The sequence below is a fragment of the Myotis nattereri genome (genome assembly GCF_964212035.1).
Source record: "Myotis nattereri genome assembly, chromosome: 7".
Classification (NCBI taxonomy): domain Eukaryota; kingdom Metazoa; phylum Chordata; class Mammalia; order Chiroptera; family Vespertilionidae; genus Myotis; species Myotis nattereri.
In genome coordinates, this window is record NC_138082.1 from 63,178,046 (window position 1) to 63,250,134 (window position 72,089).

Sequence of the window (72,089 nt, forward strand, 5' to 3'; positions counted from 1 at the left end):
TCTTAGAATTGCTCATATATCCTTTGAGGAGTAGACCAATAGAGTCATCTTTTTCATTTTATTAATGTTTAAAATTTTGTTTGTAGCAAATTTAATATGAAAATCCTGTCACTTGAAATAATAGAAAGAGCTTTCGGTGGCTTGACATCCTTCCTCAGGATGGCTAGGCCAGCATAACAGAGGAGCCCTGTCACACTGTTCAATGTTTCTCTTCAATAGGGCGGGTGGACTTTTAAAAAATAATATGTCAAGTAACTCCCACTGAGAATTCTGAACTCATAGTTTTGCAGTCTCTCAAGTTAGGTGACTTTTTTTGTTGAACACAAAATAATCTTATATTTATTTGTTGCAAAATAAAAAAAAAAAGTCTTATGTAAGAAAGGAGACTGGGGACTTAATCTGCAGTCTATAACTGAGAAAAACAAACTTTAATGTGGGCTTCGTGGTCCGATTGTCTCCTCCACTACTTCAAAATATTTGCAGTCACATAGGGTTAAGATAATGGCCATCAGGCCATTTCATTCTTCACATTTCTGGTCTAAGATAAATGAGAATGTGCCTCCCTGCTGTGCAAACATCCTTTTTATTAAGGCTGGGTGAACAAGACTGTAAGCACATTTGGCTGCAGAGAAAACTAACAGAATTGGAAATGTAGACTATTAAAGCTCACAGTCTAAGATCGGGCTCTCAAGGTACAAATGAGTAAAGAGAAAAAAATATTACAGAATAAGGAGCAGAACTGAAATGAAAATGGAGCAACATATTAGAACTGGAGTGTGACACCAATATGCTCACCTGCGGTGCCCAAGTGGTTGGGGCATGTTTTGCTCATAGAGATGCATAGCCACTCATTGTTTTTGAAAATATTTAACAATGAATTCCCTGGTGTTTTGTGACATATGTTATAGTCTAATGTATTTTATTTAGCTCTTAAAGTATTGTTTTATTTTATACATCCATATGGCATGCCTTCCCATTCAGAGTCTAAAAACGACTTGAGGTCAAGGACTAGGCCACCTTTATTTCCATAAAACCTATTCCAATTCCTTGCACATAGTAGGCACCCACTACCACTGCAGACTCCGCGGGCATTGTTCACATTGTGTTGACGGGGTTCCCTGGCACTGTGCAGTCCAGCCCTGGCAGGCACACAGGAGTACTTGTTGATTTATGCAACCCAGGGAGGTCTGGTACAATGTAAAAGCTTTTTCGTATTTCTTTAGTGGCCTGGGGAAAAGGAAAGCCCCTGAACCTTAGTTAAAAACAGTGCTGCTACTTTGAATAAATGCCCTTTAAATTCCAAAATATTTTTTGAAAGTCGTGCATGTTTCTACTTTTGAGTGCAGTTAGTATGCACCCTCATACTAACCAAGGATATGAATATAGAGTTGCCAACCATTCAGACAAAGAAACAAAAGCCAAAGAGGGTGGCTCAAATTTGGAAAAGTTGTCCTTTTCATGCAGCGAAGTGTAGGTAACCAGCTTCTGCATTCCTAGGCCAGCCTCCCTGGCCTAAAGATCAGCTTGGGCCTAGCGAGAATGGGATTTAATGGAGATGAATAGAATACCTACTGTATCTGGGCAGAGAGACGTTTTTGAATTGGAGAATTCAGCCCATTTTTTCATCCTGACATTCTTTGAAGCTTTGGGAGTTTTATTTTATCAGTAGGAAATTAGATGAATTCCTCTATGGATCCAAAAATTGTATAGCTCCTATGAAATAATGCTAAGCATGTTCTCTTTCAACATGTTAAAACAGCAAATGGCCACCTGGAATCATAGATTTCAGAGATAAAATCATTAATGGCCATGGATTTCTAAGAATAAAGCAATAGGTTCAAAATAGACCTTAGAATTAGAAAAATGTGCTATAATCTAGGGTCCACATCCAAAAAGGTGAGAGCCAGAGGGGCCACTCCATCTCTGATCTCTTGATTGTCCACAGCGCTAATCATGTTTTCTCAGTTTGACTTCTCAAGGCTGGAAAGAGACCAATACATTAGCAATGCTGATTGGTTTTGAGGAGTGGTTTCTGAAAAGAAAGAAATTCCTAGAAGGAAATTAAAACCTCAAACAAGACTTGACTTTCATAGGTCAGCTGTCCGGATTTGAAAATATAATCCTACCTGATCATTCTTTGTCCATTGGTCTTTGTTTTCTTTGTTCCTTTCCCACTTCCTGCTTTCTCTCTCATCTCTTTCTTTTTTTTTATTTTTCCTTTTTGTAATATGCTTTTGTTAGAATAAGAGTTTCATCTTCAAATGCTGCATTTTCAAGAAAATGTGGGGTTTTTAGAATACAATAAGCTGATTTGCAAATGGTGAATGCACAACAGCGCAGGACAGACTTTGAATTGTGCTCACATCCCATGGATGTGAATGGCAGAGAGCAGGAGCTCTCTTTGTAGACGTCTGGCCGTACAAGGATAACTAATAAAATAAAGAAAGTCTCTCCGTGAGCAGTGTGATCTGTGAAGATGAGACAGAGGCCCTGCGATCTGAGGGACTATGAAATATCCCTAATGAACTCTCATTCCTTTTCCTCTGAGCTCCAGCCGGCCAGAGCACAGCGCCTACAAAGCAAAGCCATCGCCTTGAAAGTACGGCTTCCAGGAAGAAGAAAGACAAAAGTCTGAGGCTGGAGGGAGATTCTGAATTAGTGATAAGCTGCTGCATCTCCAATGCAGAGGCGTCTTTCAATTCCTGGGGAAAGTGTTTTATTCAACACACCACACTCCTTTGCGTGTCCTTCATTAACTTTCTCTTTTGCTGGTATAGTTATGGAAAAAGAATCAAGCGAGTTTTCTATTTATTTACATGCTATGCAAACAGTTACTACAGCCTGGTGAGACAAACAGCAGGGTCATATTGGAAGAGTCTGAACATTCCCCTGGCCACATTGAGAGGCCGTCGAAGCTACTTACAAAAGATGTGAGCTGGGGGCTGGAACAGATTATAGGTGTGAATATGATTTCATCCCATTACTCATTCTCATTTTCTCTCTCCCTCCCCCTACTCCAACTTTCCCTTATTTGTGCTTCTGATTGTACTTGTTTCCCCTTTAGAGGTTCTTATATAAAGATTACATAATGAATTTATTGGATCAGTTCAGGATGAAAATGTTTAAATTGACAATTTAGATTCATGTAACAACAACAAAAAACAGCCACCACCACCATCCCAACAACAATGGAAACAGACATTATTCTGTTTTTCCCCTGTTTTGATAGTTGTGTCCAAGGCATTTGAGAACAGCCTTTTCAAATGTAAATTTTCAACATCAGGAATGATTGATTTGGAACAATCTTCTTGAAGCAGCATATTCATGCAGTCAGGCGCTTGCATACAATGAGGACCCCTCTGTGCGCAGAACAACCCTGAGTGGGGCCAGGGGAGAATTACTCACTGGAGCTACAACACAGTAGCCAGTGTTCTTGTTCGTAGAAATCAAGGGTGTGATGGTGGAGTACTGGCAAAAATCTCAGGCACAACACACTTTTATTTTTATAGCATGTGCGTACACACACACACGCACACAGAGTAATTTAGAAAATGGATGTTCTTTTTACAATTTTAAAAATTTTATTTTTCAATTACAGTTTACATCCAGTATTATTTTGTAATCATTTCAGGTGTACAGCCTACTGGTTAGGCAATCATATACTTTACAAAGCAGTCCCCCAATATTTCAAGTACCCATTAGGCAACATACATACTTATTATAATATTATGGATCATATTCTTTATGCTGTACTTTACATACTGGGACTATTTTGTATCTACCCATTTGTCTTTCTTATTCCCTTCACCTTCTTCACCCACTCCCTCAATGCCCTTCCCCTCTGTTAACTGCTAGTCTGTTCTCTGTATCTATGAGTCTGTTTCTATTTTTGTTTGTTCATTTATTTTTGCTCAGTGATACATATGTACAATGGAATATTACTCAACCATGAAAATGAATGAAATCTTACCATTTGTGACAGCATGGATGGAGAGGGTATTATGCTAAGTGAAGGAAGTCAGAAAGAGAAAGACAAATACCATCTGATTTTACTTATATATGAAATCTAAAACATAATGAATAGTTTTTGACAATTGAATATCCTGTCTAACAAGTTTGCCAATTCTCAATGAATTAAATACTATTGAGTTTCAATATCTAAAACTACAATAGGACTGAAAACAAGTAATCTTTCTGATGATTCTAAGGCCTGTGAAATCTTTGTAGCATTCCTGAGATGTGGGACCTGAAGTATGGCCCCAGCTGTGTGTTAACGTAAGGAAACACTCAAACCTGTAAAGAACTTCATGAGATTATTTGAGCGAAGCTGTAGACAATTGCCAGGAAACAGAATCTCTAAGTATTAAGATAGTGCTCCAGAGAATAGCAGTTTTTTACCTTGTTTTATACATTGCAATCAAAAGAGGAGATGTATAAGGGTTACATGAACTCCACTGGTAATAGATTAGAGAGGCAGGAGAAAGCAAAGCGGGGAAACCACTGGGATTAGATAAAAAGTAAAATTATAGACACCTACTTTTTTTACTTAGGTGGGGGCAGGATAGTTAACAGTCAACAATTCATTCAATAATAATGAGGGGATTTGTGGTCTCCGCCAACTGTTGCCTGTGTTTTGAAGTGTCCAGAAAAAAGGAAAATTACTTTGACATTCCAACGTAGACGCAAAAAGACAATAGGCTCAGTTAAGGTAAAGATTGACCTTTGTCAGGGAAGATACCAGCCTAGGATATGACTACCCACCATAGCTGCTTTTAGTTAAATTTCTCATTTCAGAATATCCTTTGTAGTTACTTTAGGTCTTGGAGTTTGTAAGACTGCCACACAAGCCTTCCCTGTTAGCATGTGGCCCCTTTTCATCCCCATGTGTAATGGGGATAGTCATAGCATTTACCTCATCTATACATTGTAAGCATTAAGCAAGATTATGTAAAGTCTTAGGCCAGGGCCTGGCACAATGTAAGCATTCAAAACATGTTAGTCATTGTTAATACTACCTTGTAAAATTTTTCATTAATAAAGAATCTAATTGTCAGGAGCAAAATAACATCATATTAATTTTTTTCTTTGTTTTTAAAAAAACTTTTGTTGTTTAAAAATCTGCAAAGATATTACAGTATTTCTGTATATACTTTACCCAGTTTCCCCTGTTATAAACAACTTACATAATTGTGGCACGCTTGTCAAAAAGGAAGCTAACTGATAGTAACAGTACTGGTACATTACTATTAGCTTAGCTCCAGGCTTTATTTAGATTTTACTAGTTTTACCAGGAATGGCCTTTTTCTGTTCCAGGATGACCCAGGATCCCTCCTCACACTTATTGCCACGTCTCTTTAGCTTCCTCTGGCCTGTGAGTTTCTCAGTCTTTCCTTGTTGGGGAGCACGAGAGACTTGGTTGGAAAGTTTGTAAGGAGGACATTCTGATAAAAGGAAGTGTGGAAGGCTGCCTGCCCCGTTTATCAGAATTCTGACTTAGGGGAGACTTAGGGGAGTGTCGAAGGTGGCGCCCCCCCCAATTATTCCTTGACCTTTCCAAACAAGTCTGTGTACGTGCAGACCCCTGGGTGTTTACTGGAATCCTTATGCTTAATCCCTGGATGCCTTTGCCTAGAAAACAATGTAAACACATGTGTCCTCCCAAGATTACTCACCCTACTGATTGTATCTAAAGATAAAAATTCCAATAAAGGCTAACAAGGCAGGCAATCGACGCGGCCTGGCTTCTTCATCTGGGCAAGCCCTTAACCCTCTCCCCCACAGTGGAGGTGTGTTGGAGTAATCTGTTCATCAGCCATCCAGGGGCTGCTAGTCAGCCCTGGCATTTCCTTGTGGGTGTTTTTTTAATGCTTTTGACAGTTTAAATAATACTGGCCTTCGGATGACCATTTGTTTTGTAAAACGCCTCTAAATTTTACTTTATCTCAAACCTTTTCTCATGTTGGACCAGAGTCATGGTTTCGGCAAGGGTACCACGGTGGTGAAGTACACTTCTCATCTGGTGCCGGGAGCCGGTCCATTCTTGCTGTTTCAAAGGACCTGGCATATATGGCATACTGTTCTTAAAATGTTTGCTCACCTTCTTGGCACTATGTGTTTTAACCAAGGTCTCCTCTCTGAGAAAGGTTGTTTCCCCAGGTAGGGATTTCCCCCTGAAGTTAGGGAGGGAATAAAACCCCTCAACTAAGTGCCAGGCGGGTAATTAATCACTTTAACTACGAACAATCATGCTTAAGCCACATAATCTTTACTCCCTGGAATGGAGATAAGAAACGCCCTAACCTTTGTAATAGAGATTGATAGGATTGAATCAACTGGTATAAATACAGATGTAATAAGACAGCAGAACACAGAACTAAGAAGACAGAACCAAGAAGACAGAACCTATACACAGAACTTAGAAGACAGAACCTACACAGAACCTACAGACAGAAGAACTTCGCTGGAGAGAACATGGCAAAAGATCCTGGACTGAACCTGACTACAGAAATTGGCAAGAGAACCTGACTAGAACCTGGTGACTGAACCTGGCTGGAGAACCTGGACAGAACCTGGCTGGAGAACCTAGTGAGGGAACATGGCTACAGAACCTGGCTGGAGAACCTAGCGAGGGAACATGGCTACAGAACCTGGCTGGAGAACCTAGCAAGAGAACATGGACACAGAACCTGGCTGGAGATCCTAACCAGAACTTGGCTGGAGATCCTGGCTAGAGATCCTGGCTAGGCTGCTGATCAACTGAACGCTGTCTCTGTGTCATTCCTTCTTCGCTGACTCCGTCTACACCTTTGGGAACCCCTGAACCTGCTGGGGTTGGACCCCGGCAATCTGGACACATCAGGAGGTAGACTGCCGGGGTCCAACCCCAGTGGTCCAGGGGTTCCCAAAGGTGTGGACGGAGTCGGCGAAGAATGTTTTACACGGAGACAGCATTCAGAACTCTCTAGCTCTCTCTAGTCTCCGTGGATCTTCCTGTGCCTGGCTGAGGCCACAGAGAAAGTTCGCGAGGCAAGCTGAGCCTTTATTTTTATAGTCAGAGGTAAACAAGGTAGTGGTTACCACAGTTACACTGTTCTTGTGAGTTTCACTTGTTTTTGTTCTTGTTGCACTTCCCTCAGCCCATTACTTCCCAGATAAGATCTAGGGAGCGTCAAAAGGTCAAGCCTAATTATGCTTAAGAGGACTGTGCCCTCTAAGCTGGGACTTGTTTGTGACTTTGCCAACAGGTCAGTCCGAGGCTTAATCCTATATTGGCTCCCCACAGTAGATGATATGAATATGATTTATAGCTGACGATGTTATCATGGATCACTTAGTTAAAGTAGTGTCTTTTGGTTTCTCCACTATAAATTTACAATTTTTACCTTTCTGTGTTGTCTTCTTAGGGAGTATCAGGAAGTCCAGACCAAACTTAAGGTGAGGAGAATTAAGCTCCACCTACTAGAGCTTTTGTTTTATTTCATTTTTGGAACATTTTTGGAATTATTTTGTTAGGGAGATTCGTTCCCTTCTCCCATTTATGTACCTATTCAAAAGTGTATTTCTGTCAGTATGAACTCATATATATACACATACATACAGGAGTGGGAAAAAGTAGGTTAATAATAATAAACAATATAACAATTAATAAACAAACAATAATACAAGAATAAACTCTGTGGTTGGCTTACAACTGTAAACCAACTTTTACCCATCCCTGCATATTTATACTTTGGGTTATAATCTGTTACTACATTATTTTGTTGCTTAAATCACTCGAGTTTTGGCCATTGGGGTCTTTTGTAGAATGTTTTCAATAATTATAGTAATTGAAGCTGAGTGGAAAGAAATGTCGAGGAAAATTCTATGAAAGAAACTCCTAGTCAGAGTGCAGCCAGAAGGCTACACAAATGGATGCAGATTGGTGGTGGGTGGCATTTCATGTTGATGCTTAGATTCATTAATGAAGGCAATGGAAGTATGAAATGTTAGGCAGTGAGAGTGGATTCTGCTTGGCTGCATCTAATCATTTTGGAAAGAGGCTTTGTGTCAATTGGTTATACGTCTGCGTTTTAGACTAGGCTGCTTTGAAAGACATCTGCCTAAATGTGTCAGAAATATAAACACAAACAGTATATAATGTACATTTTGATTTCACTTTTACTCATTTTAGTGTAGTGAGAATTAACAAAATTTTGATCATTGGGACAATGAGGACACTAAACTATAACTTACAGTCCTACCTGTGAGGCATTAAGTACAGGGAGCTAATCAAGTGTGGAAAACATGTCTTGTAGACAATATCAACACTTTGGTTATTATAAGACAGAAAAGGGAGGAAATACAGATAGTTGGGTGTTTATTGACAGTGAAAATTATATTAAATGTTCCCGTGGGGGATGAAAGTGAGCTACCTAAATCAGCCTAATTTCCATGCAAGCTATTATATAACATTAAATTTCATATGTACTAGATACACAAAAAATATAAAATCAGTCCACATAGAATACAAACCTCTCATTCTCACCTCTATTTCACTTGTCCCTTGCTATTTTTGAAAGTCTTCATGCAGCCATGATTTGAATACCACTGGAAAGTTTTTTAAGATGTTAATACTCATAAAAGTGACTAACAATAGAGGTATTTAAGAACAATGTGTGTACTATTTCTGTGCTATTTTAGGACACCAAAACAGTCTTGCCTCAAATAAACTTACCCTCTACCTGGAAAGCTCTAATGTTCCAGCTCCCTCTCCCTCCCCTTCTTCTTCTCCCTCTAATTGCCTGGACCTAATTCATCATTCAGGATGACAACCAGCCCTCACTTTCTCAAAAAGTGTTTCCTGGGCTCTCTCTCAAATAGATCACTCCTCTTATTCTCTCTTAAAACACTCTGTTCTTGACCTTGGTGGCATTTTCCACAGTTTTTCAAACTTGTATAATATTAGCTTCCCCTACTGGATCATAACCTTGTTGAGGGCAAGAACCTTGTCTATCTTTCACCACTGCATGCAAAATGCCTAGCCCAGGGCCTGGGCCCATATATTCATTGGTAAATATATAGTTGTGTGAATGAGACAACACTTAAGCAAGGGATGCTTTTTGGTGTATTAAAATAGTCTTGTTTGAGGTTTTAGGACAGACCTGAGATACTTTGTTGGAGGAAACATTGATAAACTTTGTTAGTACTAATAAAACTAGTTACAATATGTAACTTTTATAAGGTGGTTGATAATTTATAAGTAATTTTCTACATATAAATTCAATCTGCCCCAGATTTCTCTGACACATTTCTTCATTTCCTTGCAGAGGAATGTGAATGAGATTCTAAGACAGTGATGGCGAACCTATGACACGCGTGTCAGAGGTGACACGCGAACTCATTTTTTTGGTTGATTTTTCTTTGTTAAATGGCATTTAAATATATAAAATAAATATCAAAAATATAAGCCTTTGTTTTACTATGGTTGCAAATATCAAAAATTTCTATATGTGACACGGCACCAGAGTTAAGTCAGGGATTTTCAAAATGCTGACACGTTGAGCTCAAAAGGTTCGCCATCACTGTAAGAGGTCAAATGAGTTAGCAGAAAAACAGCATACCTGGGAGAATAGTGAGGAATGGTGCACTGCCTTCTGCTTTAAGAGTTAGCCAGCCTTACAGGGCAGCTGCCATCTTGCTGATGTGACTTGAGAATGATGGGGCATCGTGGTGTCTCCCCATAGCATGTAGGGCTGTTGTTTATTTTTTTCTAGTCTGTTGTTTTACTTAGCTTTATCCTTAAAGTCAGAGACACATGGCACACGTTCATGCTAGTGGTCCCCAGAAGCAAAAGCTTCCCTAATAAGTTTTATCACCCCTCCTTCTGTGATTCCAGAATCCGTCATCATTATTGGCTTAGAAATTAGTATACTATATCACAGCCATATGTTTACATATATGGTGGGTTTTGCAAACTTATTCCTATAAGAAATAGTATTTTTCTTTCCCTTAAATTCACCTAAGCCCCTTCTCACACAGTCATTGTAAAGTTCTGTTTCACTCTTCAGTGGAAAATCCTCCTTGCCCATTGCTGTGTAGACGTCTCAGCATCTGATATTCCTCAGAAGATAAGAAATAGATTCTCTGGACACTGTTTACTCCTGATCTGCTTAATGTCCCAGTCACATGATAGCTGCAGGTAGAAGACCTCTGTAACTCCCATGCTGTGGGGACCCTGGGAGCCCCACGTGGGTGCAGGATACAACTATTTGCTGTGGGACCCACTTCCTGGAATGTTTCCAAGAAAAGAACAGGATAACCACCCCTCCGGAGAACTTTCACCCCACGCATACACTTCCTCCCAGCTGTAGGAGACTTTCTTCCTCTTTTTCTCATTTTCTCAGAGGAACAACCCCTCTGAATTTCCCCTCTGGGACACATACAACATCCCTTCCATGACTATAAGCATTTACAACAGGCAGAAAATGTTGACATTTGCTTCTTCTGTGTTCTACCCTGGAAAATCCCCAAAGCAATGAAGTAATGAGGAATTAGTAAGCTGTATGAGATAAGGGAAGAAAAAACATGCCAGAAGGACAAGCACATAGTATTTTAAACATAAGATCTTACTATAGATGTCTTTCCCACATGCCCATGTGAGCATTTTGATAGTAGTAAATATGATTTTCAATTTTGATGTTACCTTGCACAGCACAGTCTCTAACATAGACTGTCCTTACATGTTGTGAAGGAAGAAAATAAAAAAGAAAGAAGTGAGGAAGAGAAGGGTAAAGAAAAGGAAGGATAGAGGGTGAGAGGGAGGGAAGAAACAAAAAAAAGTCAGGAAGGAAGGAGAGAGAAATCTCTATAACAGTAAAAGCGTAACATGCTAATTAGACCGGATGTCCTCCCTGATGACCTTCTGGACAAAACCAGGGCTGCAAGGGAAGCCCAGGTCCTGGGCACCAGAAGGAAGCCAGTGCCTGCAGCCAGGGGAAGGAAGGCCTACTCTTGCACGAATTTCATGCATCAGGCCTCTAGTATAATTATGCATATCCATGCCAAAAGCATGGATTAGAAAACGAAAATAAGCCAAGTATGCTGCTAAATACTACTGGTAATATAAAAATGCAACAGCTCCTTGGAACCTCATGAATTAGAAGAAGAGACATGTGGAGATATATATATGTAAGTGACTCCAAGTGGCAGATGCTGAGGCGAGATCTACAAGATACCAGGTATTTGCCATGTGCATAGCCTCTAAAAGAGACTGTTCTGAGGCACACATTGACCAACATGACTCCCAACCACTAGTCTGAGATAAAGGGATGGGAGGCACCTGGCCCAAAGGCATTTAGCCAGCAAACTCAGATGTAGCCTTTTGTGAAAAGATGAGCTGAGCCCATCAGATCCTCTCTCTGGAGTGAAGCAGCTAGCAGTGGGTGCAGTCTGGGCAGTTCTCATGGTTCAGGTAGAAACTGAAATTCTGAAGAGCAGAAATTAGAAGGAAGTAGAGGCTCTGTCATAGACAAAAATAAAATGAGTGCATTGCCCTAGGGCAGTGATGGCGAGCCTATGACACGCGTGTCAGAGGTGACACGCGAACTCATTTTTTTGGTTGATTTTTTTTGTTAAATGGCATTTAAATATATAAAATAAATATCAAAAATATAAGTCTTTGTTTTACTATGGTTGCAAATATCAAAAAATTTCTATATGTGACACGGCACCAGAGTTAAGTTAGGGTTTTTCAAAATGCTGACACGCCAAGCTCAAAAGGTTCGCCATCACTGCCCTAGGGCCTAGCTGGTTTGACTCAGTGGATAGAGCATCAGCCTATGGACTGAAGGGTCCCAGATTTGATTCCAGTCAAGGGTACATGCCTGGGTTGTGGGCTCGATCTGCAGTAGGGGGCGTGCAGGAGGCAGCTGATCAATGATTCTCTCTCATCATTGATGTTTCTATCTCTCTCTCCCTTCCTCTCTGAAATCAATAAAAATATATAAAAAATAAATAAAATGAGTGCATGAAGAATAAGGAAGTATTTCCATAGAGAATGAAGAGAAAAGCAAACATTACACCAGGTGCAGGAAATTTTTTGAGTCAGATGAGAGATTTGGAGAGAGAGAGAGGATGTGGCTCAGGATAATGAAAGAACTTGTAGATCTAGAGTTGCCTCATCTTGTGCTGTTTTCCAGCTCTGGCACATATGTGTCCTTATTATCAACTCCCTTTCATATTAAGGTAACTTGAGTGGGGTCCTCATTCCTTCAACTAAAACAAGACCAAGTAAAGAACAACGGGAGTCAAGTCAAGCAGTTTCCTGCCCAACTGCAGAAACAAAAGCAGTGACACCTTTTAGCCAGGGGCCCTCAGCTCTGGCTGACCCTCAGGATTACTTGTGCATCTTTAAAATACACATCAGGAGACTCCTAATAAAGCAAATATGCTAGAAAAACAAACCAACTGGGTTATAATTAGTATGTTCCCCATGTGACACTGATGTCTGGAAATACTGGTGATGTTAAGATCATCAGACCTAAAGTGAAGTTGACATCCACTTTTTTACAATATCACAGTAACATGGGCAAAGCCAAGAGAAAACTGCAGTAGCTACATATGTGTGTATGAAGGCAGCCCTGAACATCATTAGACTACAGAATCTCCCTTTTAAAATTTTTTTTAAAATATACATTTTTTATTGATTTCAGAGAGAAATGGAGAGGGAGAGAGAAAGAGAGAGAAACATCAATGATGAGAGAAAATCATTGATCAGCTGCCTTCTGCACACCCCGCCTCTGGGGATTGAGCCCACAACCTAGGCATGTGCCCTGACCTGGAATCAAACCGTTATCTCCTGGTTCATAGCTCAACACTCAACCACTGAGCCACGCCAGCCGGGCCCTTTTTTAAATTCTTATTTTGTGTGCTAGGAACATTTATAGTCCTAGACTCTTCCTTCCAAATTAAAAGAAATATCATGATGTGAATTGTTTTAGTGTTAATATATGATTGGATATCTATATAGCCCAACTTATGAGCCACTGTTATTTTTAATTATCTGTTTTATTCAATATCCCTTTCTCTCTTCTGTCTATTTTATTTATTGGTCATCTACTATATTCCAGGAATTAAACTTGCAGTCTAGCTTGGGGGGAAGAGGATGCATATACATATGTAATGCAAGTCAAAAAGGTGATATGGATCATAAGAATGATACCAACTTATAATACTTAATTGTACTGAAGTTGCAAAGTAATGTCCGGTGAAAAGGCTGACTTCAGGATTTCTTAATTTGTTTACATGGTTCTCAATTTGTAATTTTTTTCTTTAAGTCTTCTCCTCTTCCCTAAACTGCTGCTTTCTGACTTCTGCTCTGGTCTGGTGATAGATGGGAAATATTCCCCACTCTAAAATACTTTCCAAATGCTTGTCATCAAAATATTTAACTACAGTCAGCATAATAGAATAACGAAGAACAATACAATGTATTTACTTAGCTTTATGGCATCCCGTCCAAAAGGAAGGCATAGGTGAAAATATACTTAGGTGATATTCGATAAGTAATAGTCATATCGAATCCTGATTCAATTTGGTAAATATCATCTGACTGCTGGGAAATCACGAGACATATTGTAGCAACAGAGCAGCATGTCTCCTATAATAACCTTTTTATTTATTTAATCCAGCTCATTAATAAAGATCTCCTTTTCGTTTTCCTGATGTACAATGACTCCAAAACCACGGGCTCACATTTTGACAGCTAATTTTGCAGGATATAATTTTCCTGCTTAACCCAAGAGGAAAAAGAGATGGATGATTGAGATTAATCATTTGTAAAATTATAATTCTGTCACAGATAATAATTTGCAAGATCTTTCCCTTTTCTGAAATCCCCAGAATGCACCATAGATTGTCACACTTTGTAACAGAACATGTAACACATTAGGGGACTCCTAATAAAGCAAATCTGCTAGAAAAACAAACCAATTGCCTTATAATTGGCATGTTCCCCACGTGACTATTCTCCTGTGAAGGAACATGTGCCTTGGGTGAAGAAGGGTTTAAAAATTATTATTCAAGTGAGGTTATCTCTATCTCTTATTACTGTTTGAGCCATAATAAATGGTATTTCTTTTCCTCATATAAGCTTGTTAGGATTTACAATTGTGTGCCCAGAAGGTGACTGAGCCCTTGTGGAAAAGTGAGCAAATTCAGAAAATTTTAATTGTTTTCAATAACGAAAGACTAATGGAATGAACCTATAAAGTTTTCAGAATGGATACATGCCTCCAGGATGGACAGGGCTCACTGTTGTACTGACAGAATTCTCTGTAAACTTCGCTTTGTTTTCTAAATCTATTTTATAGGCATTTAATATTGCTCCAACAACAAAGGCAAAGAAACTTCAAGGACTTTATGTGAGATTGGCAGACACTGCTTAGACTGTGCAGGAAGTGATGGAAACGGGGCAGGCTCTCTGTAGTTTCTTGGCCCACATTCAACTAAAGTGGTTAGGGCAGAAGCTAATGAGATCAGGGTCATGGGTTCAAAGCCTGTGTGAGCCAGCTTTACCCTGTTCACATCTGCAGACTACACTCAACTCCCGCCCATCCCGGCAATGCATGCTGAAGGGGTCCCGACCACTGAAAATTTAAATGGGTCAAAACACTCTCACCTTGAATTCTTGCTAAAAAGTAGCACCCAAAGGCCTCCTCTCCCAAGAATTGACCACTTCTCACCAACTCTGCAGCCCCCACTTTGATTTGAGCCACCACTATCTCTTGCCAAGACTCTTGCAACTCCTCTCCTCACTACATACTTTGGAGTTCAGATTATTCTCAAGGAAGCATCAGAGTGATCCTGTTAAAATGAAAGTCATAACATGCCATCCTCAGCTCAAAAACTTCTAATAGCCTCCCATCCAAATCAAGAGCTAAAGTCCTTGCAATGGCCAGTCTGACCTTGGACAATTTACAACCCACATCCAATCCCCTATTTTCTTCAATGAAAACTCCTTGCTGTCACTTCCTCTGCAATGTCTGACACAGGCTTCACAATAAGCTTAGGTGCTCACAACAAACAGTGGAGGGATTGTTTAAAGATTTTGCGTTTTGAGAGAGCACCTGAAGAAAGGTGGGGCAAGGCCTGGCTTCTTTCTTAAAAATTAGAAAAAGGAGAAAATGCATAAATGGATGCCCCTATGTTTTGTTTCCCCGACAGCACTAAAAGCAAAACACAATTTAGTATCTCAAGAATCTTGGCAAATACAAATTATTCCACTGCTCATAAAGAGTAGTCTTTTGATTGCCTCAAAGAAAGAAAATCACTTTCCTGAACATTTTGTAAAATCTAACCAGTTCTAAGGAGACATTGGTGTGAAGCACAACACGCTTTGAAGCAGGTGGTAATTTAAGGAGGTTTGCTTTGATCCTGAATACTCAAATCCTCACTACTCAGCTTAGAGCAGTGGTTCTCAACCTGTGGGTCGTGACCCCTTTGGCGGTCGAATGACCCTTTCACAGGGGTTGCCTAAGACCATCCTGCATATCAGATCTTTACATTACAGTTCATAACAGTAGCAACATTACAGTTATGAAGTAGCAATGAAAATAATTTTATGGTTGGTCACAGTCACATATTGTGCAGAGGTCACAACATGAGGAACTGTATTTAAAAGGCCAGAAGGCTGAGAACCACTGGCTTAGAGAGAAGAGAAATACAGAGGACCAGAATTAGGAGCCCTAGAATTTGGGAAGAGAATTATGCAATCTTTCTTGAGAGTGTATTAGCAATCTTAATGAAGGAGGTCACATTACAGAATTTGTTCTAACAGCCGTTATAAAAAAATAATGATTTATATCTATAAGTTTCTACAATGTCTGACTTGAGCATGTTGTACATAAGGCATTCACTTAAGAAAATGTAATGAGCAACTCTATGAGGTAGGTACTGCTCTAGGCGCTGGTGGTAAATCAATGAACCAAACAGAGATTAGCACTATCTCCATGGGCCTTCTATTCATGTAGGAGGAGACTAATAAAACACATAATAAATAAATACTTTCTATACTACGTTACAAGCTGGCAACTGCTATGGACTAAAGGAAAAGTGGACTTGAAAAACAGAAATCAAGAATGCTGGGGACAGAGGTTGCCTTGAGGATGGAGTATGTAGCTATGTTATACATGTTATAGGATAACAAGTACATTACATTTTTAGGTAAATGGCTTCCCCATACATAGATGTCAATTATCTAGTAGGTCTGAAGCCAGCTTTAAAAAGAAAATCCTTTTTTAATTTTATTATTTATTTAGTCTATAATATGCTGCCTCCTTAGATAATGGAACAGAATCTCTTTGATCAGAAAATTTCTTCAGTCATACTTAATACTGTCCTTTGAAATCATAGCTCCATCCCAAGCACTTACGGCCAGGCCTACATCTATAGGCATGCCTGCAGAAGAAGCAAGCGATGAATGGAGAGGTGTCATGTTCGATTGACACTTGGAGATTATTAGGTCAGACTCTATCGTCATGCACTTTGTTTTTTTGAAGATAACAAAAATGACAAGAAAATAAAATGAGCAAGTATTATATGGCAATGTTTGATCAGGTATGGTATTTCAAAAAGGATATCTAAGGCCCTGACTGGTGTGGCTCAGTTGGTTGAGCATCATCCTGTGCACTGAAGGATCGCTGATTCTGAAGGGTCACTGGTTCAATTCCCTGTCAGGACACATACCCAGGTTTTGGGTTCGATCCCCAGTCAGGGTGCATATGGGAGGCAACTAATGGATGTTTCTCTCTCTCTCTCTTTCCCTTCCTCTCTCTTAAAAATCAATAAAAACATATTTTAATTCAAAACACAAAAAGGGTCTCTAGGATTTCTCATTTACTCTGAATGTCTACAATATTTCTTGGTAGAGAATGTTGTGATCACCCTTAGAAAATCTGCATTTTTTAGGTTGTTTCAAATATGGAGTGAAGCCCTGGCTTGTTTTGCTCAGTGGTTAGAGTGTCAGCCTGCAGATTGAAGGGTCCTGGGTTCGATTACAGTCAGGGGCACAAGCCTGGGTTGCAGGCTCAATCCCCACTGGGGGGCCTGCAGGAGGCAGCCAATCAATGATTCTCTCTCACCATTGATGTTTCTATCTCTCTCCCTCTCCATTCCTCTCTTAAATTAATAAAAATATATTTAAAATTAAACAAATAAAATATGGCAGTGAAAATAAAAATAAATAAGTAAAGCAAACAAAAAATAAAAGAGAGATCAGCACCTACTAGAATGCTTGCAGGTTCACTGTCTTTCTTAATAAGAAATGTAGTACAAAAACAATCCACTCAAGACAAGTCAATTAGCCATGACTTATTGGTGGTAAGTGAATATGTGGCAAAAGTCCAAGGACAATTTATTTTCTGATTTGGGCTAATGTCTCACATCATTTCGATTTTTAGTTTAAGGAAGAGGACATTCAAAAAATGCCTGGTATATGGTTGAGAGTCGGATCTTTTAAGATAGCAAAAATGATTTAAGCATACCCTTCTGATGATTATTTTCCTGTAGCCACTTATTTTTAGCCGTTGTTTTGTTGTGTCTCCTTGTTAGAATGATATGAAATACCCCTTTATCTTTACAATCAGTAATCTTCCTTAACATCTGGATTCTTGGACATCTGTCTGAGACCACTCACCAATGACAAGACCACCAGGCTACCTCCACCACAAACATTCATGTGGCCCTGGGCAGATTAAATTGATAACCTGAGCTAGACACTCATCCTGGGCTTGCGAGTCATGAGATAAGGGGTCTATCGGAAAAATTAACAACCTCTACTATTGTTATCTACATCTTCTTTGTTTAAACTTTCTGAAAGTCTCTGCTTCTAAGTTGGCAATTGAGGCTATGCCAACATAATCAAAACAACTGATGAAAAACTGGAAAATTCAGTCAGCCAAAGGTGTTTTGTCTACAATCTCCAATGTCCAGCTTGATTAATTATTTTCACTGTGTTGATCCTTTCCTTTTGTAATAATTATTTTTTCCTATTATATAAGATAATGTACAAAAAATTGTTGTGGGAAATATATACAATATATTAAAGTAGAGAAGTAAAAAATTAACTCAGAATTTTTGTACATTAGTTTGTTTTTATAACTCTTATAAGTCTTTTTAAAAATTCCACATTTATATGTATGTGTGTTTATGTGTTTTTTACATATAATTTTACCTACTATTTTGTAATTTGTTTCTCTTACCTAAAAATAAATCATGATTACCTTTCTAAATTGTTAATTATTATTTTTAGAATGGTTTTAAATTATTGAGGGTCATTATAATTTTCTTTAACCAGTCTTCTGCTGCTGAACAAGTAAAGTGTTTTTTTTTTTAATCTTTATTGTTGAAATCATTACATATGTCCCCCTTTTTTCCCTCATTGATGCCCTCTAGCCTACCCCTGTCCCCTGCCCCAGGCCTTCACCACCCTATTCTCTGTGTCCATGGGTTATGCATATATGTATACACGTTCTTTGGTTGATCTCTTCCCATCCACCCACCCATCCCCACTTTCCTTCTGAGATTTCAGTCTGTTCCATGTCTCTGAATCTATTTGGTTCATCAATTTATTTTGTTCATTAGATTCCACATATGAGTGAGATCATGTGATACTTGTGTGACTGGCTTATTTTGCTTCCCATAATACTCTCCAGGTCTCTCCATGCTGTCTCAAAGGTTAAGAGATCCTTCTTATTTACTGCTGCATAGTATTGAATGGTATAACTATACCACAGCTTTTTATCCACTCACCTACTGATGGGCACTAGGGCTGTTTCCAGATCTTAACTATTATAATTATGTTGCTATAAACATAGAGGCGCATACATTCTTTCTGACTGGTGTTTTGCGTTTCTTAGGATATATTCCTAAGGATGTTTATATAGAAGTGGGATCACTGGGTCAAATGGCAGTTTCATATTTAATTTTTTGAGGAAACTCCATACTGTTTTCTAAATGGCAGCACCAGTCTCATTCCCACCAGCGGAGAACTAGGGCCCAGTTTTCTCCACATGCTCACCAACACTTGTCATTTGTTGATTTATTAATGGTAGCCATTTTGACAGGTATGAGGTGATACTTCATTGTCCTTTTAATTTGCATCTCTCTGATTAAAATGTTTCTAATTTTAAGTTATAAATACATAAAATATTGATGAACAATTCTGTATGTAAATTTTGTACATACATCAGATTATTATTATGGATTTCAATCTGAATAAATTACGCCTGAATAATATTGATGAAATTGATTAGTAATTACATAGAGGAGTACAGGTAAAATCTGCTAAACAATTGCTTTTGTTTTTTAGCCCAGTGGGACACAAAAAACAATTAGCAGAATAATACTACCTTAAAATTCTATACTTATACTAGTGGCCCAGTGCACGAAATTCGTGCACGAGGCATGGGTGTCCCTCAGCCTGGCCTGCACTCTCTCCAATGTGGGACCCTTCAAAGGATGTCCTACTGCTGGTTTACAGGGATCGGGCCTAAACTGGCAGTCAGACATCCCTCTCACAATCCAGGACTGTTGGCTCCTAACCACTCACCTGCCTGCCTACCTGCCTGATTGCCCCTAACCACTCTGCCTGCTGGCCCCCTTCTGGCCTTCTCACCCCCATCTTCCCTCCCCACTGGCCTGCTTGCCCCCAACTGCCTCCCTGCTGGCCTGCTCACTCCAAATTGTCCCCCCACTGTCCTGACTACCTCCAACTGACCCCCACTGATGGCCTGCTCACCCCCAACTAGCCTCCCTGCTGGTCTGCTTAAACCCCCAATGGCCCCGCCCCCCCATCAGCCTGTTCACCCACAACTGCCCTCCCCTCTTGGCCTCTAACTGCCTCTACCTTGGCCACGCCACCATGGCTTTGTCCAGAAGAATGTCTGGAAGGTCTCCCAGTCTAATTAGCATATTACCCTTTTATTAGTATAGATTGAGTCCTGGTGCACGGGTGGGGGCTAGCTGGTTTGCCCTGAAGGGTGTCCCGGAGCAGGGTCGTGGTCCCACTGGGGTGCCTGGCCAGCCTGGGTGAGGGGCTGATGGCTGTTTTCAGGCTGGCCACACCCCCCGGCGACCCAAGCTCCCATCCTCTCCTTTTTTCTTTTTCTTTTTTTTTTTTTCAGCACCTCCTTTAGCGGAGGCCAGGGCAGGCTGGAAACAGGTATCTGGGATTTATTTATCTTCTATAATTGAAACTTTGTAGCCTTGAGTGGAGGCCAGGGCCAGCCAGGGCAGGCGGAAAGCTTGGCTTCCTCCATCGCTGGTGGCAACCCAAGCCTCCTGCTCACTCCAGCTCCGTGGCTGCCGCCATCTTAGTTGGGTTAGTTTGCATACTCACTCCTGATTGGGTGGTGGGTGTAGCAAAATGATGGTTAATTTGCATGTTTCTCTTTTATTAGTGTAGATATTCAATGATGTGCTTTTACATGCACAAGCTAATTTTAATAGCAATGCTTACATCTTTCCCATGTGCTTGCTAGGAGAAAAGGAAGAGGACCAATACTTTCTGGTTCTGTTCTACTCTTTGCATGAGCGAATTCATTTTGGTGGGATTTTAACAGGTGTCTCAGACTTATCTATATAATAAAGGCCTAAGTGACCGTTACAACAGAACAACCAGAATGACTGGTCACTATGATGTGCACTGACCACCAGAGGGCAGATGCTCAATGCAGGAGCTGCCCCCTGGGGGTCAGTGCACTCCCACAGGGGGAGCACCGCTCAGGCAGAAGCTGGGCTCATAGCTGGCAAGTGAAGCAGTGGTAGTGAGAGCCTCTCCTGCCTCTGCAGCAGCGCTAAGGAGAAGTGAGCTGAGCAGTAAGGAACAGCAAGCAGTCAGGCAATAAGAATCGAGGGGTCCTGGATTGTGTGAGGGTACAGGCCGGGCTGAGGGACTCCCCCCACCCCAGTGCAAGAATTTTGTGCACCAGGCCTCTAATTTAACATAATGGTATTACTCAGCAATGTTTGAAGCTCCGACTTCTACTGAATGTGAGTCTAAAAGAATATGTGTCATTAATTCAGGGAATCTCTCTGAGAAGTCTTATTTTTGAAGTTAACTACTTCTAAAGGAGAAGCATGGACATTAGTTGGATGCACCTTTTATCAGATTACTGCAAAGGAATTAGAATTTGTGTTTGGCCTAATCAACTAGGCACCTTTGGACTCCATATCAGCCATAATGCATGTCTTACAACCCCTTGACCATATCAGCCAAATTAAGAGGAACTTCTCAGGGCACTGCCCTTAACAAGGGTTCTTAGCATGGGGCTTTCAAAAAGTCTCTATAGTTCCATGTGAGCTAAGTTCCTAGAATAGCATCCATTTGGGAACAGTTTCTCAAGATGTCTCTTGAGTCTTTAGTTGAAATATAACTCAGAGGGATACCAAGTCCCAAGGCCTTTGGTCAATCTTTTTCTAATTTTGTTCCCATAATCCTATTATTTCTGATAAAGGCTATTACTTCCCCAGGTTAAAGTTACAACATACCTTCTCTAGAATCATTATGCTCCTCTGCTCTTCTGCATTATTTAGAACCTGAAATGCAAAATATTTCTTTGGTGGAAAGCAAATCAACCTCTGAAGAAGTCTAGAGGAGACTGAGCCTGGATTATAGTCATTTGTGGGAAGGCTGCTTGTGGAGATTAAATGTGGACTCTTAATATATATTTCTACAGAACAAACCACATGCTTAGACATTATCTATCATTAGAGACTAGATCATACAGTTCATTTTGGAAGTGATCAACTGTTTTATTTAAAAAAAATGCTAATTTATAATTTGTCCATATGCATCTCAAACCAGCTCTCAATAAATTATATTTAAAAAGAGTTTAAAAAAAGTTTGTAAAGCAAAGTGTAATAGTACACCAAAAGTTTCTATTATCATGACAGAATATTCAGTGGTATTCATTGGTATTTTTAATGCTGAAAAAGGCAAAGCAATTGATTTTCATACTACACATCTGGGTTATTTAGACTATTGAATGGAGAAAGATAGGTCCAATATTTTGAGCCCTTTGGAAGCCAAGAAATGTGAAGCATGTAAAGTGGAAAGTTAGTTCAAGTTTCTTTTTAAGTTTCTGCATATCTCTAAATGTCTCATTAGTAATTAAAGTATACCCTAATTACCCTGAGGCCACCCAAATGAAATAAATCTTGGCAACCTTGTCCACTTCCTTTTAAAATAATCCAACCCCAAGTGGAAGAATCAAGGGAACCCATGAGGAAGCCTTTGGTATAGTACCACAAGGCACTCACTCTTTAACATCCACTGATATAGGCAACTGGGCAGTCCCACAAGTGCCCCTTGCTCAGGGAAGTGAAGATGAAAACTGGGTACAGATAACCATAGCAATGATGAATCTTATAATAAACAAATGGAAAGTTCCTTAACTTGAGTCATGGCTCTTGATTTGCAGGTTCATACCGGAAGAATTAGTAATGGCTAAGGAATGAATATGCAAGACTAAAAATGTACCTTGAGATTTATTGGATAAATCTCATACAATGTCAAAACTCTGCCCAGAGTGAGTTTGGCCAGAAAAGTCGCATTGCCCAGTTGTTACCTCTGAAGCATGAGATGGCTTACTTTATTTTTACCAATACTGCTGTGTTTGCTCCCTTTAACTTGTCAGCACATCGCTGTGGGTAAACCAATGTCTGTAGTTGTTTGTTCTACTGGTTTAACTGAGAGTCCTAGAATTCTATTTATTGCATTTGTTGTTAAAAACAAAAACCAAAAAAAGGAGACATATGTAATACTCTTTGTAATACCTTAAGCAATAAAACAAAATTAAAATAATAATAATAAAAAAGAAAACAAAGATACAAACAAAAATAGGCACCACTTCAAGGGACACTGACTGTCATAGAGGACCACTGCCTTGAACCTAATAAAAGACAGTACAGTTTTAACATCAGGTTTAGTAATTACATGTGTGCATTTTAATTAAACCAACTAATATTTTCCTAGTGCCTACTGGAGCCAATAAAATTCCCATGAAATTTATTGTTCTCATGGGAAGGCAGATAGCATACCTCAAAATTGTATATTATATGTACTTTGGTTTGATGTTTATGATGGCCAGGAGTGTCACCCTTGGTTGCAAAAATCTGAGGTGAATTTGAACACATTTCAGTTCATGGGTAATGTTAATTTAGAACAAATAAAATGGAAGCAACTTCTCTGACTCTGTTTAAGAAGCTAATGCAGGGAAAGATCATAGATTTAAAAATTAAGTAAACTCAACAATAAGGCAAGTATCTATTAGTAGCCAGAATAATCCTCAAATATGATGGTCTCTGAGTCAATGACCTGAGTGAATTTATGCCTTGGAAATTCAAGCTTTGCTACAATGGAAATGAGCAAAATGGCCCAGAATAAAAGTGCATTACATCTTTATGAGTACTACATCCTTCTATTCTCCATAAATAGGAATGTTTTATAAAAGTTACCTTAAGAAGAGAGAACAAAAGCATGAGATATTCATCAAAACACTTTGCTTTGCCATGAGAACTGCTGTATGCTGATATGTTGTCATACTTCTGTTAGGAAAGATAGGACATCTCATCTCAGGGCCCCATAAAAGAAATAAGAAGGGATGGATGTCATCATCATCAATCACTCAAGCATAAAATAGGGAGGTCAGTCATCTTGTCCTCAGAGAAATGACAAGGTAGCTGTATCATTTTTGTCTACACATTACTGCTTTATATATATCTACACTAATAAAAGAGAAAAATGGTAATTGGCGTACGGCGATACCATTTTCATTGGCTAATCAGGGCTATATGCAAATTAACTGCCAACTAAGATTGGCAGTTAACTGCCAACTAAGATTGGCAGTTAACTGCCAACAAGATGGCAGCTAATTTGCATATGTAGGCACAATGCAGGGAGGCGAAAGGGAAAGCAGGAAGAAGCCCCCTGCCACTGATAGTGATCTGAAACCCAGGGGGGAGCTAAGAGCTGGGGGGCAGGGCAAAGGCGGCCCTGGGGCCGCCTTTGCCCTGCCCCCCAGCCATGATCAGAGAATCAGGTGCCTTTGCCGCCCTGGCCAGTGATAGCAGGAAGTAGGGGTGGAGCCAGCGATGGGAGCTGGGCACGGTCGAAGCTGGCAGTCCCAGGAGCTAGGGGTCCCTTGCCTGGGCCTAAAGCGAAGCCCACGATCGCGGCGCCCCCCGCTGCCACTGCAGGTCCCCGCTGCCTGGGCCAGACACTTAGGCCAGAGGCGTTAGGCCTGGGCAGGGGCGGAGCCTGCAACCGCGGGGAGCTGGGGGTCCCCTGCCCAGGCCTGACACCTCTGCCAGAGGCCTCAGGCCTGGTCAAGGGGCCGATCCAGTGACTGGTGATCGGAGGGTGATGAGGGTCAACTCCTCTGGCTGAGGCATCAGGCCTGGGTGGGGGGCAGAGCCGGGGATTGGGGGGATATGATGGTCCCCTTGCCCAGGCCTGAAGCCTGGGTCAGAGGCGTCAGGCCTGGGCAAGGGGCCGATCAGGCGATCGGAGGGTGATGGGGGTTAACGCCTGAGGGCTCCCAGTATGTGAGAGGGGGCAGGCTGGGCTGAGGAACACTCCCCGGCCCCCCACACACCCAGTGCACGAATTTCGTGCACTGGGCCCCTAATATATATATATATATATATATATATATATATATATATATATATATATTTATATATTTCTCAGAAAGAAGCTTCCTAACTGAAAAATGACTGAGAATCCAATGTGGTAAATATGTGAATTTTACCTAATGTTATCTAGAGCAGAAACTAAAAGAATTTGTAGAAAATCCTCCTGGGCCCATCTTGGAGTTTCCCTTCAATGCTTATGAAAGGAGCAGATGAATGAAGGTAGGCCTAGGAAAGAGAAGGCCTTTCCCTGCCTGTTAGCCAAGAATGCTCCTTAAGCTCTTCCCAACACTGGCAAGGTGACATTATATCACTATCAGTTCACAAATAAGGAAATGGAGACTGAAAAACATCAAACACCTCTCATTATCACCCTGCAAAGAGGTAGTAAAATGGGCAACCCTGTCTATTGGTTCTCATACTTTTTAAATAGGCAAGTGAGAATGGCAAGATAATCATGAAATATGTGAGACTAGAGAAAGTATATATATTGACTTGATGAAATAAAATAGAGGATTTGAAAACTGGAAGAAAGGTGACTTAAACATGTCACTTCTATAAACCCCAGCCCTCTTGATGGCAAAGAGGAGGCATCTATCTCTGAATCAGAGATGAGACCTTTTCTGGAATAGAGATGAATCTCCCATGGTTACTTCCCTACCTTAAAGCACATTAAGATGGTGATACCTCCTGAGAATAAGGGCATACAATGGTAAATTCTTGTCAGAATTGCTGAAGTAAATATGAAGTTACTTCGTTTTCTGGATTTGGACTTGTTTGAGTTCCAAGAGCCAAGTTCTTTCTGATTGTGCAAACATGTGAAGCTTTGGTGAGCTATGAACCTCTTATCTTTGATGCTAACACATTTTTGCACATTTTAGAAACCTTTTTTTTTTTCATTTTAGAAATCTTATTTTCCTTAGGGAAATTTTTGGAGCCAGACAAAATAATTACTTTCATTTTTAAGTCAAGCATGCCTTATTCTTTAAAAACAACAAGAATGTTATTAGTCGCATTGCAAATCCTCTGTACAGTCTAAAGTGCTTTTAAATTATTTGTGGATGTAATAAAACTTGGGACGCTTTCAAAAGACAAACATCTGACCTCTTCTGTATACTCAAAATAACATCCCAAGCCCATGAAGACAGCTGCTAGAAAGGAGATTCAACCATCAGAGAGTGACATCAGTGTAGCAGGAACACTGGCCTCCAAGGGGAGTAAGTGACTTCACTCATTTGGCTGTTGGAGTCCGGAAATGTTTATATACTTAATTTAAGAATTTCTCTCACAGCGGAACTTTGTTCAAATAAGATAGTGGCATAAAGTGTCAATTTCAATGGTAATTTCACACTTTCATTATGTATTACTGGAGTTCAGCACTATGGTTTTATTCTTTCTGCTTGAGATATACCTTACAGTAAAGGACACAAATCTGGTATACAACCTGAAGAATTTTAACAGATATATGTATACTTCTGTATAAGCCACACCAAGATTAAGATATAAAATATTTCAAGAACCTTACAATGCTTCCTAAGTCAGAACTTCCACCCCAAGAAGACCACTGATTCAACCTCTAATCACAGTAGATTGGTTTATATTACTTTTGAATTTCATATAAGTGGAATCATACAGTTGTACAGAGCATCCCCCACTCTTATCCACTAAGGATACATTCTAATACATTCATTGGATGCCTAAAACTGTGGAGAGCATTGAGCTCTATATATATGCTACGTTTTTGCCTCTACATACATACCTATGATAAAGTTTACAGCTCCTCTTGGGCATATGCAAATACCAGCAACACCACTTTGGGGCCATTATTAAGTAAAATAAGGGTATAAGGGTTATATAAACACAAGCATTGCGATGCTTCTGCAGTGGGTCTGATAAGCAAAATGGCTACTGAGTGACTCAGGAGTGGAGAGGGAACGCAGCAGGGATATGCAGGACAAAGGGGTGACTCATATTCTGGGTGGACTGGGGTGGGTGGGGGAGGGCAGGAGATGGCATGAGATTCCATCACATTGCTCTGAACAGTGAGCAATTTAAAACTATAAATAGTTTATTTTTGTAATTTTCCATTTAATATTTTCAGATCGTGGTTAACCATGGGTAACTGAAAACGTGGGTACCTGAAAACACGCAGAGAGGAACAGTGAATATGTGGGGGGTTATGGTACTCTTTTTGCATTTGACTTCCGTTACTTAACATCATTACTATGATACCCAGCCATGTTGTGTGTACCAGTATTCTGGTTTTCGTTGTTGTTGTTGCTTTTAATATTTCATTTTATGATTAGACCACAATTAATTGACCATTCTACTGCTGATGAATGCTTAGGTTATTTATAGTCTGGGGCTTATGGATAAAACTGGTATGAGCACTCTTGTGCATTCCTCTCTATGGAACTAGGCACTCTTTTCTATGTTGCCAGGAAAACATTTTTGGGTAGTGCTTATGTTTAATTTTAATAAGCACTGCCAATAGTTTTTCCAAGTATACCAATTTACATTCCCCTTTCTTAAATGACATAAAAGGAAGTCTATTTAGCAATTTAACTTCCTATATTCATCAGAATATCTTTGCATGAGATGTTCATTTGTTTTCAAGGGAAGAGATATCAGGACAAAATTATTGACTAGCATTCTCCTCTTTGCTTTCCTGGACTGCTTCTGATCCACTGGATTTGTCAAGTCTCCACCTGCTTGCCTGCTATTTCCCCAGCCACCCACGGTGATTCCTTGATGGCCCTTTGCTGTTGATTTGTGCATCCCCTCCCGTCCCTGCACTTGTGGTGAATTGCTGGCAGGAAAGTGGGCCAAGCTCTTCTCTCTCACCTCCTGCATGTGTGGCTAAGGCTCTGAGCAGCACAGACGGGGAGGGCATGATTTACTCTGTGTGTGTGAGTGGACATGAGACTCAGGGTTCCACAAAGGCAGTGTGGTGTCAGCAGCATCTCATAAAACTCCGAGGGGGATAGTGACAAACTGATTTCTAGAGCCCATGGTCGCCAGTACCTGGGTCTTCATCTTGTCATCACTCCTCAGGATTTCATCATTAACTCGCCCAGATAATTACCCTTTGGTCAGGCCAAGGTTCTAATTCTTAGTCACGAAAACAAAATATCATTGGCAGCTCTTCCCAGCTGTATGTTTTAGTGATTCCAGATGTGCAAATCAAAGAAATGCGGCAACAATGTGCTGTCCAAATAAAAAGGAAATGAAATGCGTAGACTGTTTTCTAAACATTTCAAAGGCCCTGGAAATCCAGCCAGCACCAAGAGCAATATTTGCATTTTAATCTTTGCTTAATTTGAACTATTAGGGCCTGTACCAAAGGTAAATGTCATTTGAAGTGGAATTTATTTATTATTCCCCATTATTATTTTTGTCTTTACTACATTTTTTTGTAAAGCATTTTGGAGAAAGCAGATATTTGATTTTTATTTTTTATTTTCAAAATAAATATTTTTCTTTCCTGAGAACATATATGAGGAATCCCATATTTGGGAGTTCTGTTTATAATCCATTATCTTATGTATGGCTTAACAGCCTTTTAATTGTTTTTAAAAATTAATGAACCTGAACAAAAATCAATTGGTACTAATTCGTATTAATTTGGTACTAATTTCATATATGTGTACTGGATATAACTCTTGAATAGCAAAATAAAGCTAAAGTAATTAGCAAAAGGCTATAATATGACACTTTTAAAATTTTTACCTCATTAAAAAATAATAATAATAGGTTATATTATGTAGTCACAATAGCCCATATTAAGTCAAAACAATAGCCCCTGTTAGTTCATAATTTGACTCTCTGATCATTTGACTTAACTTGAACATGAGAATGAGAAATTACAAGGAAATAAGGGGCCCCTGTGAGGCTAAATAGACATATCAAAAGTCATAAAATTATGTGCTTTTGTAAATTAAAGAAGTCCATTTTATTGAGATATGAATGACATACATCACTATATACATTTAAGTATAGTATAATGGTTTGACCTACACATCTTGTGAAATGATGGCCACAATAAGTTTGCTTAACATCTTCATGTGCTTTTTACAGATCACCTCAGGCATCTACTCAGGGCCTATTTATTCCCATATCCTAACCAATGGTACAACTGAATTTCAAATTCATGCTAGAAGAGAAACAGGTTAGTGGGAGTTTGAAATAATGCCCTAGAAAAGCACTAAGTGCCCCAGCTGGTTGGGCTCAGTAGATAGAGAGCATCAGCCTGCAGACTGAAGGGTCCTGGGTTTAATTCCGGTCAAGGGCACATGCCCAGATCGCAGGCTCGATCCCCAGTAAGGGGCATGCAGGGGGCAGCTGATCGGTGGTTCTCTCTCATCATTGATATTCCTATCTCTCTCTCCCTCTCCCTTCCTCTCTGAAATCAATAAAAACATATTTTTTTAAAAAAGAAGAAAAGCACAGTGTCAGGAAGAAATAATAACTAATGGCAAGAAAGTAATGGTTACAAAAAATATGAAAGCAATCATAAGTACTTTGCTATGATTATTAAAGAGGCATGGCTACTGCAGTCATTTTGTTGAGGGAAAACTGCTTCTCTGCTTCAAGTACATGTTCTGCCTTGCCTTTCTACTGGAGGAGTGGGTGCAGTGAGCGGCTGCAGCAGGTGTAACCTGAAAGCCCCTTGCTTGAGTTGCATCATACAAATCCCTTTTAGTCCTCAGCCTTCTCTGGTGTTGCCACATGAACACCCAAGGGAGCACACTCACCCGTTCTTACACATAAGCAAACCTGGATAAGCACCCTTGGAGGTCACCCTTGACCCGCAGGGCAGAGTCAGTGGATAAATATCCCCTCTTCTGCCCTTAGGTGAACAACATTGAAGTTCACCTTCAGAAAGTCCTAAGCCAAGATGGAGCCCAGCTGCCCACTGTGTGAGCAGCAAGACAATAACTCATGGATTGGTTTTCCCTAATTCCCAGTTCTATTCTTCCCAGTCCCGACCTCTGTTCCTTGGGATTTCTTACCAAAATTAATGATTTATAAGCCAGCCCTTTTCTCAGGCTCTGCTTTTCCAGAAAACCTACACTAAGATAATTGAAACCTAGGAATAATCCTAAAAAGCAGACTCTTCACATGGGATTCAAGAATTGGGTCATTTGACTTCTAGCTGAAGTACTATTGGCCCTGTCACTTGGCCCACAAAGTTCAGCAGCTCTATTGAAGCCAGCTGTATCCATAATGATTAGATGTCATTCTCAAAGAATAGTCATGACAGGACGCTTAGCAGTCCAGAGCAAGGCTTAGACTTATGTGGCAAGAAACTACTCACTGTTGGCAAAGCAGCTCCTAGCCTAGTAGAGACTGGGCTCCTGGCCATAGGATGTTGAGTGGCTATGTAACCTGAGCCCACATGACTCCATCTGATCCCCTACGTAGTGCCCCAGTAATCTATTGTTTGATGGAAATGGCATGTACAATAGATGGGTCCCAGCAGATATGAAGGGCAACAAGTAACTTGATAAACAAGTTTTCTATGCCAGTCACCTTCCTTTATTAATTACTACACCTTTCATCACCTTACATTTCTGGCTTTACAAAGGTTCACAATACCCAACCAACAAATGAGCGAACCCCTTGACCTGCAACAGAGATAGGCCAGCTTTTTGTATTGTTACTAGCTAGAAATGTACTGCAACCCTACTCAAGAAGGGCCCTGGAATGGCGGTGAAGGTAAATACTCTCATTTGATAGATCTATAAGCATGGAAATTCAGTCTAATTGGGGACTATGGATTTGGGTGGACAGCTATCAATTCATTCTCCCTACACTTTCCATTCAAAAGTTCCAGTGTTATGTAGCAGGCATTATTCTATTCAATTTTTATATTCAACTTTACAAATTAGGTATGATTTTTGATATACAAATTTTGTTTTTCAGTAACTAAGATAGGTTAAGTTATTTGCTTAAGAACACAGTTCTTAAATGGATTGTATACCATGAACTCCACAGTCCATGCCCTTTATACTGTAGTATATTAACTATCAAGTATAATAGTATATATTACTATTTCCAATATGAGAATGCTAAGCCAAGAAATATTAAAATTCATTTAGAATACTGCTTAAGGACATTAGAAAATACATAATCTACTTTAGAAAAGTTTAACTCACATACTGAAGGTGAAAAACTGGGTCTTTAAATCTCAAGAAGAAACCCAACTGTAATGAATGATATGCAACTTGTGAATTCAAGAGAATAGGGACCTAGCAGGAGAACTAAGAAAAGAGGAGAAACTAGAACACTGAATTAAATTTAGCTTTCAGCTTGATTAGTAGTAAGCAGAAATAAATTTGGAAATTATTTTCTAGGAGCCCCAGAATTGCATAATTGTCCTTCCAAGTATATCAGAGAGTCAGAGGTGATCTTAACAGGTAGAAATTTGGGCTAATTCATCTGTTTTAATAGCATTATCACTTTTCTTTTCTAAACATTGAGGTTCTATCTAAAAACTTGAAAAAATTTACTTCTGTAAAAACAAACTTTGCAAGCCACAACTAATAATCTTCACATATGTCATAGGGTTGTTTCAAAATATTGGTTTGGAGGTAACTTGCAAATTCATTCTTTGAATCACCAACACTTTCTAGTCCAAAATAAGCCATAATTGTGTAACTTTGATGTTACATGTTAACATCAGAGTCAGCTGGGCTATCTTCCTCCTATATAATAAAGAGGTAATATGCAAACCCTCACAAGATGGCTGCCTACGACCAGGCAGGCAGGGGGATTAGTAAGGGATGACCAAACAACTGAACATCTGGCTGTGTGGGGTTACCAGGCCGGTGGTGGTGGTGGGGGGGGGGGGGGTGGGCGTGAGGGGCGACCAGGCCGGCAGGGGGGGCAGTTGGGGTGACCAGGCCAGCAGAAGAGGTGCAGTTGGGGGTGACCAGGCTGGCATGGAGGGAAGTTAGAGGCGATCAGGCCGGCACACAGCACACAGAGGCAGTGAGGGTAAATCAGGCTGGTGTGTGTGGGGGGGCAGTTAGGGGCCACCAGGCAGGCAGACAGGTGAGCAATTAGGAGCCAGTGGTCCAGGATTGTGTGAGGGATTTCCTACTGCCGGGATCGGGCCTAAACCAGCAGTCAGACATCCCTTGAGGGGTCCTGAATTGAAGAGGGTGCAGGCTGGGCTGAGGGGACACCTCCCCACTCCCTGTGCATGATTTTTGTACACTGGGCCTCTAGTGTTATGATGATCTTAGCTAGTGATATAAATGTACATTTTCTTGAAGCAACTCTATATATGTCCAGGCTTAGGCCTGGCTTTTTATGGCGGTGGGAGTGAAAAGGTTTAGACAATAATATTTTTAAAGTCCCATCTACCCTTCTCCATCTGCAGTAGGAAATTCCTTGCAGGGTTATGTCCATGGCATTGAGCTATGCTAGAAAGATGGGGTTTGTTGGTCTCTAGGCCTAAAATATTCAGTAAATGCTTCAACAAGTGGAGAAACATCTTTGGCATCGAGGGTGATTATTTGGAGGCAATGCAAAAGACTATGTGTGAGCAGCAGAAACAGAGCTTCATAGTAGGGAAGGCTGCCTGCAAAATGAAAACTTGTTTTTCTAAGCAACAGAGCAGAATAGCCAAGCAATTTAGATGCCAGTTGTTTGAATGGCCTTGGAGTTGTTAGAAGACAGACTCTAAGGTCCTATTGAGTTGCATCAGGCTTCAGGCTTCTTATTCCCTGGAAGCATTATAAGAGCCATAGCTTAACAACAAGAACAAGCAAAGTTTTCAGGTTTTATTCATGCTCGGCTTTTTCCCAAGGTCACCCTTCTATATTGTTGGGGTCCAGCCCCAGCAGGTCCAGGGGTTCCCAAAGGTGTGGATGGAGTCGGCGAAGAAGGAATGACACGGAGACAGCATTCAGTTGAACAGCAGCCTAGCCACGTTCTCCAGCCAGGTTTGGTCTTTATTGTCCTGTTATATTTGTATTTATACCAGTTAATTTTAATCCTATCCATTCTATTCCAAAGGTTAGGGCATTTCTTATCTCCATTCCAAAGTCACTACTCTATTGTTCTGTTAAACTACAAGGAAGTAACTGAAGGAGATTATCCTAAGTGATTGTTCATAGTTAAAGTGATTAATTACCTGCCTTTCACTTAATTAAGGGGTTTTATTCCCTTCCTTAGTCCTGTTAATCCCTAACTCGAGGGAAAAATCCCCACCTGGGGAAACAACATTTCTCAGAGAGGTGACCTTGGTTAAAACACATAGCGCTAAGAAGGGGAGCAAACATATTAAGAACAGTATGCCATATACGCCAGGTCACTTGAAACATATACTGTGCAGATGTTTCTTCCCTGCAGCGACTGTGTCAAGCAACAAGGATGGACTGGCTTTTGGCACTATATTCCTTTCGTTTTGTTTATGTCACAGCTTTTCTCGAAACCAGGTGAATTTCTATGGTCTCTAATAAGACCAATTCATCTTCCACTGATCTCTATAGCCAATTATGCTATCTTTTTTTTAAAAAAAAAAAACTCTCTAAGTTAAAATTTTCAAGATCTACCGTGAGAATTAAGGGATAAATCTTGTCACTAAATGAAATCTTTAATTTTTAAAAAATTTTCTACCCAAAACACAATATGAGCATAAACAACAACAAAAATATCATCTCCTCCAACCCCCCAGTTCAGACCTTCCAAGCTTCATAGTGTTATGTAGACTGGGATCAAGGACTTGGGGTAGAAAACCCCATGACATGAGGAGGAATGAATGTGCACTACTAGTGTTTACTCCCATCATTCCTATGGGTTATAACCAAGACACTTGGAAACTTTCCAAACTTGCAAACACTGCAACTAAACTTAATTTTTCCTATGAAAAGTATATGAGACAGCAATTAGAGAACAAAACAGTGGTACCAAGATGGTGACACATGACACATAACTTTCAAATATGTATCTCAACAAAAATGACAAATGATTGCATGCCATGACCCGGTGGTCATTAGCCAAGAGTAGACACTGTGATTTTTAAATCAAAGAATGCCAAAGATCTCTTGCACATCAGAATCTCACTGTAATGTGCAAAACAAGGTGTGAGATTATTTCTAAAGTGGGCCAATTGGTTTAGGTTTATAAGGAAATTTACTTTGAATGAGCATCAGAGGAAATTTATCCTACTCTTTCCTCTATAACATGGTTCCCAGCATGTATCCCAGGAGTGGCATTTGAGTGGACTCTTGTGTATTTTTATGAAGTGGAGAGGAAGTAACAGACTAACTAGATTCACTTTTTAAAACTTTTCAGAGTGATACTTTTGACACAATGCCAAACATCCAGATGAAAATCGAAGAACAAAAACAACCCTCCAGATGTTTTCCCTAAGTAAATGTATAGGAATTACTGCTCTTGACCTTTCTTTAGGAGAATAACTCACACAGCAAATGAGGATAAGGACCAGATGAAATGCCGGGGTCAACAAAGGCCATGGTGACCTCTTAACAGGAAAACAGTAAAGGTGATATTGGATGACCAGGACAACCTAAGGTAATCAATCAACAAAACCTCACCTTGGTGGATATGGCAGATTAACCTTTTGTCCCAAATTTCTCACTCCTCTCCACATCCATGATTTTAGCCATCTAAGTCATAACACCTTGTAATTCTTTCTTCTACAGACGAAGGACACTTCCTGGGCCTTTGACTTTGGCCCAATGGAACATTTGCAGACATGATTCATGCAGAGGCTTGCAATGTGCATATGTAGGTGGGGTTATCCACTTGTAAATTTGCCATGATGATGAAAGAAAATACCCCAGATGACTCACTGGGCAAGTGAAGATGAGAGACTTGTGGAATAAAGCTGGCCCCAACCTGCAGCTTAGAGCCAAGTCCAGCCTAGGTCAGCCAGTTCCCAGCCAACTCACAGATGTGTGAGACAGAATAAAGAATTGTGTTTCAAGCCACTAAGTTTTGGGTGGTTTATTACAGAGAATTATTGTGGAAATAGTTGACCTCTACCATAGAGCCAAAACAGATTGAAGAGGAGTTGATGTCTATAACAGTGTTTCATGTAGCTCTCAGCCTATTAATAGTGACGTGGTCAGCTAGGAATGCCTGGGATACTCACCTGGGCCCCCTCAAATATTTCCCCAACCAAAGTTCTGGCCAGACTGCCCTTGTGGTTCTCAGGATTATAAGACTCACCTCAGAAACAACCATCAGGGGTCTCTGAAAAACCAAGGCTTATTACTCACAAATCCAGGAAGGTGAAGGATACAGCATGCCCAAGGACTGCACAGTGAGGTCACAGATAGAAAGAGAGGGAGCCCAGAGCTAAAGCTCTGTCTAAGGTTGGGGTGCTTAGAGTGTTGCAGGTTCACTCTTTGTTGGTGAATTAAAATCAAAAGAGCAGGGTGTGGGGAGGGATTCCTCTTCTTTGTTTGGGGTTTGGAGGTGCCCAGATGAGGCCCAGCTGTGAAGCAATGCAAGCTGCTGTGGGGCCTTGGGCCTTCTTTTGTATGTTCTGGGTCTCTCTGACCCAGCTGCAGTTTGTTAGGTAATTTTAGATTGCAAAAGGCCAGGTCATTCATATGAAAAAGCCTCTGCCACAGCTTGGGTGGGGCTGGGTCTCAGGGAATCAACAGGACGGAGCAAACAGCTATGGCTGATCCGCAGTCCTGAGGCCCCAGGTCTCAGTGTCCTGTGGTAATCACTGCAAGCACCTCTAAGAGAAAGCCGCCCTCGAGTTTCACCCGCTGCCAAACAGTCCAGTTTCTCCCCGTATGAGTCTGGGTTCCCAGAGACTCGCCCGGAACTGGAGTTCAGAGCAGGAGCGTGTGTCTCCCTCCCGATTGAAAAAGACAACCGCGTCCTCAGTTGCCAGCCCCTTCTATGCACCTCCGTACCTCTGCACTTTACCTCCACACCTCCTCTGAGTCTCAGTGTGCTTTTCTCTTTCTTTCTAGTTGTAGAATTTCCACTCAGCCAGCCTTCCTGTGGTTCTGGATGATGTCCGTTTTGTCTTTTAGTTGTATTTTTGAAGTGGTTGTGCAAGGCAGCAATTTCAGGTGTTTACCTGTGCTGCCATCTTGGTTTCTCCTCTGTATGAAGTCTTCTTCATAAAATCAAAAAAAGATATTTTTTGGGGGTGGTGGTGTAGAAAGCCAAGCCAGATATTTTTTTCTCTAAAATAGTTGAATGCTCTTAACTCTATATTATAAACTTAATTTGTGTGTGTGTGTGTGTGTGTGTATGAATATATGTGTTTGAGAATGTGTCTCCTGGGAGGTAAAAGAAAGTTCAGAAAGAAGGAAAAGGGACAATATATTGTTAAGAATATGTGCCCAAACTTGTCATGGATAAAATTATTTGTTCCTTTTGGGCCTTAAAACATGTGTAAAAAAAAAATTAAAATTAAAAATAAAATGGTGACCATAGTATACTAATTATATCTTAATTTAAAAACAAACTGTAGGACTTCTCTAAGGAGTTTTTTTGGCTAATATACATTATAAATTTCTAAAATGTAGAGGCATAGTTTTGTTTTCCATCTTATTTAACACTGGGAACCTCTTCATGGGGTAGCTTTATGGGAACTGCTATAGGAAATGTTGCTCTAGAGAATCTACTCCAAATAAATACTAATGTAGGAATATCCAGCACTTGGAATATATGATTTGGCTTAAGTGATTTACCACTGTTCTTTCTAGGTCAGTACCATTTCTCCATTTCATTTTGGCACTGTTGACAGTATGCTCCCTCATTCCATTATATGTTTAGCTTTTGTGTCCCTGTATTTAATTCATCCTGACATGAGAAATTTGACTTCAAAAATCTCTTTTAAAAATAAGGTAATATCCTAAAAGGAGAGGACAAAGTAACTAAGCTGACTGTAATTTAATAGGACATGTGGAGTTTAAAATAAACACAGCGTTTTTAATCCAGCTAAGGCTGTAATGCACAAAGCATGACATTTTAAGCCTATTAAGTCATTCCAGCAAGATTAGTCTTCAGGTTAGGTGTATAACCCTGGAGACTATTGTCAAATGTCATGGGGACATTTGTGCCAAAGCATTTTATTGGTGCTGATACACACTGGTGTTTATACCACACTAGCCAGACAAGCCTTAAGCAATACCTTATATGTCTTAAGTCAAACTTATAAAGAGGCAATATATAAATATATAACGGCCATGGTTAAGGAGTTAGCATGAAGACTATACATAGGAAACTCAGACTGCATTCTTGATCTCTATGATAACTTTTCAGAATACAAAATAAAAATGTCGAATTGCAAACATGAAAGAAGAGAAGAGGAGGGCGATAAAGAGAGGGGAGGTGGGGGTGGGGCGTAGGGGGGAGAGGAGGCAGTCGCACAACAGAAACTACAGGCTCTTTCTTCAGGGCCTCTGCTTTCTCCTGACTCTACCAGGAACATTTGTTTTACTAATTATATGAAGAACTCAGATATTGGTGGACAAATGTCATTTCTAATTGTCTTGTGAATGACTGATTATTTGGTTTTCTATTCGCAAGTAGCCATAACTGATTTTTTTTTTTTGCATGTTTAAATTCCAAACATATTGTATGCCAGAAAAAAAGATTTTTTTGGGGGGGTGGTGGTGTGGAAAGCCAAGCCAGATATCATGTGACCCAGATGTACTTATTTGGATGGAATACAAGAAAATCTGTGAAGATTAACAGTAAATCTTTTTCTGTGCTCACAAATGGGTGAAAAATATTGGCATAAAATGTGCTACTACTAAATAAGGGATGTGTGTATGTCTTCATGGATACGTATGAGTGAATGACCAAGGTAATCTTTGCTTTTTAGTAAAAAAGAAGCTTAAATAGAGTAAGGGTATATTTACAGCCCAAAGCCTGCCTTCTGTTGTCCTCATTATGCAAATTACTCTCTGATAGAAACCTGGCTGCTGCCGGTGGACCGGTCATTCTTAAGGGATGCTCCCTAAACAAGCCTATGTGACCACCCAGAAGCAGAGGCGTCTCCTCTTCTGACTTCCTGTCGCAATTACTGTCTGTGTGCACATGCAGAAATGAATCTCACAAGCCCATGTTTTCACATATTTTGACTTATATTTGTGTTAATAATATTCAACTTTTTTACAGGGTGGGGCAAAAGTAAGTTTATATGGAAAATAACACAATAATAAATATCAATACAAGGATAAACTCTGTTTCATGTACTCACAACTGTAAACCTACTTTAATCCACCCTAGAGCTGTATGCCCTATAGGCTATAATTTCTTTGAGATTAGAGTCCAGATTTTATATGCCTTTCTACATGTCTGCAGTACCAAAGAATAATACAAATGCTCATTAAACTAAAAACATGTCCTTCAATGTAGAAAATATTTTTCTTCCAGAGAATGTATAATAAAATATTGAGGAAGTATTAGATGACTTCATTATTTATTTACCAAATAGTCATATAACACCTACCGATATGTCAATATATTTAAAGGATATATTAACTCACAGAGTCTCTGTGAAAAGTACTATTACTATTTCACAGATGAAGAAACCAAAGCACAGAAAATCATTATTGCCAACATATAATAAGTACCAGATCCAGAATTCGGACCCAAGCAGGCTGGATCAAGAATTTGCTTGTTTCATCCACTATGCTCTGCTGCCTTGACTCTAGTTTCGTTTTACCTCATATCATTTAATTTACTTACCATATATACTCTTATCTACAGGATTGGTTGTGAGTTGTCTTGGACTAATTAGCTTGCTTCACATTCAATATGGAACACATTTACAAAAGCATTCCAAATACTATCTTGCCCACCTCTCTTGTCAACTTCCTGCTTGTTGCCTTGATGCCTCTCCACCATTACAGTGTATCTTCCAACAAGGCTACCCTGTTCCTTTTCAATTACTGTTCAGTCCCTGAGAACAAACATTCCCATTCTGGTTTCTTTTCCTCTGATTCATTCTGGCTACGTGTAGAGCGTTGATGCTTTTTGATGGAAAATAGAACACTAGGCACTTCTATCTTGGATTACTTTCAGGCCCCATAAAAACAAACCTGCCCCAGACTCTCCCTGGCGCTGCATTGCAGCTGAGATGGGAAGTCATCATCCTGTCCTCAATCTGCTCCCAGAAGCTACTCAGCAGCTCCAGCCAAGCTGTCCTGAAACAGGAGTTCACCCTGAGAATCTGCATCTACTACAAGCAGTCTTTTAAAGTCTCCTTTATGCTAATAAATAAAGGTCCATTGTCAAGATGTTTCCTGTGGAAGCAGAGAGACAGTATCCTATGTGAATGCTGCCATCGCATTCTCCTCCGCCTGTCCACCAGCCACAGGATGCCTTTCTCTACCTCTGAGAGCCAGACAGAGCCTCCATATAATCAAGTAGACTTGATGTGAGCCACGGAAGAAAGGGGTCAGGGAATGGGAGAGCCTTTATGGAGGAAACCTTTTAGCATGTGTCCCTGTTGAGGGTGGAGGAGAGAAATGATCAAAGGGTTCACTTGTCCTCTAAGAGGACATACAAAGGACAAAGCTGGTGATGTTGAAGTATCCAAGGACCTCTCACAGCAGCGTGGAGAAACCGAACACGAGCAAATGCCTACCTTATGCAGGCCAGCCTACTTGTTTAACAGTGTTACGTATGCATTGAGGGCCAACCAGTCACTCAGGCCCTCATCCCAAAGTCTACGTGGAAGAACCTCAGAATGACCAGGGAGCCCTGTTTTCAGTAGCCCTTTGCAGGGCTTGCCTTAAACAACGTCTGGAATGAACACATCTCAGAAAGATTATGTTGCTTCAACTTGGTACTAATGGCCACTTATCTCCTTAACTTTAAATCTCTGTCTTCTACATTATGTGCAAAAAGCCTGAGATTGGGGATAGACACACAATGCGTTCTATAAACACTGAGCACATACTATTCCTGGTAAGGGGATACATTATAAACTATGCTCTTAAGAAACTTCTTCTACTAATAAAGGCAAGAAGCATAAACAGATAATCATAATATGATGTCAAAAACACTGTGTTTTAGAAAGATCTGTTCCCAGGGTATCCTGGACAAATAGAGGAGTGTCTATCTTAATCAGGGTGGGCTTCATGGAAGAATCAAGGTCTGTGAATCTTCACCTAGTGAGTATGTCCATATCATGGAATCCCTGTCTGGTGGAATTATGTTACAAACAGTTTCACTTGTTTAAAATCTAGCCCTTAATATCTCACTGCTTTTCTGATCCTGCCACCGACACAACTCACCTGCCCCCAAAACTGGTTGGAACTATTGGCATCAAAACCTCAGTTATAAATAAGTTAAAAACAAGCCAACCCCATTTCACCAATGGTTCAAGTAGGAATATTCATACCAGCTCTGTCTACCAGGGTTTATCCAGTACAGAGTATTTTCACAGCGTGGTGATCTGCCTTACTTCTGTTTTTATACATTTTTCTCTTTCTCCTACCTCAGTCCTCCCCCTGCCCCCCTCCCCCCACAACCCCTCACTCTACCACAAACACACAAACACACACATCACAATCACATCACACCTGGGTGATTATACCTAGAACATTTTCTAATCATCTTTTAAACAGATAAGCTAATAGGGTCATTTTAAGTTTAGAGAAAATAGTCCTGAAGACAAAACAATAACTGCATTTAAATTCCAATTCCCAAATACTTTTGGCTGTTGTACTTGTAAAGAAGTCCAAGCTATGGTTTCCATCATCATCCCTGGTGAAATGAAGAGGCCAAGCCGAGACAGAAGACAGAGAAAATCAGGCCAGTACAGAAACCAATGGCAGGCACTGTTCTAAGAGCTTTATGTAAAGTAAGGTAGTTAATGCTCTGAATTGCCTTCTGAGATAAATACAGTAACTATCACCCTGATTTTATGAATGATAAAACAGAGGCAGGGAAAGATAAGGAGACACGCCTGAGGTCGGGCAGCTAGGAATCGGCAGAGCAAGGATTTGAACTCTGCAGGCTGAGCACGGGGGCTCCCGCCATGCGCTCTGGACAGCAAGTTGTCAAGGGCACTGACAGGTCTTCATGTGCAGCTTGCTGTCTCAGGCCTGGAGCCCTAGCCCAGGAAGGGAGCCCAGATCAAAAGGCAGGGCAAGCGCTCCTTCCGTCCCTTTCTAGGGCATCTCCACGACCTCTGCCAAAGGCTTTCCCCCTGCCCAGGGCTGTCTGGTTACTTTAATTTACTTCATTTTGCTTATACTGTTCAAGAGGTTACTGCTAGGCTTGAAACATGCTACACTGTAAAATCAACTATATATTCAAGAAGCAAAAAAAGACACACACCAAGAAACAGTAAAGTTTTAAGGGATGTGATTTGCTGTAATCGAGGACTGAACACCAGAAACTTGTAATCGCCAAATTTTTACCTAAACACCCTCACCTGCTTTCCGAAAAATCTTCTAGGAGCTCAGCGAGCCACATATGTTATCGGTGGAAGTGGGTTTCTTGGGGTACCGCTGGAATAAAGAATTTCTGGAGGCTTCACAGGAGGATGAGATGTGGTAGAAAGCTTTATTTCCATGGAATTATATTCCTGGGTTTTCAAAGTCCCATTCCCCTTAGTTCAGTCAAAGAAGTGTAGCTGGGGTTTCGGTAAAGCTAGCAGCAAAGCCAGTGTCCAGAGTTTCCTTTCCACGTCGCAGCCTGATCCAGTACAGCATCAGGCCAGTTACAGTCCATTAGTCCATTGCATGTGGGAGTCCACATGGCCATGGGCCACACGGGAGTGTGCCAGGAAGCCAGGCGGGAGCCATGATCCAAGTGCCAAAGGAAGCAAGAACTTCTTTGTTCAGGGAATTAAATATCACAATTCCTCACGCTTGCAATGGTGTAATTGACAGACAAGTATCTTCCCTGTCACCCCAACTTTATTGGGCATGTGTCTATCTTCCCTTTGTCCATTCCCTTCTCCCCAGTGTTTTACAGGGAACATGCCTATAATGTCTGGCCTAATTATTAACTAGCTAATTACAATGGTATCAGTAACACTTATATATATCACTTCACCTTACAGTTTTCATAAAATTTAAGAGGATTTTTCTTAGATGGAATTATTTCTCAGAATAATTTATTCTATTTTTGGACATCTCAAATAATTAGAAAGCTTGTCCCAATATTGAATAAACTCTAAGACAGCATTTTGAACAGCAGCTGAGACATTATAACAGTTCAACAAGTGATACCTTTATTATTATTACTTATTAGTTATGTTCAGTTTTGATTCAATGCATCATATTCCCACACCTATGTAATGAGAAAATTTTTTTTAAAAACGGTGTGCTTATTAAGCTCTTGATTGTTGGCATACCCTTACACTAGCCAGCTTTTGTACAATAAGGAAAAGGAGCTGAACATAGAAAAATTGTTTGCTCCTGGATGACAGATGCTGCAATAAAGTACCTTCTAATTAAACAGTATCAAAATCCACTCGTTCATAAACGGTCACTATCACCAATGGGACAAATGTGGTTTCTCAAGCATCATGTTGACTACATGCCAGTCAGTAACATTCTCATAACGTGGCCGTAGCCTCGGTTCAGAGCAGATGGACTAGGAATTGCACCTACCGCTGGCTATTGGGATCAGGGTCCAGGAACCAGAGCTGGAAAGGGCAAAAGATCTCCAGGTTTGCTGAGAAAGAGAGGCACTTGCAAAGGAATTTGCCATCCTCCAGGAAAAGAACCTGCATGGAGACAAATGCAGTGTGACTGTTTGATGATCCAACAGAAACAGCCCCGCAGTGTGAATTATTGATCAGCAGCCCTTTCTGTCCCCGCACGCTCCCACTGGCTTTGTTATACAATCATAGTTATTATTAGGTTGGTTGCTAGAGCATCAGGCAAACTAAGCTGCTATTTTCAAAATGAGTCCGGAAAAATATTAATTTCAGTCAGGGGAAAGACTTTTTAAATGGCTGTCAGGAATGCGTTTGAAGTGGAACGAAAGGACGAATTGGAAAGAGCTTCAATTTTCACAGTTTCCTATCAGAATAAGGAAAACAAAAGAAAACATTGTTTTCTAGAAAGCATTATTTCATTGTAATTATAATGAGCGATTCTGGCCATTTATTTTTGCCTGGGGCCAACTTTTGTCACAGTGCAGTTTGTATATTAAGTAGGGGTGGGGGGAAACGAATTTTAAATTAATAACTGCACAAAAGAATACATTTTTGATAGGAAAGGAGCATTCATATTTAGGGTTTATCATGCATTTAAAACAGATATTTAACCTTTACATTTAGCCCTTTTTTTTCCTCATGAAAAATCACCTAGTGCCTATATTTCCCCCTTGCTTTCCAAATCTAATTGCAGAGGTATCTATATAATACAGACATGAAGAAGTAGAGGTCCGTTATAACCGGGAGCATTTGGGGAGGTAAATAAAGCCAGGGTAGTAAAACCAAAATGCCGCGGTACCGGAGATGCCGCATTTCGCTTTTCATGATTTGGAATCCTTCATTCATTTATTTATTTCACCATTTGTTATTGATGATAATAATAACAAATGTCATTTATTGGGCACTTGCTCTGGGTCAGGCACAAAGTTAAGCTCTTTTCATACCTTTAATATTCACAATAGCCTGCAAGATGGGCACTTTTAACCTTCATTTAAAAGTTGAACAAAATCAAGTTTAGAGGGGTTCAATAACCAGCCGAAAGCACAGAGCAAGTTAATGCTGGAGCTGGGGTTACCGCACTGTAATGCTCGCCTTGGGGTTTCTGCAGCCTGCACCCATTGTCCCTTCTGCCCGTTCACAGAGCTTGTCCATGAGCTCCTGCCGTGATGGTGGAAATGTTCTAAACCTGCACCTTCCAAGGTTAGTCATCAGGCAGATGTGGCTACTGAGCACTTTAAGTGTGGAGAGTGGGGCTGTGGAAATGCAATTGTAATTTAATTTAAATTCAATGTGGCTAGTAGTTACTGTGTTAGACAGTGTACTAGTAACACTAAAACAAACAAGAACTGTGAAGCAGAGGATGCCTACCCTAGCGCACTTGAAAAGGATGACACGTGGCAGGACGATTTTTGATTGGCATCCTCCTCCTTTTGTTCTGTTGTAATGAAAGTCACTCGCTGTGGGCAGTGGGCATCACGAGCACTGGTCCACCTCTAGAGGGTGAGCCTGCAAGAGGGTGGTCATCGCTCCCTCACCGGCTCCCCCAGTTCTGCGGGTAGATCTCCTTCCCCTCCATTAACATTAACATTCCTGGCCACAGCCTGCATTTGCTGCCCTGCCTTTTCCTCGGTCCACACACAAAATTAAGTAGCCTGCTCACCCACACCATTCGTTTCCCAAATGGTAAGGGGAAGACACTTCAGAACTTCCTCTCTAAACATTACAGCTTCTTCTCTGAAGAATTATTAAACATTATCTGCCAACACCAGCTTCGTATCACCTCGCAGCCTTTAGAACTGAATAATGAGAGTAACACCATTTCTCAATGTCTACTCTGGGTCAAGCATCCATCTCATTTAATCATCACCTCAGCCCTGTGAGGTAATTATTAATATATCCCCTGTTTTACAATGAAGAACTTGTCTGGTTCACCTGAGGGTCCTAAATGCTTTCTGCCTCTCTACCCTGCCATTAGCTTTCAAACTTGTCATTACCTCCTACCTATGCTAGGCATTCATCTTGGTTATGGGACAAATATATCACACATAAAGAGAAGCAATTAGACAAATGCCGATGCAAGAGAGGCCTGAAAGGGGTCCTTGCAGAATCCTAATCTTCTCTAGATCAGTGTTGGCAGAACAAGGAAAATGTGTTGAAGTTAAAACCCAATTGAACTTATTTGGATTAAAAATGAAATCTGATTACTGCTAAAGATAAACTGCTGAGACCACATCTATGACAATAAAATTAGATTAACGGAAAGATGATATTTGATTAACTACTTAGGATCATCCATCAAGATTTCATTGTGTTAAACATGATTCTATTAGGTAAGAGAGAAAAAAGTGTTAAAGTTATGCTCTTAATATGCATCCTTGTAGTGTAATATTTAATGAGCACTCTAGGCTGAACCCAAATAGCTCAAGAATGCCTTCTCAAATGACTTGCAATAGCAATGAAAAAAAACCCCAAAACATTTCATCAACCTACCACTCAAATTTATCTACCTGAAATTGTTAGCCAGGAGCAAACTTGTATCTGCATTTGGTTGACTTCTAGGATGTCCAAACTATTTTACAGAGAAAAATACTATCAAGAAAATGTTATCTCAATCTTTAGTAATTCTACCTCTTTATGAGAAAGAGGGGATGGAAGCAATTAGTCTCTGTTTTATATTAACTGCTAATAGCTGTAAAGATGCTTTTCCCACTTAATGGTTTCCCTACAACATGTTATTTAATGTGAAATGTGTCTATAAATATGTGCTTTTATTCTGGCTTTGTCCAACTCAAACTCTCACCACGATGCCCCCTAAAAATTGCCATGTTTGCAATCACGAACAAGAGCTACATTTTTAAAAATTGAAAAATAATAGGAGATATTCTGCTTTGATCATACTCGTTCACTTTTTCCATATAACATTCTTAACATAGACACAAAATTATATAAAACATTTCAAAATCTCTTAGATTAAAATTCCAAAGCATGGGACTGCTTCCCTTGACCCTAATTTCCTGAACAGTGATGGAAAGGAATTTCCAAGCATCACAGCCATATTTTCTTTCTTGGCTCCTAGGACATTGATTTCCCTATGAACCAACTAATGGTATTTTCCCTATTAGTCTGTGTTCATCTGCATGGCTGCAGCGAGTCACTGCTCTGCACCCTTCTTCAAATGTAAAAGCTCCATCTCTGGGAGCCCTTAGATTCTGTCTGGGGACCCATTGCAAACGAAGATAAATTGATAATGTGCCTGGGGAGCTCAGGTCAGAAATGCAATTTCCAAGAAGATGGTGACAACCTCCAAAAGTATTCATGTCAATGAAACATGACAGGTGTCACCAAGAACAGAAATCCCAGGCAATGGGAAATTAGAGCCCCCGTGTCCCTACTCATCTGTGATTTCCTAATTGCGGTGTTGGCATTACTTGATGCTGGTGCCATTTTTGATCATGCAGGGCTGTCTTGAGTGCCTTGAATTTGCAAAGGGCTTGACATTCTGAGAGCCATAGCATGTTTCGATCAAATTTGCTTTCAACATGCCATGTTCAAGAACCTTCTTCCTGAAGACCATTAGTGAAAATAACCTGGCAAACTCATTGCCCACTGAAGTTGCATGTGCCACCAGGGAAGTCATTCATACCTATCTGCTACTGCTGTAAGAGATGCAGGGTGTGTAATAATCCATAAATGTGGCTGGGAGTTGTATAATCAGACACATATTTCTAATAACTATCTTTCCCCAACATGATATTGCATGTTCTCCTTTAGGCATGCCCTGAAAGACAATTGTGTCATTTAATAAATGTTTGTATTGGTTTGAATAAGACAAAAGTAATTCTGAATTGCAAACAAATTTTCCCCCTTAAGGGGGGAGTTACTTTATTATTTTAGATGCAGCATAAAAGTTTTTCATAAAGAACAGAAAGGAAGCCAATAGAGCTTTTTTAATTGATTTCAAGATGTAGGTAAAGCAAGGGAGTTTATCCCCGGTGGCATTTTGTTTTTCAGGACACACGGAAGTACAGATCGCATGAAGTTCAGCTGCTCCAGGAGCCAGAGGTGACCTCCTGGTGGGTTTATTGGAGACTTCCACAATTCCCAGGACTCTGGGTGTGACTTGCTTCCTTCTTCTGTGTCAAGAGTTTAAGAATTAACATTGTTTCATGATATAAATGAAAAACTGGGTCCAGGGTTATAATGATATGCTGCATTTCCAAGCTGTTATGTTTGCCATGTAAGTTCATAAAGTTTAATAGATACATCCATCAGCAGCAATGAAATCAATTACCAATGTCTTTTTTATTATCATCATCATCATCATTATTTTACCATTACCAGTACTAGATAAAATATTACACATCCTTTATACATTTCACTTAGTTTAATCAGAAGTACTTATTAGTATTTGCCTTTTTGTCATATATTTAATACGGTAGAGAACACATCGTATTAAAAGTTCTGGCACATTGATTCAAACTTGTTTGAGACTTAGTTGTGTAAACAGCTATGTTAAGACAACTTTTCTTAATACCTCTTCATGTCAGAATAACTAGGTATTTTGATAAATCTGTTCTTTGAGGACAAAGTATATATTTTATGAATTTATTTTACAAATAAAATCTATACATTTCTTTTGGATGCCAATTAGGTGATTTAAGGAAACCGGTCCTTGGTCACCCAGGTGCATTTGTGTCTAAGGTCAGTGGTTGCTTCTGTAGAATTTCTGGTTCCTTTTGCCTGATGTCTCCTCCCGTTAGGCAGTTGTCATCAGGGCTTGTCTCTCCCTTTTCTTCCTCGGGGAACTATGCTGGAACTAGTAAACTTCCATGAAGGGGCTTCCAGGAGATGATGGGGAAGCTGGATGGCACATGGAAAAATAGGTTGTTACAAAAAATTTGACAATAATTCTTAATTGTAGATAATAAGACTCTGATAATCTTCTTAAAATTTAGAGTACAGATCATGGAGAAACTTAAGAAGACTTTATGCCTCTCCAAATTGTTCCCATGGTCCCCTCTGTTCTCAGCTAAGGGCTATGGCTGCCAGGCAACAACGCACTATAGCAAAATATTTAAGGTATGTATTTGCTTCAAAATTCACCAGGGAGAGAGAAATCCTTTAGGGAGTAAATAGCATCCAAGGAACCTCATTACTCAACCCTGCGGAGACAAATGAGCTTTCAGATAAGGCAGCTCGTGCACATCTGGGGTCACCAGCTGTTCATTCCAAACTCTCTTTGACTTTAGGGAGCCCACACTCCCCCAGTCTCCCTATTGTGGATTGATTTATCTCATTGATCTAACGTGTCCTTTTGTAACATTATGTTTGGACATTTTAAAACCTACACATACAAAAATGAATTGTGAAAAGGTGAGGTAAAATATAAGTGTATATTAAGCCCTAATATTTTACTGGTACAATTAATCCATCACCTTCTGCACACTTTGGGGAAGATGCACCTCACACATTTTGGAGCATTGACTTCTAAGCCTTTCACAAAGAATGGAGCCAACTTTGACCTTGAATATTACATTTTGCACCTTTGCCTTCTTAGTCTGTAGGTATAGCTTGATGTACAAAGGTGCTGGCAATTGATGTAATGATTTTCAATTTTTTACAAAGGGATTGGTAGCACAAACCAAAGGACAAATATTTTACTCTCTCTTTGTGATGTTAAGACTCCATAAAGTAAGATGTATAAGAAACAAGGCAGTTTTCTCTCTTGCAAAAAGACACAAAACCAAATGTTTCTGGGTAGAATGTAAGGACTCTGACCCTTGTGGTCGGGAAGGGACCTTAGATGAAGTATGATGATGGCTTTCTGAGATGGTTGCATTTTCCACCCCATAGTAGGGCAGATGCTATTGGAAATTTCCATGATAACGTGAGGGTAGCAGAGCCCAAACCAACCAGGGTAACGTATGAAGGAGCTCAGCTCAGATAAGTAAATGGAGGCCTGCATGACTTCACTAAGTCTAAGTGAGGGGCAACAGAAAAACAGATGGTGAGGCACACTTAAAACTGTGGCTGGTCAAGTTCTACAACAAGAAAACTAAGATGTGATGAGAATCGGAACAGTAACTGTCTGTGGGAATGTTGACTTGGAAGAGACGTGGAGGAACTTTCCTGGATGATTGAAATGTTCTCTTTCCTGATTGGGCCAGTGGTTATGTGGATGTATACATCTGTCAATATTTATTGACCTATGCATTCTATTAAATGTAAATTATCTATAATAATAAAAAGGTAATATACTAATTAAACCAGACTTCTTCTGGATGTCATTCCGAACTTCCTTCCTGACAAAGATGGGGCTGGGTCCTGGGTGCCTGCTGGCGGCCAGAGGAGAGAAGCCCTGCCCTGGGTGCCGGAGGGAAGCCAGTGCCAGCAGCTGGGGGAAGGAAGGCCTACTCTTGCAAGAATTTTCATGCATCTGGCCTCTTGTGCCTCAATAAAAAGCTTAGCCAAAGCAAACAAACAAAACAGGCAGGTAAAAATAGAAAAAAATTACAAGGTGAAGGAAGTAGGAAGTAGGAGTGGGTTAGGTCCAGATGATATTTCCTAGATGCCTTCTTCCTGCTGTAAATCTTTTCCTTTGTTCCTAAGGCAAATAGCCTTTGGTTTTAGAGCAAAGTATTCTGCATTTTAAAGATATCATGTTAGGACAGCAGGAAATCTGAGGGGATATCAGTGATACTTCCAGTATTTTGTGAAATGTGTGTTTAAGAGACAGAATAAACCGTCTTAGGGATAACAGCGTATCCACACCATGTACAACACTCTGAGCAGAGGGATGATTCATGTCCCAGGCTGCATGGAGTGGGATGATGCAAGGTTTCATCATACTATTCAGAATAGCTCACAAATTAAAAGTTATAAATTATTTATTTCTGGAATTTTCCATTTAAATATTTTTGGAGTGCAGTTTACCTCAAGTAACAAGCCACAGTAAGCAAAGCAGTTGATAAGAGGGTCCACTGTATTATTATCTTCACTTTACTGAAGAGGAAACTAAACCTTTGGAAGGTAATTGAACTGAGTTCCCACATAGATGAATGATAATGATCTTAAGATATAACCTACCGCTCTCTTAAACACTATGTTTTGAGTTTCTGATAACGGAGGGTAAGGGAAACACAGTGTCTGCCTTCATAGAATTATAAACAGCAGAAACCAGATACAATCCATTTCTCCTGTACATCATCCCCATACTGAGTGACCCTTTATGGTGTTTTTGGATGACTAATCTCCACTCAAAGAACTGGCCAGGTAAACTAGCCCTTGCTCTCTTTAAAATACTGTCTATAAAGCATATCAGCTGATGTTCCTGGCACACACTTCCTTGTACAGAGACTATTGTACCTGCCTATACCTCCTTGCTCCCAATAGATAAACTGAACACTTACAGTCCCGTGGGTTTATTAGAGTTGTTCTGATTATTATAATTATGAAAATTAATAAATACAAAGAAAAATACCAAAATATGAGAGCAAACAACAGACAGGTGGCTTTTGTTCTATTAAAAACTTTATTAATTGTTTTAGATTCTCAATCCAAGTAAGCCAATCAGATACTGAATTTATATGTAATCTATGAATCAATAAGAAAAGTAACAAAAATTGGTAATCTGATCAGGCATTAACACGTGAGGGTACTAATACGAAAAGGTACCCAACTCCTTGATTATCAGGGAAATGTGATTTTCAACTTCAGTGCCATGCCAATGACTGTGCTAATGAAGGCAGCTAGAACTCTCATACACCAGGAGGGTAGAAATGAACACAACCACTGTGGGAAACTGACAGCATCTGTAATGATGAAAATTATATGTCCTGTGATCCAGCAATTCAACTTCTAGGTATCTACCCAAGACAAAGGCTCAGTGTGCTCACCAAAAAAATATGTACTGAAATGTATAGAGTGGCACTGTGATAATAGCACAAAATGGGAAGTGATCCAAATGGCTATTATTAGTGGAACAAAGCTGTGCTTTAGTTATATAATGGACTGCTCCAGCGCAATAAGAAAGAGCAAACTATGTTTACAACTAGCCACCGTGATGAAGCTGACAAAATTAAAGTTGAGCAAAAGAAGCAAGACATGAAAGAACATACGTTATATCATTCCCCTCACATAAAAGATAAACATTATCTATGGTGATTGTAGTCAGAATAGTAGTTATTTGGGGGGAGGTTGGTAGGAAAGTGGCTAGGAGGGGAGACAGGAGGGACTTTGGGGCATTTCTCTATTTCTTGATTTAGGTTAGCAGTTACAAAGATAAGTCCACTTGGAGAAAATTTATTTAAAAATGTATACTCGCCTTATGTTGAGTATATTTGCTCTATTCGTGTTTAAAAAATTGCAAAGAATTATTTTTAAATAAGTTATGAAGAAAAGAAAAACCAGCCAGTAGAAGTCAGGGAAGAAAATATAAATATATAGATGGTTGCAACACTCAGATTGTTGAGAAAGTGTCTTTATTTTCTCACTCCATTTTAAAGTCGCTAACACAGGAAAGAGTGGATCATGATTAAGATTTCTGTGAAACAACAACACCACCACCAACAAAAAATCATGAAACCAATTCAAACTCAAAGAAAAGGCTATTGACTATAGCCCTACCTCAGGCGACTGTCAAAGGCATATGCACATATATCTTTTACAGCAACACAAAATAATTAAATGATTTAAAGCAGATATGCTTACACTTATTTATTTTATATATATCCCTAACAACTACCAGACCCCCCAAACAGGGCATGAAAGCTTATTTTCTATTGATAAACACAAATCAATATCCTTGAGACTTTCAGGAATTCTGACTCTCTAGGTCCCTTCCCAACTGCACATTAAACAGCTTCATAAATTCAATTGTTTTCCCCTAATGCAGGGGGAGTGGAATTTGCTTTTGACCTGGAAAATTACTAGTTGTCCTGGGCAGCTCAGAGCCCTGGTGCCTCCTTTCCTTTTACATCTATTGATATCTGATAGCTTTCATGGTTCTTAAAATGGTCATCTGTCTCTTGGAAATTTACCCAGCAAGTTGATAATGACTTTAAACTTTATTGCAAAGCGTAAACTACAATAACATTCCCAACAAGATATTTTTAGTAAGAAATGCCAAACAAGCAAAATGCAAAAATAAAAATCTCTTATTTTGTGTCACAATAATATTCAAAGTATATGCTTTATCTACAATATAGTTGGACAACTGTGTCTTTTTCAATTAAAAAAAAAAAAACCACACACCTGTAAATAAAATTGGCTTTCCTCCCTACCTACAGCTCTAATCCTGTGTTTCATAGAAAGCTTTCTCAGAATTTCTGGAGCTTATGTTGTTCTCTCTCTCTCTCTCTCTCTCTCTCTCTCTCTCTCTCTCTCTCTCTCTCTCTCTTTCCTCTCATTTTTGTTTCCTGCATACTTTCAAACTTCCCTTCTGCAGCTATCCTTTCCTATGTAATACAAACATAGCAGAGACCCCTTTCCTCATTTCTCCCAAAACACTTGGGCAAGTCTGTTCGTTAGAAAAATAACCACCACTCAGCTCATTGTCTGTCAGACATTCCTAACTCAGAGTTTTTCTCACTGGCAGATTTTTCTCCTAAAGTCTCTGATTCTCTAGCATTGGGGTTCCTCCTTCACCTCCCCAAATTGACCTCATATCTGTACTTCTGAGATTGCTCCCAAACTGTTCATTTTCCATTGGGAAAATACTTCCACTTTCTCTTTCCATCAACTCATTCCAGCTCTACCCAGAGAGCCTTAGGTAAGTAACTGGATTCACCCTTTAATGTATTCTTAAACTGATAATATTTCCTAGAGGAAAATTCTGTGGGTAACTCTTAAAGTGACACTTCTAAGCAAATGAAAAATATAAGGGAACTTATTTCCTGGAGGGAAATTCTGCGGATAGTTCCTAAAGTTACACTTTCAATTGAATGAAAATTATAAGGGCATCATCATTCCTGAACTGTTCGATGGACTTGCTATCCCACTCCTTCTTGGTTGATCCGCCCTAGCCACTCAAGACTCATTTCTTCCCTCCAGCTGCTCCAAAGTGGTCTGCTATCTCTGCTTGCCTGCCTCTTCTCCCTCCTCCCTCTTGCCTTTCCCTCTCTCCACCCTCTCCCATCAAGGAAAGGCCTGACGTTTTGTTCATTAGCTGAGCTGTTTAGTGGCAGGATGAAAAACTGGCCCTGAAACGAGGATTTGCATATCTCCCAGACAAAGGTTCAAAGTGTTCTCCGTCAGAGTTCCCTGTGCTCAGCTGCGCCAGGACGCTGGTGTCTGCGTGGGGAAAGTGGGAGACATGGATGTGCCCCCTCCAAATTCCAAACCTGATAGATTGGACACTAGGTGTTCAGCGTATGAAAGGGAAGTGATATACCACAAGAATGGATCATCCAAATCCTGGAAATCTAGGTGTGAAAATGGGCTTTGCCAAATAGCAAACTGTGTGCAATTCAGTCATTCTGATTCAGATGACTCAAAGGAGGATTTCAGATGATGTCAGTCTTGAGTGGATTCAGTTCATCAGGAGGCAGAGTGATTTGGTAAAAGCACATTAATGGAATGTCTATGGAAATTCTGTAAGGGCAGCTGGTCCCAGGAGACTTGCAAGCCTTTCAATTATTTCTCTAGGGTTAAGGCTGTATCACCACGACGAATTCTCCTCTGGGCAGTGAGTCTGCATCACACTGGTGACTCGCTGCCTTTGGTCCTTCTTGAGGATTCAGAAACTGCCTTCCATCAGCCTTGCCATCCGTCTCAGTTACAGTCCTGTTTTGTAATTATATGTTATCTGTACATCATCTCAACCCGTCTTCTGAAATGACTTCCAAGCCCCAAAGGAAAAGGCATGTGCTACGTTCTGTGCCACTGAAATGCCTGGTTTATGCCCTCCCCGGTCCTTTAAAATCAAGGTCTAAAGCAGGGAGGGGTGGCATCCCTGCTTACCGCCGCTGATAACCAATCGCAGCGTTAAAAGCTAAATCTTGTAAGCTTCCTCTCCTGCCCCACAGGGATACAGAATAAGAGTCTGGTGTGTGGAAACAAAGCACCACTTAAAATGTAACAAGGCACATTCCCAGACCAAAACCATGACTCGCCCTACACAGGCAATATTGATATTTCAGATTATATGTAATTGAACTGAGGCTGTAGTTTATTTTCCCAATGCAAACATGTGTTTAATTAGAGCAAAATGTGCATCTCTGTAACACTGAATTTTAAGTACCAGGTTCTAAAGTTTATTGATTGATGATTATTGTGGGGAAACATGAGCTCTTATGCATAAATCTTTTGACAGGAGCTGTCTGTCAAAAATAATGATCCTTTTAAAACTCATGAATAAATAATGATGCAGGTCCACTTTGCATAAAAATACATACTCATTTACACTCTGTCCACCGAAATGAAATATGGTTATTTAAAATAATGACTCTGTGATGGGTGAGTAATGAAACATTATTAATTTAATACACACGGTATTTTATACTTACTCTCAAATTACATGCATCTATTTTCAGTATTAACACGTTAAGCTATTTTTTTTAAAGACCTCTAACAAAACATCTGGTACAGAAAATCCTTTCACGGATGGGACTGTGAATGTTAATTCTGCCACGCGGGGGGCTCCTGTTGGTCAGGAGCTGGGCAGTGATGACGGGCTGGCTGTCGCTGTGCGGATGGTTTATTGTCTGCCCTGGCGCGCAGCGGCCAGGCGAGCCGCCGCCTCCTCCTCCCTCAGGAAAAGGCATGAGGAGTTGAGAAGGAAAGCCGATTGCCTCTCTTCGCCCTTTCCCATCAGGAATTCGATTCTGTTAACATGTCTTTTCTTCCTTTAGCCCGCCCCGATTTCCCATCTGTTTGCTGAGGAGTTAGGGGATGATCCTCTTACTTGGCACTTCCCTGAGCGCTCTCACCAGCCATTCAGCAACAGAGGAACAGGAAACCCGGGAAATTGTGTCCCACTTCCCTTCCCTTTGAGAAGATTTAGATTCACTCTTCTGCTTCGCCATCCACCTTTCGGTTATTTCCTCCTGCTCCTTTCTTTGTTTCTCCCTTCGAGATTCAACATATCAAATACTGATAGAAGGAAAGGGGATCCACTCAGGTTTAGGAAAGGGTGTGACCACCTTTGGGAAGATGGCAAAGAGGAATCATTGTTCGGTGTCCTTTTCCTCCATTTTCCCAAGCCCAGCGGCTCCCCTTCGAATCCCCAGCTGGTTTTCAAAAGCCTCGGGTTTTGAATATGAGGAATGCTGGTGGCAGTTCTGTCACCATTTTACAGGTGGGGAACTGGATGACATGGTGTGCACTGTGCACATACCTGCAGAGACGTTCTTGTTCACAAGCGCACAAGCCCTTGTGTAGGAAGCAAGTGTGCAATGGACTGCAAGTAACCTCGTCCTCAAGACTGGCGCTAGGGTCTTCCTGAGGCCTGCTCCTTGATGCTACTCTAGCTTTGTGCCAACACAGGTCTGCTGCCTCCAGTCCGTGCCACTTTCCAAACCAGGAAATGTGCATACATTAAAAAAAAAAAAAAAAAAGCCTGGCTGGTGTGGCTCAGTGGTTGAGCGTAGACCTATGAATCAAGAGGTTGTGGTTCAATTCAGGTCAGGGCACAAGCTCCATCCCCAGTCGGAGATCAGATCAATGATTCTCTCTCATCATTGATGTTTCTGTCTCTCTCCTTCTCCTTTCCTCTCTGAAATCAATAAAGATATATTTAAAAAAAGAAAAAGAAAAAACTTGTCCCGCAATTTAAATCTACTGTGCAGGTAACTCAGGCAGTGCTATTCCGTCCATAAAAGGTTCCCACATTCAAAAGATGGGTTCTTTTTTCAAATTGAAATCAGTATAGATTTACAATTTTTGTAAAACCTTTGAGATAATTTTAGGTTTCCCTGTCATGTCTCAGTAGAAAATCTAGGCATCCTGGGGTTATAAACAGCCAACTGACATTAATTTTAATTATTTGTCCAAAGGTTAATTATTTCTTAAAATAGATTTGAAAAGTGTCACCTTAAATGCCTTTCAAATGAGTGTTTTATACAGAAAAAAAATGATTCAAAGTGATTTATAAAAATATACATCTACAAACTTCATGTTTAGCTAGACCTCTGACATAATTATAAAGTGTGAATTTAGACATTGCACAGACACAGTTTCGGTAAAGGTTAGCTCCAACGAGCAAATCATTTTCTTTTTAATTGTCTTCACATGAGACCTCTGAGCTGCGCATGGAGATGGCATTGTTTCTACGTGTCTCTGTCACTTGCTTATTTATATAACAAGATTGGCTTTTCTCCTAGATATTATTCAACTGTCAATTATGTGCCAAAGTTACTCTCCTACACTTTATACATGTTCTAACTTTTCTTGGGAAATAGGCCTATAGATTTTTTCATAGGCCTTATCCAGAGTTGTTATTCTAAACTTGTGTTATTAGATTTAGAGAGAACACAAGTTTTAATTTTCTTTTACTCTGCAATATAATGCTTATCAAATTCATTTAAATCGGTAAGTAACAAAACGTGTAGTTTGTGCTAAGTGCAGCACTGATTTGGACTAGATACAAAGAAATAGCCTTAAAAAGATAATCACAGACCTAAAAAAGAGTATTGCAGGACATCACATTCACCTATAATTCCCAAACAGGACAAAACACCAGGCAAAACAGAACATTCTTAATTCAAACATTTCTCTGTAAGAATTTTAAGAATGTCTAAATACACATGTCATTTAGAGATTCTTTTCTTATCGTAAATAAATATATTCTGATTTATACCTTCGAGGGATAACTGCTATTACCTGATTTCAGGTTGTTTCCACAATAATGCATTGTTAACATTTGGGTTTTGAACTATAGGAGAACTAAAGTAAAACTGAGACCTTCAGACCAACACCAAAAGGTACCATTCCACTGGAAAATGACAGCAAAAGTGTGGTTGAAGTCACCTCACTTTTAGTAAAGGCATACTAAGTCATTAAGGCATAGACCATGGCCTTAGCATTCTGCACTCAATTTATTCATTTTTAAAAAGATTTTTATTGATTTTTAGAGAGAGAAGAAGGGAGAGGGAGAGAGAAAAACATTGATGTGACAGTGAAACATTGATGAGCTGCCTCCTGCATGCTCCCCACTGGGAATGGAGCCCACAGCCCCACATGTGCCCTGACTGGAATCCAACCAGCAATCTTTAGGTGCACAGGATGATGCCTAACCAACTGAGCCACACCAGCCAGGGCCATTTACTACTTTTTGTTTGTTTGTTTCCGTTGCATTTTTATAGCCTCATCGGACATGCCAACAGTCTACATAAAGGTGAGAATGTAGACTGTTGGCATGTCATACACCCCTAAAAATAATTTAGCTTTTTGAAAATTGACAAATTAGGTGAAATCAATTTTGTGGAGGCCTGGAGAAAATAAAAATGAAATTATCACTTTCGAACATTAATTTATCTACATCTGGACTTTATGTGAGAGCAAATCTACAGAATTTGACATTCAGGTTACCTGTTTCATATATAATAATAAATTACTTATTTTAATGTACAATTTTGTTGTTTTTGTATCTTTGTGTCTTTCGTTTTAACATGGTTGAGATGACATTTAAGATAAAAACATGTTTTAAGGACTTTCTTGTACAGAAAAACTTTCTAAAAGAGAAAATAAAAATAGCTTTGCCATGATTTGTGTGACAAGTCATTGTCATATCCTGGGAGTCATTGTTTAAAAAACAAAGTTTAAGAAAAGAACTCCGACACAAAATATTATGAGCACATACTCTATGAGTCTGTAAAATAAGGTACAAAAACTGCTGTTAGGACAACCATGTCTTTGGGAGGATGGCGATTGTAGTGATTAGAAGCAGGAACGAGGGGGGCTTTTGGTTTCTGGAAATAATCTTTATTTTGTTTGGGATTTGGGGTGGTTAATTTTTTTTCTAATCTAGATGCTGGTTACACTGGTTGTGTTTAGTTTTTAAAATGTAAGTGAGCTGTATACATTTGCTATGATACTTTTCTCCATGATTATTATAATCCCTTAAAAAGTGGGGGGGAAAGGGGCAAAGGGAAAAAAAGGAAAGAAAGGTGAAGTAAATTGTTCTACTGGTTCTTTTCCCAAAATTCCACTATTCTGTGAAAATTATCTTAAAATGGGAAACCCAGCATCAGTCAGTCAAACATTTTTAGGTGATTTGGGGCATTTTGAACACTTGTGAATGTACTGTGTGGTTAAATTCCTATTTGCTTTTTACCTTTCTCTGCTTTCCCTCTCTATGCTCACTCTGTGACTGTCATCACTTATGGCTTCCAATAGTCTTGTCATCCTTCCTCCTTATTTACTTCTAATCTGCTGTAGGCTGGAAAATGAACAGATAATCAAGCTTATCTGCTTGATAAGCTTGATTATCTGTTCCCAACAAATTTTGCAGCCAATATCTGAGTGCCTGCATTCTGAGAGCTCAAGGTGGCGGGAAATCTGACCTGCAGGTAGATGAGTGAGGCAGCTCTGCCTCAAGTACCCTTAACCTCGAGAAGGACCTCAGATTTCTAAAGTGACCTTCCACAGACAGGAATTATTTCCGCTGGGTCCTCAGAGGATGTTGTTGTTTCCTAAACTCTCTTTGAATATTTCTAAGGATTTTAAAAAACAACTTTGTTACTCACCCAGACATTCTATTGCAGAATATTTATTGTTAATAAGACTATAATAAGAGTATTTATTTTTTTTAAGTTCAGACATATCTCCTTTAATTCCTATGCATTGGTCCTAAGACTTTCAATTAGACAAGCACAATAAATCTACATGTCCTCAACACCAGCATGACATCAGAGGGACCTAGGGGGCTTTGTGCAAAAAAAAAGAAGTGCAGACACCTCCATGGCAGTTCTGATTCCGGTGGTCTGTGTTGAGGCATCAGTATTTCTGCACAGTTCTGACAGGAGGTGCACAGTTAGGTTTGGAAAACATGTCTGTACCTTCTACATGACAGTCTTTCCCTTCCAATGTGGGACAGGATCCTTTCGTGTCCTCTCCTCTCCTCTCCTAGCCACAAGCTCTGGTCTCTTCGACTGTTCCTGAGCCTTAGTGGCAGCCCTAAGATCTCCATCCTGGACTTCACTTTTTTGATGTGCTTTTTAGGTGGCAGCTGAGGGTTGAACTCAAAGCTGCAGCTTAGGTCTCACTGGAGTAGAATTGAACTTCTCACTCCCTTTGAATAGAGCAGCGGTTCTCAACCTGTGGGACACGACCCCTTTGGGGGTCGAACGACCCTTTCACAGGGGTCGCCTAAGACCATTGGAAAACACATACATAATTACATATTGTTTTTGTGATTAATCACTATGCTTTAATTATGTTCAATTTGTAACAATGAAAATACAGCCTGCATATCAGATATTTACATTACGATTCATAACAGTAGCAAAATTACAGTTATGAAGTAGCAACAAAAATAATTTTATGGTTGGGGGTCACCACAACATGAGGAACTGTATTAAAGGGTCGCGGCATTAGGAAGGTTGGGAACCACTGGTCTAAATTCTAGGCTTCCATTGCTGCGGTCCAACAATATGTCTGCTTTAGTCATGCTTTGAAGGTATGGCATAAGTTGCAGGACTTTTTACCTGATTTTTCCTTCATTTCTTCCTTTCTACCTGCCTGCCTGCCAGCATTCCTTCTCTCCTTCATCAGTATTGAGTGTTACTTGGGATTTGGCCCTGGGGTTCAGGAAGGAATTAACACAGACACAGCCCCTGCCTTGCCAGAGTTGAGAGTCAGACAAGCAAAGCAGCAGTTATGTGTTTAGGCTAATTCTCACCTATCCTGTGCTGGAACAGCTGATTTATGAACATCCCTAACTTGAGCCAGAAAGGATGCAAGGCTACTGACAGAGCCCTTGAAGCACTGCTGCTCACTCATCTTGCTCACCTATAGCACCAGAGTCTTGCTTGCCCAGTCAGGTAGGTTTGGTATCTGTATTTAACAACACTTGGAAGTCAGATTTTATGGGTACAACCAGGGGATTTGAGGAGAAAGATGGGACTTAGGTCCTGTAGTGAGAACTAAAATGTTTTGTTACCTAGACTTATATTCTCCGATCATGACTGCCAGCCTAGTGAAGGTAGCCATCTCTGTTTTTCCAGATCCCTTTTCCTTTGTCCCCTAATGACTGTAATGTGGGGTCTGAGCTGTGAATCAGGATACACTGCTATTCTCAGAGAGCCATTATTGTGCGGCTGCGTAAAGAACTGAGCCTTGCCCTGCTCACAGGTGCTGGTTGCCTATTTTGCAGGTGGTAGGCTGAGCTGGGGGCTGCTGCTGCCCTGTGGCTGCTGCTCCTGCGCTCTGAGCTCTGTGTGTGCCCGTTGGTGTTCCCTCTGCGGGTCCTTTCTGAGCTTAACTGTCCTACATGTTCTCACGATTGAGTGGAAATTCTCAATTCCCTTTGAATGCAAGAGCCACGTGCTCAGAGTCCGGAAACCCTGTCTGACATTTCCACAGGGACCTTGTGAAATATTTCTTGGCAGCAGGAGCCCTGGGGCCTTCCCTGTCTAACCCGGGACAGCCAGTGTTTGGCGAGCTACGCACATTATCCCTGATACAGTTCGTCTTGTTGGTTTGGGGCTAGAATGACAAAGCTGTCAAGACCATTTTGAATCTTGAGTCTGTCATCCACCTTGACTTCATGCTTCTGAAAATTTCATTACTGTGGCTCCTTCCATGTCGTGTGAAGCCTGAGCCAAAACATTGGCAGTTTCAGATTAAGAATAGAGAACTGAGAATGCAACCAGACACCTCTAAGTGGGTATTGATCCACTAATACATTCTATTTTGTTATGGCCATTCAGCCAGTCCACATGTTTTTGTTGTTTTGAACATTTTATATTGTGAAATATGAAGTACATAATGAAAAGTGCCCCAAGCAAAAACACACAGCTTAATAAATTATCACAAAGTAAACAACTATATAATCTTCCACATCAAGAATAGAAACTTCTTCCCAGTCATCAACCCACAGGTAACCACCACCCTGGTTTTATGGAAGTCTCTGCTTTGCTTTATAGTTTTAACACATAAGTATATACCCCTACGCACAAGAGTTTAGTTTTGCTTGTTTTTTGAAGCTTATATAAAATAAATCATACAGCCTTTCTTCTTTTATGTCTAGTTTTTTTTTGTTTTGTTTTTGTTGTTGTTGTTTTTTATACTATTTGTGGTATCTTCTGATGAACAGAGTTCTTAATTTTAATTTATGAATTTTTCTTATTGTAAGTACTTTCTCTAACCAGATTATGAAAATAATCTTCTATTTTACTTTTTAGAAACTTTACCTTGTTTTCCTCTTCAGATATACATGTCCAATGAATTTAAAATAATTTTTTGTATGGCATTAGGTAAGACAGTCAAGTTGCATTTATTCATATTACCCATTTATCCAACATACCCCCAGGACTATTAATCAATAAGCCATGGTTTCTCGCTGTTCTGTAGTTGCTTTTGGTAATAAATCAAGAATTCCAGTAATATGGACTCTTTCTGATTTCTTAAGTCTATTCTATTTGTCAACTTTGTGTCAAGATCACAGTGTCTTAGTACTGCAGTTTTACGGTAAGACTTGAGAGAACAAAATCTCACACCTTTTCTTTTTCAAGAGTGATTTGCCTACTCTTGTTCCTTTGCATTACCATGCAAATTTCAGAATCAGTTTTTTAAAACACTAATGTTTCAAAAACAGTAATATAGCAAACAAATCATTATGTTATACACCTAATGTGTTGAAACTAATAAATTTTCATATATTAATTACATCTCAATAAAAAATTTTTCAAGTTATAATGTAAAAAAAATACAAGACAATAATGTCAGATTGTTTTTAGTATTTTTAAAACATAGCATGGGAGAGTTGATATCTTTAAATATTGAGTCTTCTAAATAATAACTATAATCTATCATTCTATTTAAATAATTTTTGATATTATTCATATTTAATGATTTTTGTTGGAAGTTTTATGCATTACATAGATTGTCAAATTTATTTCTAGATACTTGAAACTTTTTTGGATGCTATTTTAAGGGGTATATATTTTCTAAATTTGATTTTTTTTTGTTTCTTTCTTGTATGTAAAAATACATTTGATTTTTGGTATTTTCATTTGAAAAGTTCACTTATGAATTTTAATGATTTTTGCAGATTCTTTTTGAAAATATATTTTTTAAATTTTTTACTGCTAACTCATATACCTTTTATTTCTTTTTCTTGACTTACAGAGTAGGACCGTAATGTTGAATAGAAGTGGTAATAGCAAGCAACAGTAATCTTTTCTAATCTCAAAAAAAATTCAACAGTTTGGCAGTAGGCATGATGAATGCTATTGGTTTGTGCAGATAGTTGTGATAAGATTAAGTTTTCTTCTATCTTCACTTTGCCAAGTGTCTATTTTCTTAATCATGAATGCATGTTATACTTATCAAATGTTCTTTTGGCATTTATTAAGATAATGACATAATTTTCTCTTTTATTCTGCCTACATGGCCAATACAGTAACTGGTTTTATAATGTAAAAGCCACCTTGAATTCCTGGAAAAAAATCCAGGTCCTGGTTTATTATTCTTTGTATAGATTATCAGATTCAATCAGATAGGAATTCAATCAGTTTAGGAATTTTGCATCTGACTTCATGAGTAAGAATAGCCAGTAATTTTCTTTGTACTATCCCTGACAAACTTTATAATCAATGTTATTATTACCTAAAAATGAGTTAAGGAATATTTCTTCTTTTGCCATTCGCTAAGATTAGTTTTATTTCTTCCTTAAGTAGCTGGTACAATTTATTAGACAAGCAAACTTTGACTGGAGTTTGCTTTGTGAGAGAATATTTAATTAAAAAATCAATCTCTCAAATATAATAACATCATTTAGATTTTCTTCTTTCTATCTTAATTTTGGTGTGTTTTATATTTCTAGGAATATGCCAATTTGCTCTAAATATTCAGTATTGACATAAAGTTTATAACTTTTTATTTTCCTTTGTTATTGACAGGGATATCTGTCTTATATTTTAATATGTTTTCTAATTCACATTTTATTTTGTTATTTAATACATGGATTAATTACCTTTCTTGATTTCACACACATGCAAAATTTTTAAATTAATTTGAATCTATATATTTATCATTTACATTCTTCTCAGATTTGGGGAAAAACAAATTCTGCAGTATTTATTTTAATATAGACCTATAAGTGATTATTTAAAAGATTTTTTGCTCCTCCTAAAATATTTTTATTCTACTTTAATTCTTGAAAGAAATTTTTATTGGCTACAAGACTTTATTTCAGCATTTTTGTGTGTGCATGTTTTTCTTTTCAGATTTTAAAAATATACTTCCATGTTCTTCAAGTTTGTAGCATTTCTGTTGAGCAGTTAGCTGTCAATCAAATATTTGCTCTTTCAAAAGCAATCTGTTATTTTGTTTGTTTTGTAAGGCTTTATTACTGTTTTAGGTTTTCAGCAGCTTGCTTTGATCTGCTTATATGTATATTTCTTCTTATTTATCTTGCTTTGAAGTTTTACACATTTGTTACTGTCTCCCATCAGTTTTGGAAAATTATCAGCCATTATTTCTTCAATTGCTGCTTCTCTCCTATTCTCCTTGGCATATGGAACTTGGATACACATATATTACATTTCACCATATCTCTATATCTTTTTATTCTTTTGCCACCCTATGCTTCATTTTTACATTTTCTCTCTAATTTCCAGTTTATTAATTCTCCAGTTGAATGCAATTGGTTATTAACCCACTCATTTAAACTTTATTTTTAGTTATTATATTTTTCAGTAGTACAATCATAATTAGATTCTTTTTTATAGTTTCCAGATCTCTGTTGAAATTTTAATTTGTCTTTTATACCTCTTAAAATAGCAGGAGTAATTGCTTTAAATTTTGTATCTGATGACTCCATTATCCGGAGTCCCTATGATTCTGTTTCTGTTTGTTAATTCTGTTGGTGTCTATTCATGTTAGCTAATCTCTTCTTATGCCTGGTTGTTTTGATCTATTTCTATTTACTTGATTAGCAAAAGTTGTTAGAAATAATTTGAGGTCTGAATGACATTATATTCCATCTTGCTACGTATCTCTCATTCTATCAATCAAATTTCAGAAATTTTGGTGGTTTGAATTGTGTTGTGGGCCCCAGTATAATCTGTCTACTTGCATTTTACCCTTATTCCTAGAGTCTCACCATTCATGATTCCAACTATATACAAAAGGCTTGCATCAGGGCACCCAAGTGTTGAAATTCGAATTCCTATCTCACTAGTTTAGTGAGACATTCAAAAGCACTGTAAGTCTTTTTTCCTCCAGCTTTATTGAGATATAATCGACATATAACATTGTGCAATGCAGGTATACAATGTGTTGATTTGATATATCTATATGTTGCAAAATGATTACCATCAGAGCATTAGCTACCACCTTCATTTGACTACATAATTATCATTTCTTTATTATGGTAAGAACATTTAAGATTCACTCTCTTAGCAACTTTCAAATATATAATACAGTATTATTAACAACAATCACCGTGCTGTACATTAGATCCCTAGAATTTGTTCATCTTATAACCGGAAGTTTGTAATCCTGGACCAACATTTCCTCTTTTCCACCAGCATCACCCCTTTTCCCCAACCTCTGGTAACCACCATTCTAGTGTGTTCGTGAGTTCAAGATTTTTTTTAATTAAACCTATAAACACAGGGTGTTTATCTTCTCTGTCTGACCTATTTCACTTAGCATGATGACCTCAAGATCCAGTCACATTGTTAGAAATAGACCATTAACTCTAGGCTCTCAGCTACTCTTGCAAAATTAGTAAGTGTACTTAGGTGAAAAACAATTCCAAGATACAGGCTTTCCTTCCATGAGGATCAATATTCTGCCAGACCTTTTCTCAGTAATTCTTCACTATTTTATTAACTCCTTAATGTCATCAAATGTATTTAAAAAATATTTTGTCCAGTTTTGCAAGTAGTCTTTAGCAGGAGTGCTGGTTGAATCACATATTCTATTATTACTCAATGTAGAAGTTTTCCAATTTACACATTTTTCCTTTATCCATAGGTAAAACTAGAGACATTGTCTACTGCTTCATGAAATCGAGATACTTTTCTAATAATTTTCTGTAATATCAGTATGCAATTAACTTTATACCAAAAAATGTAGAAGAACTAACTTAGCTTTACATTAGTATTTTATTTAAGTTTCAATGTATTCAATGTAATTGTGAGTGTATGTGTGTTGGGGGGGGGGGGGGAATCTGGTTGTTCTTTCACTGACTTTCAAATCTTTAGTCATTGTATTTTTTATACTTGACTTCTTGAAGCCAATTTTCCCTCCAGTAGTGGTTTTTATAGCAGAAATAAGCCATGCACAGAATGGCCATCAACCTGGGTTCTGCATGTTTCATTCACTTTGTTGTTTTCTGCCACATTTGTAAACTTTGCTGGTTATATAAGTAGTATTATGGACTGTAACTATTATTAATATACAGGTATTTTATAAAGGCACATCTTTGGGAAACATTATAATTGAGAAGACAGAAAGTGGAGATCTATGTTTCCCGTAAGTTTCACCTTCCCACTGCCATGGCAAATTAAAGAAAACAATAGTACTTGCTACTTTAAACTATACAAAATAGATTATCTTGAGGTGGGCACTGATAAAGAAGTCCGAATGTCACACATGATACATGGGATATGACAGTGGAGTGTGGGTAGTATGGTGGCCTAGAACTGTGGGGTCAGTCCACCCTGGCAGAGGGGAGCATTTTATCACTGACATTAGTTAGTGTTCCTAGAATGTACAGGTAATGATGAGAAGAGTGACTTGTAGTTTGATTTCTTATTGCAATTTGATTTTCAGCCCACCACAGATCTTACATTTCTTTAATGCCTACATTCTAAAGGGACTATGCCCCTATTCTGAGATAAGTGGCCCAAATCCAGGCTAAATGCTACTAGTGGGTAAACAAAAATATGAAGACTACAGTTGTTATTTTATGGTATAATATTGATATTTAAAAAATAATATATTGAATGCCTTAAAGCATAATTAATCAATATTAACAATAAAGTTATATATTTTGCTTATTTCATTTTGTTTCATTGCATGAAGCTGTATCCTGATATAACAAATATAATCAGGATGAGAGAGTTAAGTGAGAAGCAATATAAATCTTTTCAGAATAATGTCAGAATGATACATGCAAGGAACATTGAGAAGACTGACTTGTAGTTTGATTTCTTATTGCAATTTGATTTTAAGCCCACTGGGAGTGGGCCTAAGTCGCAGTCAGACATCCTTAGTGCTGCCGAGGAAGCAGGAGAGCTCTCATCACCGCTGCTGCGCTCACAGCCATCAGCCTGGCTTGTGACTGAGCAGAGCTCCCCCTATGGGAGGGCACTGACCACCAAGGGGCAGCTCCTGTGTTGAGTGTCAGCCTCCTGGTGGTTAGTATGCATCATAGCACCCTGTCGTTCCTGGTTGTTCCGCCCTTAGGGTCAATTTGCTTATTACCCTTTTATTATATAGGAATAGAGGCCCAATGCACAAAATTCATGGAAGGGGCTTGGCCCTCACAGCCATGCAAGCTTGCCTCGGCCCTCACAGCCCCGACTTCATCCGGAAGGTCATCCAAAAGGACATCTAGAAGGTAGTCCAGCTGTCCTGTCTAATTAACATATTACACTGTTATTCTTATAGATGTCACCAGCACTTTCTGTGAAATGGTTTAGTTTTATATTATTTACTCAATTCTCATAGTATATATCCTTCTAGGCTACATCATTCATATTCAAAAACAAAGTAAAAACAAATAAACAAGAATTTTTGTTGTCCACATGCATCCCTTTAAAAAATAGCTCTAGCCAGTTTGGCTCAGTGGATAGAGCATTGGCCTGAGGACTGAAGGGTCCCAGGTTTGGTTTCAGTCAAGGGCACATTCCTGGGTTGTGGGCTCGATCTCCAGTAGGAGGCATGCAAGAGGCAGCCAATCAATGATTCTTTCTCATCATTGATATTTCTGTCTCTCCCTCTCCCTTCCTCTCTGAAATCAATAAAAATATATTTAAAATAAATAAATAAATGAAGTAAAAAATAGTCAATTGTGACTTATTATCTGTTTAGTATCCTTTCATACACTGGACTAAGAAAACAATACAAAACAAGTTAGAACACTCCCAGGCCCTTTCCATTTCCAGTTTGTCTTCTAAGCTTTAAGTTGAATGATATAGATTCAATATGATTATTCCTCCAAAATGAGTCTTACTTCTTTAGTATATTTATATGATTAAATTTTAAGTTTTGTCATTTTTAATTTAATATTTTTAATTAGAAAATAACTACATTTCTTTACAGTATATGGACTTCTGTGATTTTATTTATCTGAATAGTATTTATTCTGTTAGTCTACTCATATAAATATTTTTCTATGCACACTTTTTTATTAGAAAGGTATATTTAATAAAGATTTTATAAGAAAACTAGAGGCTCGGTACACGAAATTCATGTGGGGGTGGGCGGGAGGGTGGCATCTGCTCAGCCCAGCCTGCACCCTCTCCAATCTGGGACCCCTTGGGGGAAGTCTGATTGCCAGTCTGATTGACATCCCTCTCACAATCCAGGACCGCTGGCTCCTAACTGCTCACCTGCCTGCCTGCCTGGTCATCCCTTACTTCCCCCCCCTTTAGGCCTTGTCACCCCCATCTGCCCCCTTTGCCAGCCTGGTCACCCCCAACTGCCCCCCTCTGGTGGCCTGATGGCCCCTAACTGACCCCACCATCTGCCTGGTCTCCCCAATGGCCCCCCCTGCTGGCCTGGTTGCCCCACACAGCCTGCTGTTCAGTCATTTGGTCGTCCCTCACTAACCCCCCTGCTGGCCTGGTCACCCCACACAGCCTGCTGTTCAGTCATTTGGTCGTCCCTCACTAACCCCCCTGCTGGCCTGGTCACCCCACACAGATTGCTGTTCAGTCATTTGGTCGTCCCTCACTAACCCCCCTGCTGGCCTTGTAGCCCCACAAAGTCTGCTGTTTGCATATTCCTCTATTATTAAGTATAAATAGGTATATGCAGGCAAATTATATAACCAAAGTAAAAACACACAGAGAGAAGACAAGTAAAACACATCAGATTTTGTCAGTCCCCAAATTTTGAAGCAGGTATGAAGCTGTTACCAAAATATAAAAATATAAGTATTGATTTTATAGAACATACCACTCCCAGGCTCAATCAATGGTATGTGGGAAATTTGGATCCAATTCTATTGAGGGAGACACACAAAAAACATTTTTCCCCAAAAATTGTAAAAAAGGGTGTCACTGATTTTTGCAACTAAAGGGGTGTGTGTGTGTGTGTGTGTGTGTGTGTGTTTAATTTATATTGATATATTTCCACCAAATCTACTCCTTGTAACAGCCAAGACTCTCATTTAGGCTCTAGTATTATTTTTTTCAACCATTTCTTTTCCAGTTTTCCTTCTGACACAGTATTTACTATCTTATTTTAAACCACAACAACAGATGGATTTTGAGCAAATTTCTGACTTAATGTCTACAGTGGCTTCTTATTACGGAGCAAAATTATTCCAAATTCTACAATGTTTAGCAAAGTTTTTGTCCAACACTTTTAGGGAAACTACCCAATTTTTGGAGTCATTGAATTCTTTTAGATCTCTATTTAAATTCTTGGCTAACTTGTTAAAGAGAAGTGTTAAAGTGGCTTTAATTTAATAGGGAAACAAGCTCCTGTTGAAATGAATTCTAAGAAGCACTAATGAAGTAATTTGTATTTGATCCCATAGAGAGGTCTTTTACATGAGCAGACATTACAGAAGCCTTGGCATTTCATGTAAAATTCAAGCGATCACTAATAATTACCACTATCATGAAGGAGAAGGATTCTATCTCGTTTTTAGAAACCTTACTTTTCTGGTTAGAAAGGAACTTCGTCAACATTAGAGGCATGTATTCAATGGGAAAAGATAGGATATGCAGACATTCTTTCACTTGTATATTCTGTTTTGGACATCCAATAACTAACTCTCTAAGCACCTGTCTCCTTATCTATAAACCAAGAAGGTAAACTAGTCAGACTTTAAGGCAGCTCAGTTACTTCCAGTGGAAAAAGAGACAAGCTGTTAGAGGCGGTGTAAAGGCACAAAACCTTTCCTCTCATTAGCGTTGAGCTGTTGGAGTACTCTTTCTTTGTTGGCTGTGTAAATGGGGTAGGGTTTTTTGTTTGTTGTTTTTTAATGACAAAAATGGTTGAAAACCACGTGTTTGTGAAGGGAAATATGCCCTTGGAAGAAGCATTTGACTTTTCCAGTTAAGAGAAATGGACTAAGTTAAAAGGAATATGCTAAATAAGAATTTTGAATATTAAGCATTGGCACAAATTCAAACTCTTTACGAATTAGAGAAAAAGGCCTTTCTTTTGAAGTGTTTTTTTTTTTAGAACCATTTATACTTTAAACATAAGTTTAATTGATATTATAAAGAGTTTTATTTTTGCAAAGAAATGTGTTTTACTTTTCTCCTTTCTTTCACAAGCAAACTTCTTGCAAGTGCTGCCTGTTTTCATGGTCACCATCCCATCACCTCCTACCTTTAGCCCTCCCCCACCCTCCCCCCCACCCTCCGGCCACCGCCCTAGGGTTGTTGCTACCACTTCACTGAGACTGCAACTGCCAAGGTCCCCAGGGGCCTATTTGCTGTCGAACGCAGTAAGCCCGCCTCAGTGGCTCGGACTTCTCTGCACCATGGCATGCTCTGCCTTTCATGCTCCCATTTCTTAGCTTCCATGGTCCATCCTCTTCACCGTCTCAGATTTTTTGTCCACTTTTCTGAACCAACCTTTTCAACCTTGTTTTTTTAAAAATAAAAACAGTTTATTAATGTGCACATCACATGGGAGAAACCTAAACCAGATGCAGCTCAAGATGGCAACCCAGAATTCCAGTTTCTGTGGCTTCTTTACAAAGGACAACTGAGTTGTAGAAAAAGAACGGAACAAAGGAAACCAGTTTTAGGTTTCGCAGGTTGTCACATGGTTGGAAGGTCAAATATGAGAAGAGACGAATGGAGTAAGGCTCATTTGCAGATTTCTCTTGTGCCGTCTCTGGGCGGATAAGGATGTCTTCTTTCCTTCTGGTCCTGGGAGGGAACCTTTCACATGGAAGGTGGGTCTCCATTTGGGGCCAGCCAATCACGGCAGCGGTGTGTCTGGGTTTTCGGCCTGGACCCCTCCCCTGTTCTTCCCCTGAAAGTCTGTTCACAACTGCTTCTCTCTCTTATCCCATGCTGTCTGGATAGCCTCATCTATTTGCAAGGCTATGTGCTGATAATTCTCAATTCTATAGTTTTTCACAGATTTGCCTCCAGAATTTGAGATCCTTACATCCACCAGTCCTCTGGATAGATCCACTTGGATTTCCAGCCAACATCAGAACTACAATCTTCTCACAATAGAACCCAGTCTGGGTCATCTTCTGGTGAGCTAACCAGAAATTTGGGCTCGAGCCTTCGGTCTCAGACCTGCTACAGCTATCATTCACCAGGGGAATTGGTAAGCCTAGGTCTCACTATGCATTTCTAAAAATCACTTACTCTTTTCTGTCCTCCTTGCCTCCATCATCTCTCACTTGGACTGCTGTAATTGTTGCCTAACTAACTGACCTATCACTATTCCGTTCTCTCTACTCTAGTCATTGTAAAATTTTAAAACTACAAACATAACATTATTTATTTTTCCCCCTGAAACTTTTTAGTGCCTTCTCGTCGCTCTTAGAATCATGTCCAAAATAACAAATAAGTTGAATAAGTCTCTGAATGATCTTCTTTGAATCCCGCCCTCCTTTCTTGCTTCATCCCTCCCCTCTCCTGTGTTCACCACACTGAGCAACTTTCATTTCCGGGGACACCCCTGCTCCCTTTAGGCTCAGTGCATTTATCAGAGTGGTTACTCTTCCTGGAACTCCCATTTCATTCCCCAGCCTCCCGTGTTTGGCTAACTCCTACAGACTCCTCACGTCTCAATCAGCAGCACTTCCTCAGGGAAGCCTTCCCTGCTGCCCCAGCTGCCCGGCCGGAGTCAGGTCTCCTGCTATGAATTTGCACAGGTCTTTACACGTTCCCTATAAGAGACCTCAGACTTTCCTTTTCTCCCAATGGTGCATAATCTCTTTGAGGACAGGGACAGTGTAGACCCCATTCACCCTCATGTGTCACACCCAAAGGATGCCTGCCATATAGTAGGTGCTGATAGCTATTTAAGTTTTGTTTTCATTTGCTACCACTTGTTTGACTTTTTTCATATGTTTCATCTCAAATAAACCATGTTTTTGCATAAAACATGATGGACACTCCACTAATCAGCAGAGGTCATTGGCCCTAAATGATAATATCAGTTTGTTGGAGTCATGAAAATCATCCTAATAACATAAACATAACTGTTAATAGACAGGGGCCATTCAGCCTGGGCAAAGCCTAACTTTGGGTCATAATATCAGGACAAACTGCCTTTATATAGTGAGGACGATGGTGATAATGATGGCCACAGTAATTGTCATCCTACCGCCAAACCCCAGAGACAAGTTATTATTTTAAACCTGGCAATCAGCAACACTCAGAATATATGATTTTTTAGAATGCTGTATTTATAACATGAGACTTATTATTCTAATCTAATCAAATATTCAGAAGCATTTTAAAAATCAAGTTTGTGTATCCTTTAAGCATATTCTATTCCTGGTTTTCCTCTCTGAAGCATTTTAAAAATCAAGTTTGTGTATCCTTTAAGCATATTCTATTCCTGGTTTTCCTCTCTGCTGCTTGTTTTCAGTGGCCAGCAGCTAAGAAAAGCAGGAAAAATTAGAGGAAATGAAATTCATACCTTCTAATCTTGCTTCATGCATTTATATTATTTTAAAAATAATCAAGTTGGGTGTGGGGCAAGGATAGCACGAGTTTGGAAGATTCTCTGTGCAATTCAATGATGTTCTTCTTGCCCCCCTTTCCCCAAATAAGGATGACTGATCATATTAAATTATAAGTTCAATTTTCCTTTGTGTATAGGTAGCCTCGACTCACAAACTTAATATAAACACATTATTTGAAGGTTTTTTCTCATGAAATCCAGTGTCCTTTCTGAAAAAATAAAATATGAATGATTGCTGTCTATCACATTCTTTTCCACAATGGAGATTTATAAGCATCTTATAGCATGATCTACCTGAGGATTGTGCCATTGTGAACACCAAATGGAATGCTGTCTCATTATGAAAAAGAAAATACATAGTGAAAACAGCCAAGTTCATCGCAGAACTGAGCATAATCTGGTTTCTTAAGAGTTCCTACCTAGGGGGCATTTTAATATTATATAAAAGTTATATAATATTAGTAGATGTTCTCATTAAAAACAAAACTCTTGATTTAATGTGTGCATGAAAATCTTGATGAGATTCATCTGAGCCACATCAGCTTGGAATGAGGACCAAGTCCTTGCTTTATATCTTTTTCCTAAATGATAATACATAGATGTTTCGGCAAAACTCATGCAACAGGTGTTTCGTTGCATGATTGCTTTTGCTGTTGCTATTGTTGTTGCTGTTTTGTTTCTTTGTGTGATTCTTTTTCATTACAACAGATGACGTGCTAATGCATTACATAGTTCTAGGTGTTGTGGTTAGAGAAGGGTCAGTCCT